This window comes from Rhinopithecus roxellana, chromosome 15 (genome assembly GCF_007565055.1).
Source record: "Rhinopithecus roxellana isolate Shanxi Qingling chromosome 15, ASM756505v1, whole genome shotgun sequence".
Taxonomy (NCBI): domain Eukaryota; kingdom Metazoa; phylum Chordata; class Mammalia; order Primates; family Cercopithecidae; genus Rhinopithecus; species Rhinopithecus roxellana.
This window is the reverse complement of record NC_044563.1, coordinates 74,939,668-75,011,756: the sequence shown is the minus strand read 5'-3', so window position 1 is coordinate 75,011,756 and position 72,089 is coordinate 74,939,668. Positions and strand designations below refer to the sequence as shown.

Sequence of the window (72,089 nt, the reverse complement as noted above, 5' to 3'; positions counted from 1 at the left end):
CCTGGGCCTGGGTTGGGAGCGGAGAGTGGAAGGTTTACCTTGAACCAGAGGATGGGAGCTGTCTGCTATTATGGAAAGGAGATTCCACCTGTAACTTTTAGACAACAAAGGATTATTTTCTGTTAGTGAGGGTTCTGATTGATCACTGTCTCTTTGGAGGACAAACAAGACAGAATGCAATGGAGCTGCAGCAGGTGGGATTGAGATGGGATAGAAGGAAGGACCTCCTGATCCATAGTAGTAACTACGAAACAAAATTGGGCTGGAGAAACCACTTTCCTCGAGGATTTTTACCTGCTATTACATTGTCTCTGCCTAATGCACTTGGGTGGAGTCCTGGGGTGTGGGTTGAAGCCAGAGGGGGCAGGGGTGGTAGAAGACAGAGTGGTTGAGATTCAGGGCTTTTTCTATCAGGTTGTATCTCTTATTGTATGAGTTTGCTACAGCAGCAGCCATACAATACCACAGACTAGGTGGCTTAAACGACAGAAGCTATTGTCTCACAGTCCTGGAGGCTGAAAATCCAAGATCAAGGTGCTGGCAGGGCCAGTTCCTCCTGAGGGCTGAGGGGAACCGGCTCCACACCTCTCCTCTGGCTTCTGATGGTTTGCTGGCCATCTTTGGAGTTCCTTGGCTTGTAGAAGCATCACCCTGACTCTGCTCTCATCTCCACTGTGTGAGATGTGTGGGTCTCCCTCTGTGTGGGTCTCCATTTTAAATTTCCCCTTTGTGTAAGGACATAGTCATGTTGGGCTAAGGGTCCACCCTACTCCAGGGTGACCTCCTCTTAACAAATTGTATCTGTACAGACTCTATTTCTAGATAAGGTCACATTCTGAAGGACTGGGGGTTAGGACATGAACATATAAATGTCAAGGTGACACAACGAACACATAATACTTATCAACCAGAAAGAAATAAAAGAGCATCCAGAGGGTGACCTAGAAAGCCAGGAGTTGGAGAGAGAATTCCAGCACCTACACCCTCTGTTCGACAAAGATACAATCTTGTTATTTGTTTTTGTTGGAGCAGCCAGGACCTGCTTCTCAAACTCAGATCTTTCCCATAGCTCCCTCTTTACTCTCCCAAAAGAGAAGGAACAGAACAGCTGGAGCCGACAGTTCTAGATTTCCCTTGGAAGAGAGCCCACGGCCACCTTAGCCTAAAGGACAGCTAGTGACCAAAGCATTCTAACCACCAGAAAACTCACAAACGGGACTGGGGACACTCCAAACTCTCCACTGCAGGTTTCAGGAAAGACTTGGCAAACCTGCTCACCTATGAAAGGAAAGAAGGTGAAATTATTTTGTATTTTGTTTTCCACTGACCTGGCTATGACACAGCCGAGGATATGGTGAATGTTCAAAGAGAAATTAGCTTGTTGTTGAACATTCTCCATAATGTCCATCCAATTCAATTAGTTAATAGAATCACAAAATGTCAGTGCAGGAGTAGAGGGCTAATTCAATCCAAGCTCCTCATTTTGTAGATGAAGAAAGCAATGCTGAGGAAACGTAAAGACTTGCCCCTGCACACAACCAGCCCCTGAGTGGAAGCACTTAGGTTTGCAGGCTCCCAACCAGGGCCCGAGACAAGACACTGCCCAGCAGTGGAGCGGGTGGAGGCAGAGTTGGATGCAGCCTAAAAGGACACAGCTCCTGCCCTCAGGGAGCCTGGTGGGAGGAGCAGGGCCCATTGCTGCTGATCACCGGCAGTGGGGAGTGCTGGTGCTTGCCTCTGCCTCCCCTCTGTCTTTCTGACTGCCCCTTGCTCCTAGGGGCTGGGGCTGTTTCTCCAGCCCAGCATAGCTGAAGCTGACTAGCTGATGTGCAAAAGGAAAACTCAGACTTGGGCCTTTAAAGGACTGAGCTCACAAGCAGAAGCCCTGTGAGCAGGAGAAGGCATCCTAGTGGGGCCCAGCCTTCCTGCTCTCTCATGGCAATCCCCAGTCCCTCCAGTCTCCTCCAAACCCGGTCACAAACATAGAAGAGGCCAAAAGGGAGTGTTTGAGAAGGTGTGAAGGGCCACCCACAGCAGCTAGGGCCAAGCTCGGCTGTCTGTAGTTTCCTCAGTCTCCCCGTTCTCCCTCGCCTGGGCCAGTGGGCTCAGCATTTATGAAAACCACAGTTTCCACTCTGTGTCAGCCTTCCCCTCCCTCTCCCAGACCCTGGCAGCCACTTATTCCTAGGCAAGGCCAGGAGAGCCCCTGAAGGCAGGCTGGAAGCCATCCATCTTCACTGAGCTCTCTGGTTTTCCAGGAGCCCCAGGGTCCTTAGTCATCCCTAGAGACACCCCAGGTCTGGGGAGGGAAAGGGGGTTAGAATGATGGGCTGACTGGCTGCCTCCTCGGCTCCCCACCCATGAGACTGGGAGGGAAGTGGGCTCATCTTCTGATCTGAGAGGAAAGGAAGCACCAAGGGAATGGGATTTGAGTTTCAGAAGGGGGTGTCAAAGGGATGAGGATTTAAAAATAAACAGAAGAGCCAGCAGTGTCTTTTTAGCGATAGCCATGGTAACGGACACTGCTGGAATCATAGCCGGCGCAGGGCCTGTTCCTGAAGCTCCAGAAATGTATGCAGTGTTACGCCATCTTCCAATCCTTTTTGTCATTGTTGCTGTTGCTGTTGTTATAAATTCTCCAGAATTACGAACCGAAACCCAGGAGAGTATCCCTACATTCTCATATGCACAGCCAGGCCCCTCTCCTCCCAGGGTCCCTCTACACATGTGCTCACAGAGCCCTGTGTACACTCAGGCATGTGCACCCATGCTAACACAAAGACACACCCTGCTGTGCTCATATGCTCACACCTACAGAAACATAGATGTGTGCCTGTGTATCTTCTCACATTCCTACGTATGCTTAAAAACGCATACTACAGTAGCCAGGAGGAGGCTGGTGACTTGAATCAAAGCCTCCTGATGCTCTATCCAGCCTCCAAAATCGTTTTCGTACGTGTGGGCACTCACAGTTTAATCTGACATCTTTTCTACACATTTGCATACTTGCCCACAGGAAGTCTGTGGTTATGTGCTGTATGGATGCCTTCACACCCAAGGTCTAGCATAGATGTGGGAACACACTCGTATGTCCAAGTACATATGATTGACGTATCTCTCCTTACCCAACCTGCTTGAGCATACATGGAATTGTGTTCCAAGTCAGCTCCCTCAAATGTATGCACTTGAGCAAAAGTGAATGCACACTTGCCTTCCCCTGTTCTGACTACATAATGGTTTCTCATAGCCAGGAGGGCACACTCGTATGTTCAAGCATAAGTACTCCAACACAGCCTGGCAAAGCCATGTGGTCTAGAGTTATCCTTCTTTCTACCTGGCACTTTCCCCTCACTCTCTCTCCTCTCTCTTGCTGTTACTTTAAACTTCAGCAAAGCACACTGAGTCAATGCCTTTCATATGCCCCACAAAAGGTGGGGAGAAGAAATGCAGACAGTCACAGAAAACCCTAGACTCAGCTTTGAGGCCCTTGGCTTCCTCAGCAGGCAAAATCAAGCAGAAATGCAATACCAGAGCCAGTGTGTTTTTAAAAAATTGCACAAGTCTCCCAAGGAGGCAGAAAAATCAAAGCCTCATCATTTAAAATCCCCACACAACAGAAGAAGAAATAAACACAGAGCTCTCAGAAAAGGCTGAGGCTCCTCCACTTCTCCCTCCTTTCCCAGAAGAAAAGACAAACAGAAAACAAATCAAAAACCAAATCTGGACTGAAAGGAGCAGCTGTCGAATGGGTAGCTCTAGGCTCTCTTCTCACCCTAGGAAATATGCTCCCTGACCACAGGACAGGAATGAGAAGGGTCTCCAGCAGGAGGTGTTCGGAGGGGCAGCCTGTGTTATGCTGGCCCAAGCGATGAGATACTTGTTCCTGGGGAATGGGGCAGGAAAAATCTCAGGCTTTGGAGGGAAACAGAGTTACGTGTGAGGCCAGGTCTCTCACTTAATGGACGTGTGACCTTGAACAAGGCCATTGGCCTCCGAGCCTCAGTTTTCTCACCTGTAAAGCAAAAATCACCGCAAGGTCCCTACTTCCAAGCCTGGTTATGAGGATCAAATGAGATGCCATAAAATTATTTCACAACTCAAATACATGTCTATCAAATGGCCAAGGAAAGATCTCTGGATTCTAGAACATGGGGCTGGGGGGGGCGTCTGTAGACCCTGATCTTCGATTAGAACAAATGTTTAGAGCATTACCAAGGAACGATCTGCAACCCCACTCTCGAGGAAGGAAAGGCATCTAAGAGAAAGGGAGTGTGGGCATCATTGGCTCTTTTGTCCACATGCCTGAGGGTTGATGGTGTTTTTCTAACGAAGACCCAGGTCCTTTCTCCTGATACTGAAGGTCTCCCCTCTCAATAAATGAATAGGTTTTTTGTTTTTGTTTTTCTTTTAAAGATGGAGGCTTGCTCTGTCACCCAGGCTGGAGTACAGTGGCGCGATCTCGACTCACTGCAATCTCTACCTCCTGGATTCTAGCAATTCTCTTGCCTCAGCCTTCTGAGTAGCTGGTATTACAGGCAGATGTCACCATGCCTGGCTAATTTTGTGTATTTTAGTAGAGACGGGGTTTCACTGTGTTGCCCAGGCTGGTCTCAAACTCCTGAGCTCAGGCCATCCAACCGCCTCGACCTCCCAAAGTGCTGGGATTACAGGTGTGAGCCTCCGCGCCCAGCTATGAATAGGTTTTTATTACTCACCTACTCCATGCTTGGCCCCATACCAAAGGCCAGTGAGGGACCCATGGCCTACGTTTGGGCTCCTGCCTGCTCCTCAGTACTGAACTCCACTTAAGGAGAACAGACTTTCGCCTGGGAAATAGTAAAGCATCCCTGTCTTAGTCTGCTCAGGCTGCCATCACAGAATACCACAGGCTGAGTGGCTTCACAAAAATTTATTTTCTGGAGGTTAGAAATCCATGACCAAGATGCTGGCAAATTCTGTGGCTGGCTCAGGTTCTCTTTCTGGCTTGCAGACTGACATTTTCTCCCTGTGCCCTCTCATGGCCTTTCCTGAGAGATAGAGAGGTCTCCAGTGTTCCTCCTCTTCGTATAAGGCCACTGGTTGGTTCTACCGGATTCAGAAGTCACCCTTATAACCTCACTGAACCTTCATTACCTTTTTATAGGTCCTGTCTCCAACTATAATCACACTGGTATTAGGGCTTTGGCATAGGAATTTGGGAGGAGGCCAGGCGCGGTGCTCACGCCTGTAATCCCAGCACTTTGGGAGGCCAAGGTGGGTGGATCACGAGGTCAGGAAATCGAGACCATCCTGGCTAACAGGGTGAAACCCCGTCTCTACTAAAAATACAAAAAGCCCAGCATGGTGGATGGAGCCTGTAGTCCCAGCTCCTCGGGGGAATGAGGCAGGAGAATGGCGTGAACGAAGGAGGTGGAGCTTGCAGTGAACTGAGATCGCATCACTGCACTCCAGCCTGGGTGACAGAACGGAACTCCTCAAAAAAAAAAAAAAAAAAAGAAAATTTGGGAGGAGACACAATTCGGCCCATAATAATCCCTAACCCTCACACCACCCCTCACTGAAGGTAGATGTCAGTCAAGGGAGGCACAGCCAGGAGAGGGCTGCCTGGGGTGGGTGTTTAGTATGGGGAAGCCTAGAGGACACACTAGGCCTCTTTGCAGCAAGGAGAGAGCAATCGCACTTCATTCTCGGGTTATGCACATCTAGCTGCAAACATGACCAAGCACAGTCTAAGAAGACTAGAACCCAGTGAGCAGATGTCAGAAAAGGCCAACTGCTGGGTCACATAAAGAAGGGTATTGGAAACCAAACAGGAACACTGTTTTCCTTTGAAGAAAGTACCAGTGCAACCACACATAGTGCTGTGCAGGACCAGACCTGAGACTCCAGAAGACACCTGTTTGCAATGTCCCTCATATCTTTGAAAAAGCACCTACATTCCTTTCAATGTCCAGTTCAAATACCATCTCCTCTGTAGGTCATTCCTAGCCCAGACACATGCACACACATGCAAACACACACACACACACCCCACATGCATTTGCAAAAATCATTGCTTTATATTCTATGCATTAATAGTTGTTGATGCCAATCTTTGTAGCAGCACATTCAAATTGTCTGTTACATTTTTGGTTATTTCCCACTAGTTACCATGTAAGCTCCTTGAGGACAGGAGTGTGTCCATCTGGTTCATAACCTTAACTTCAGTGTATAATGTGGAGCCTGGTACTAGGGTGAACAACTATCCTGAATTTCCTGTGACTCACTGGTTTCCCAGGATGCCTGATTTTCAGTTCTAAAACTAGGATAATACCAGGCAAATGGAGCTAGTTGGTCACCCAACCTGGAATAAGGTAAGCACTTGATAAATAGTTGATATGCAAACACTGCAGTAGATAAGGAGCAGGTCCAGGAAAGAATTACAGAATGATCAATGTGATAAGGGTGGCGGTAGGAAGCACCGGATGCAGACTTACTAAAGATAAGGCCTTATTGGCCTAGAAGGAACAAGCTAAAAGGATATCATCCAAATCTGTCATCATGAGCTGAAAACACAAACAGCTTGAAGAATTTTGAATATGTTATGGTTCACAGGGTCATAATGGGAGAGGCCAGAGCATTTGAGGGCAATCTATGGGTTTTTAAGGCTGTTGTACAAAAGGACAATATATTTGTCAACATCTCTTAAAGACAGAAACTGGATTGCAAGGCTCATGTATATAAATATGCATATAAATGCGTGGGTGTTTCCCCGCATATCAGTGTTACTATTTTTCCATACAAATATTATTATAACAGCATTAAAATGAATTTTAGACAAGGAAAAAAATAGTTGGTTAAACCCAGACCAACAACTAATTTTCGTTTTGTATATATCTTTTAGTCTTTACTCTTACTTTTACATAATTATAATGAGAGTGAACATACCATTTGTATCCCATTTTTTAAAACCGTAGACTGTGTGGGAAACATTTTCTACATTATTACTAGTCTCAATAGTTATTCTTTTTAATGGCAGTGCAATAGTCTGTAACTCACTTAACAACTCCCCTAGTGTTGGCATTTAGATGCTTCTAGTTTTCTACTAATGAAGATAATCCTGCAATGAATAGCTATGTACTTACTTCTTCTTCCTTCTTCTGTAATATTTCCTAATAATAAATTTCTCAAATTGAAAATACTAGGTGGAGGGATAGATTAATGTTTATGGCTCATCCATGCTTTCACCAAATGTTTTTTGAAAACCTACTCCATGCCAGAGACTGGGCTAAGCATGGGGGATACAAAGATGGAAGAGCTAGTTTCTGACATCAGAAGGTTCACGGTCTGGAAGCAACACAGACACATAAAACTACACAGTTCATAAATATTCCAGTTGTGGTAAGAGGGGGCTACTGGGGTCCCGGAGAAATGATTCTCACTGAGCCAAGCAAGAGGCACATGGTTGAGCAAGACATTCCAGAACAGGATCTACTTGCCCTGAAAATGTAGGAAATGTCAGTCTGAAGGGCACGTTGGAGAATGAAATTCCAGACAGAGAAAATAGCAAGATCTAAGTCATGACAGCAGTAGAAAACACGGGGTATTCCAGGAATTGCTGGTGGCTTGACTGTGTCAGAGCATCGACTTGCATGCAGAGAGGGTCTGGAGAGGCTGATGACAGGAAACGAAGCTGATGATGGAGACGAGGCTGAGCAGGAGGTGGCCAGTCTGTGGACTGTGCCAGAAGTTTGCATTCTATCTTTAAGGTAGTAGGGAGCTGATAGAGATTTTAAGCACACTATTGATACAGTTTTCCAATTTGCTTTCCAAATTATTCTCATTATAAGAAAACCTCTTCTGAAGGTTTTTTGTACTATTTTTCCTTGGGCTTCCTCAGGGCTCTATTCCCATTTCTGCCACAGAATGAAGGTGGGGCGAGTGGAAGAGAACAAATAAACTCTGGCCTGAGGCCATTATAGATGAGTGGAAATGAACATTATCCAAGGAGCGTGTGTGTGTGTTGGGGCGGGGAGTTGAGGGGGAGACTTAATGAAGATCTTCATGACTAGAAGCAAAATCAGAGAGGAGGGTACTATTAGATGGAGATGCATAACACCTGCCACCTCCCCCAAAAGCCAGGCCAACAAAAAACCCAGACTCCTTTAAGACCTCTTAAACAAAGATCCTGGTCCCCTCGCCCTTCTCTGGAAACTTCGCTGAGAAGCGCGGCTTAGTCACATTGGGAGTCATATAGGAAGATGGTGGTGACTACTTTATCCTTTATCCCTGAATTCCAGGAGTCTCTTGAACTTCCCATCCCACTGCTACTTGCCCACCAGAGCCCCCAAGGGCACATCAGCTGCTGGCCTTCCCTGCTTGTTCTTTCTTGCTCCTATATCCCCCTACATTCCCCAAACACACCAGACCCATGATGGCTCCGAGGTTTTGAGCAATGTTCTTCTGACTGCTGGGATCACCCTTTCTCTACCTGGCCGCCTAACTCTGCCTTGGTTTCTGAGTCTTGGCTTAGAGTCCACGTTCTGTGAAGTGTTCCTAACCCTCTAGGCAGAGCTGGGTCACCACAGGACTTTGCGTGTATGGTCAACTGGATTGAATTGTTACTGTACCTGTCTTTGTCTCTTTCTAGACTGTGCCCATCTTCAGGGCATGAACCGTGCCTTATTCATCGCTGATCCCTGGCACCTATCCAAGGCCTGATACCTAGAGGTGGCCAGCACTATTATTGAATTTATTCAAATATTTGTTCCTGTCACCGAACTATGTTAAAGGGAAAGAATTGGGTAGAAGGAAAAGCACTCAGCTACAAAGGATGCTGCATTCTGTGCCGTTTCACGGGGATGCATACGGGATGTTTGAAGCCCTAAAAAGCGCAGAAGGAATGTGAGCAGCTATTTGTCCCTTTCTCTACCTGCCTCTATCTGTTCTCTCTGCCTCCCATTATCCTTCCCCTCAGCTTTCAAAGACACAAAGAGGTATCTACCCCAGGTGCCTGCAGGTTCACCTTTTTTCTTCCCCTTGGGCTGGAGGAGGGGAGAAGCCAGGCCAGCAGCAATGCCTTTCCCTGCCTGCTTCTAATTCCCATCCCCTTATTAAATTCAGGGCTGATTTGGGCTGTGTGAGCTTTCTCAGACCCCCTGCTGCTGGACCAATTCCTTTTCTTTCTCTCCCTCTGGTGACTAATAGCTGCTCTTTCCTTCAGTCTCTGTGCACCTCCCTTCTCCTTCCCTCCTGTTCAAAGGCAGTGGAGTTGTGATGCCTCCTGATCCACTAGACTCCCGGACGCACAGGTCTGGGAAGCAAGTTCAAGCCCCCCCGGCCAACTCGTCTAGGGTCTGGGGCATCTCTCTCTAGGGAGGTATTGCTGTGGAAATAGGAGGATGGTTGGCCCGGAGGGGATGGAGACGGAGAGGAAGGAGTAGGAGGAACAGAAAGGCTGGGCAGCCTAGCACAGGAGGGAGGGAAAGGAGGCAGAGCCTGCAAAAGGATGGAGCACTCAGGGCAGATCACAGAAGCCCCAGGACAAAGGGAGAAGGAACATGATAGAAAAGATGCAGGCGTGAAACAACCACGTGGACGTGAGGCATGAAAGGCAGTTGGGTGATGTGGAAAATGCCAGAGAGCAAAGCCACTACGAAACAAAATGCTAAGACCGGAGGACTTGCACCCTTGTCTTAGGAGGAGAGAAAGTGCCTTGGAAACAGTGCTGGAGGTTCTGTCCAGGGACCCCTTGGCACAAGCTGGGGAGCAGGATGGGACTCAGAAACCAAAGCTTCAACAACAGAACCTAGTGCCAGGGAGGGCCCCCTGGAGGCTGAGGATGCTCACACTCACACATGTGCATGCCCAGAGCATGCACCTGAGGCTGGCTAGCAGGGTTCATTTCTTCACTCTAATGGGGTCCAGCCTACAGGCTGGTGGCTGCAGAAGTGCGGGTTGCACTGACTACATACCCAGCTGTATTTGCCACATGAGTGGGGATGATGGTTCCAGTGAGGCAAGTATCAGAGCAGGAGTTAGGAGTGCAGTGTGTTGGTGCTGACCCTTAACTGTGTGCCTTTGAACAAGTTGCCATATGTCACAAAGCCTCTGTTCTCACCCATGTCCACAGTCCCAGCCCTGCTGTCCATTATGAGTGTGACAAGGAAACTGATGAAAAATGGACACAGAAGTGCTTTGCAAACTGTACACTGCTCTGGAAATAAGAGTGTCATCTTCCCAGTAGAGGGTTCACAGGAGGGACAAGGAAGAGAATGTGGATGACCCCTGGCCAGCCTCATCTGTTCCAGAATCTCTCCCACTTTCTGTTCTAGCCATTCTGAACTTCTCTTGGTTCCTAATCCTGGGCCAGCTTGCTCTCCCTCTCCCATTTCTGAGCCTCCGAACACTGTTCCCTCTGCCTGGAATGTTTCTGCACCTTCTCTTTGCTCAGCTAACTCATCTGCTTTCTGGTCTCAGCTTCAATGCCACTTCTTCCAGGAAGCCTTCCTGGAACCACCATATACTTGTTTTGTGTTTCTGCTACATGCTCTTATGGAATCCTGCACTTCTAGGGGTGTGTGTGTGTGAGAGAGAGAGAGAGAGAGAGAGAGACTGTCTCTGTGTGTGAGTTAGGGGGAGGTGGGTGTGAGTCCCTCACAATGCCATTTATAGCCCACTCCTGAGCCTCAGACCACTGTGGAGAACAACCATCGCTGAGTGTGGGTGCTCCACCACCTGTCCACCAGCTGCCACTCTCTTCCAACTCTTGGGGAGCAGCCATGAGAGTCTGAAGTATTTTCTGGGTCACTGCCTAGCAATTGGTAACAGCGGCCTTCCTTCCCCACACTTGTCTCTCGCTGAGTAAGCTCTGAAACCCCCGCACAGCACTGACACGCTTCCGCCTCATTCAGAATGAATCTGTTGCTATGGTTGTGTGGGGAGCTGTGCGTGCGGCGTGTTGAGCTGAGCCAACTGAGATGGGAGCTCTGGGCTCTCTCACGCTCGTCACCAGTGATGTTGGGCACACCTTTGGTGGCATTTCTCCCTTTGTCCTCTCCTAGAGTTTCTGCATCGCACATTGGGGCTGGGGGATATGACTGGTCCAGGCTCTACCCTCAGCTGTGGAGGTGGGGGACGCTCTGCAGAGCCAGCATTCACTTTATCCCCCTCACTTTTCCCTGATGAGGTTATCTCCCCTCACTGGAATCTGACTGCCAGGCCCTTACATGAAGACCCCTGCGCCAGTCCCTTATGTCATTCAGTTATCTGTGCAACCTCACCTCCTCAGAGGCCTCCCTGACCACTGCATCTAAAATAGCTCCCCTTCCCACTTCCAGCTCTCGCTGCTCTGTTTTTAGTAGCATGCATCACTGCTGTTATTGTACCATATCCTTTGTGTGTAAATATCTATTATCTGACTGCCTCATTAGAATGAAAGCCAGAGGAGGGCGGGGACTCTGTGGCTTTGGTTCCTACTGAGCTGTCTATTCTCCATTTGCCCTCTGCCCCCTCCAGTCCATGCTCCACTCTTCTGCAACCTGCTGTGGCCCCAGGAGGCTGACCTCCGCCAGTTGCACCTCCCACGCTCTCTTGATGACTGGTTCCTTGTTGGGTGTGTCCAGTGTGAGCACTGGAGGCCACTCCTTCCCTGCTTTGACACTGCGAATCTGGCAGGAGGGTCCTTCTACAGCTACGGCTGCTACGGCTCTTGCCAAACAGCCTCTCTTCCATGATTCTAGTGCTCCTGGGCTCCAGTAACTCCATTTCTCCTGGCTTTCCTGATATTGCAGGTTTCTGATCCTTTGCCACGCCTTGTTGGCCCCCTTAGCCTGCTCATATTTTTGTAACTACTTCCTTCCTTAGAGCCTCTTTATCTGGACTATCTGAGGGGATACATATCTCCCACTGAGACTTTGCTATAGTTATGGTCCAGCACAACACATATTGCTCAATGGATCGATAAATGACTGGCAGGTGCCCCAGATTGATGCCCAGGCTTGGCTATGGAGGATAGGAAGGCAAAAGAAAACTCAAGGGAGATATGGGTGTCTCTAAATAGGACAACCCCAAAATTGTTTCTTGATCAAGAGCAGTACCCACATTTTTAAAGGTTATAAGTGGGAACATTTTAGTCTCCCTCAGTGGCCTGTTCTTACGACTCACATCTCTCCCTGATAGAGATTTAAGGTAGGATGGAGATGTAAATGGAGAGTGGCCAGGAAGATATCTTTCTAATGCCTAATCCAAATCCCTTTTATTATAGTTGGAAACTCCTTCTTCTTGATCTAAAGATAAAAGTCTCCTCTCCCTGTTATTATTCTAGGAAATCATTATGCTACATTAGCATGTAGTATTCTAGTATGTTAATACTTTAAACGGGAAGTGCAAAGAACACAGGATTTGAGTCCAGGAAAACTAGTGGCTCAGCTCTGACACATTATGCTGACAGACTGCAGGCAACTCATTTACCCTCCTAAGTAAGTGTTCGTCACCTGTACAATGGGAGTGATGGTAAGCCTTGCCCAGCCTACCTCCTGCCCTGCACTTACGAACACCAGTGAAAAAACTGTGTAGATGGGAACACATTCTGTACCCAAATGTTAGCTGATACATTCTCTTCAACATGTTTAATCTCAGGATCTGTGATTCTCCTAAAGTTCTCTTGTCCAAATTCTCCTAACACTGAACCAAATTCTTCCACGCCCCAGGTATATGCATTACACGCATTACCAAATTCTTGGTAATGAATATACCTGGGGCGTGGAAGTGGACAGGGGAGACCTCAGTTTCTCTTCTATGACCTGTGTTATGTTGGTGACCCAGCAGACCAGGGAAAAGGCAATCGGCTCAGGCAACAGCCTGGGTTAGGGTGCTTGATGTCACAAGAGGATCCTCTATACCTTCACTGGGAAACATAAACTCCAATTTTCAGCTGCTGGCTGTCTGAACAGCCCAGGTGCAAGAAATATTATTCATGGAGGATTATCTGAAGGACCTGCAGCCCATCTACTCCTATAGGCACACTCAATTTTATCTCTGGATCAAGCCCGGCGATCAGTGCTGTATATTTGGACCAAATGGTTTTCACTCCTTGTGGAAGCAGAGCTCCTAACTTGTGTTTAGGCATACTGTTTTAAGTCTGCACTGAAGAAATGCTTCAAGGAAAGCCACGAGTCTAGCTATTACATTTAATGTCAAAAATGGCACTTTAAAAAATGCCTGTTAGATCTCTATGTCCCTTTTTGAAGTTCTACATGGGAAACTTCCCTTAGTTTCAGCTTCTCCAGAAAAACTGGTATAATTTCCACTAACAGACAATGCCAACTTTGCTACTGATGGCTTCCCCTTTGTCTTTGGTTGCTAGGAAGCTCAGACTTTATGACATGAATTTTTGTGTTCTAGCTTAGGTCTCCTATGCTTATTCCTCCTTTATTTCACTTCATCCCAATCATTAATTTCTATTTGTATCTTATTGTAGTGTGTCATTATTACAAGCTCTCTCAATTTGTTTTTTGCAACTCTGCAAAAAAAAAAAAAAAAAAAAAAAAGAAAGAAAAAAGTGGTAGCTCAGAATATACAGAAAGATTGACAAAGTGGTCTGATCAGTATAAAAAAAAATGAATGTACACATCAATTGAGAGATGGACACCAAAGACATTTCTTTATTAATTCATCAGACATACATTGTGATTTGCTGAATGTTTACTACAATACTAGGCCCTAGGATACAAAAGCAAATAACATTCATTAATTCAATAAGTATATGTTGGGACTTGTCAGGTGATGGAAACATAGCAGGGAATGGCACATTTGCCGTCATGGTACTCACAGAATGGTGGAGAAGACAAGTGATTTACTCAAAACCTACCCTGAAGTGTAAGGATCTGGTTCAAGAAAGAAATTGAGTGAGTAGGAGCACCTAGTATTGAGGACTTAATTCTGTCTAGAGTCTGAGGGATGTTCCTGGGGAAGAGGCATACAAACTGATCTCTGAACAGAGACAATATGTTTGGTAGGCAAACAGGAGGAGGTAGGGAATGCCCCTGGAAGAAGGAATAACAGGTACAAATGTCAGGAGACAAAGGGGCCATGTCATCAAAACAGTGGATAAACAAAATCATATTTCATTGCATGTTTCATTCATGCAATGGAATACTACTCAGCCATAAAAAAGAGAAACTGCTGACATGCAACAGCTTGGAGGGCTCTCAGAGGTTATATATTGTATGATTCCATTTCTATCACATTTTTGAAAGAAAGCTATAGTGGTGGAAAGCAGATCAGTGCATGTTAGGGGCTAGGGAAGGGGGCACAGCGTCACTACAAAGGGATAGCACCAGGGAGTCTGGGGGGATGACGGAATTGTTTTGTGTTCTGATTGTGATGGCAGTATATACATCTTACGTGTGTTAAGACTCACAGAACTTTACAACAAAAATTAAGTCAACTTCACCACTGGCTAATTTAAAAAGTGAAATGTAAAGTCACAAAAGAAAATTTCACCACTAAAGACCTCAAAAAAGAAAATGGGAGTCAAGAATGGCACGCAGTGAATTTCAACAGGATCTGCAATGCTTTGTTACTGAAAAGTGTGAAGGAAAACAATTCAGCCATGCCAAGGCCATGTTTGCGTATGATCTCAACGGCAGTGGAGCCATGGAAGGATTTTTAAGTACGAGAACAACAATCAGATTTGCACTGGAAACAATCCCTCTGGCTGCGGTGTAGACCATGGATTAAAGACAGCACCAGTGGTTCTGGGGAAGCCAGTGAGAGGTGGTTGGGGAGGTTCAGGTAGACAAAAAGGTGGCTTAGAATAGGAGGCAGAAGAGAAATGGCTTTGCACACAGCAACCACCCCTGCGCAAGTCGAAAGGGAAAGGGAGACAAGGAGACAAGAGACCCTGGAGGGCCTGAGGGGCTGAGAAGGACGACCCTGGCCTCCCTGAGCAGCACTGTGGCATCTGCCTGCCTATCCAGATGGCATGTATGAGGCATCCCTTTCCTTATCTGCCACTCAAGGTGGAAGCCCTTGGTTCTCCTTCTGGTTAGTTGGTACCATCTCCCCAGCTTTGAGTAACAGCGACCTCTTAGGGCTGAAAGGAAAGCAGCCACCAGCAGTGGGCCTGGCCTAGGAGAGGGGCAGCTGCCCACTCCAGAGTCTCTGAGTGACTTTTTTCTAAACCCCTTCATCCCTTTCCTCTCTGGGGCCAGTTTGAAGTTTGAGAGAAGCAGGGGTGGAGTCCAAGGGCAGGGAAGGGAAGGAGGAAGGTGAGATGCATTATGTTTCCCCCCCCAAGTCCTGCTGAGAAATGGCTTCCTAGAGCTTTATCTGCCCTGGATATCGGCTGCAAGGATCTTATCAAACTGTAATTATCCAGCCTGGGTCTTTGCTAATTGGTTCTCTAGAGTAAAGTTACCTCCAATCTGTGTGTTATGGGTGCACAGCGGGAAGTGATTTGAGCCACGGAGGCTGTCTGTGATGATATGTCAGAATTGCTGCAGTGGCTGCGGGAACACGGAGCTGGGATGCAGCTTAGAAGGAAAGAACTGTTCCATGGGTCCCAATTCTAACTGAAAATGCCCAGCCATCCTTATGTTACCTCACTCCTAGGGACCTCTTAGGAAACAGTGTGAGCTCATTTTCCTCCATCTCAGAAAAGAGGGAAGAGGAAGAGGGGGGCAAGGAGGAAAAGGGGGGCAAAGAGCCGGAGAAAGGAGGGAGGGAAGGAGAATGAGAAAGAAAACAGTAAAACCCTCTTTAACCCTGTTGGCTTTCCTGGCTCCAATATTCTGGACAATTATCTCAAATTAGCAGCCTCCAGCCACTATCTCATTTCCTCACCACCCATCTCTGTAATCTGACTTCTGCCTCAACCTGCAACAGAAATCCCATTTCCGAAGGCTTCCAAAGACTTGGGATAAAGGAATCTGAGGGTTGTTGAGAACCCACTAGCAAGATCATCTAGTCCTAGTCTCCTCTCCATGGTGGCCTCTCTAAGGAGGGTCTTATCCCCTGCTCTTAAATGCCCTCATCCATGCTCAGAATGCTCAATTTGAAAGATTTCTGTGTTTATTTTTTAATATTGAGCCCAAACCTTTCTCTTTACAATCCCATCTGCCCTTTGTGTGGCACTAAGCAAGCATAACATTTCTTCCCCCTGCAGCACTTCAGCTGTTTCCCCTGAAATATCAGGACACCACCATGCACTTTGTGTCTCAAGAAAAGACCTTCAGGCCAGGTGTGGTGGCTCACACCTGTAATCTCAGCTCTCAGGGAAGCAGAGTCGGGAGGATAGCTAGAGCACAGGAGTTCGAGACCTGTCTGGGCAATATAGCGAGACCCTGATCTCCACAAAAAGGAAGAAAAAAAGACAAAAAAATAAATCAATAAAATGAGAAAAGACCTTGGGGGTCACACGAGACCCTCCCTTCCTCACCTCATTCATGTATAACTCATCCAATCAGCTCTCAGCTTCCAATTCACCCCTTCTCCCCACTTCAGCTGGCGCTCCTTTGCCCAGGCATCAGTATCTGAACAAGATCATGTGACAGCCCCATTGGTCTTCCTGCTTCTTCACCCATGACACCCCACAAGCAATTCTCCACACAGCAGCCAGAGTAACTTACGTGTAATACATTTCTATTGTGGTACACTAGACATAACATAAAATTTTCTGCTTTACCCATTTTTAAGTGTACAGTTCAGTAAGTACCTTCCCATTGTTATGCAACCCCCACTACAGGCAATTTCCAGAACTTTTGCATTACCCCACGCTAAAGCTTGATAATCATTAAGTAGTAACTCCCCCACTCCATTTCTCTCTCCTCAGCCCCTTTTAATCTCTGATATACTTTTTGTCTCTATGAATGTGACTACACTATGCACCTCATAAAAGTGGAATCATATAGTGTTCTTTTTGTGTCTGATTTATTTCACTTAGTGTCAGGTTTTCAAGGTTCATTCGTGTCAACCTGTATCAGAGTTACATTCCTTTTTATAGCTGAATAATATTCCATTGTATGGATACACCAGTTCTGTTTACTCATTCACACGTTTATGAGCATTTGGGTTGTTCCTGCCTTTTGGCTGCTGTGCACAATGCCTCTATGAACATTGGTGTAGATGTTTTTAGTTGAATCCTCAGAGTAAGTTTTTGAAAACAGAAATTTCATCATGTCCCTCTCCTTGTTAAAATCCTCCATAGACTTCATATCTTGAACTTACCATGAGTCTAAAACCCTTACTCTGGACTATATGACCCTAACTGAGATTGTGCTGCCCATGTAAGAGCCACCCTGACCAGCCTCCAGTCACACTGGATTTCTGTCTGTTCCTTGAACAAGTCAAGCCTGTTCCTGACTCAGGGTCTTTGTACCTGCAGCTCCTGCCACCAAGACCCCTCTTCTCTCTGCTGTTCCTTCCTGTGGCTTGCTCTTTGATGCATTCAGATTTCACTCAAATGTCACTTACTCTGCAGGTCTTTCTCTGACTGGAGTAGACTTCCAGCCTTTCCTACTACATCATGATGTTTTACTGTTATTACACACTCTGACTACCTGAGGTCTTCTTGTATGTTTATATGTCTCCCCAACTGGAGTGTCAGCTCTGTAAAGGCAGGGACTTTGCCTTGCTCACACCATCCCCTGTGCCAAGTACTGTGCCTGGTTCATATTCAAAGTCTATGCCTATTTGAAGCAGCTTTCATTCCTCTGCTGGTGTTTTATCTCATGGTGAGTACTCCTTTCTTTGGACATTCTTTTAATTGGCCTTCCTTCTCACCATCTGAAGGTGCTACAGTGGGTCTGTGTACCTCCCAAAGTATACACCTGGAATGATCTGACATTCAAGTCTGAAGAGACTGTGTCCTTCCTAGACCAGAGTTTCTCAATCCTGAGAGTGCATCAGAATCACCTGAAGGGCTTGTTAAACTATAACTTGCTGGGCCCACAGCTGGATTTGCTTTTCTAATGGGTTTCCAGGTGATGTTGATGCTGCAGGTCCAGGGACCACACTTAGAAACCACCGTGAGATTTTTCCTTCTACCATATCTGTAATGGTGTCCACTGATATCTCATCAACCCCAAAACTGTAGCCATTAGCCAGCCCAGATGGGTCCTCAGTGACTCACCCAATCCATGAGGTCACCTGAATCCTCACAACAACCTGACCTGGAACCTGTCTCCTCTGTCTTCAGTCTCCTGAATCTATGGCACTGACACCAGCAGCTGCCCTTCCTTCTGGAACTCCCCTCCCAGGTGGCTCTGCACTATCCTCATTCCCCTGCTAAGTCCCTTGCTGTTCTTATGTGTCAACCGGAGGCTCCTCTTCTTCTTTCTACCCCTTAAACATAGGTTTCCCCTCAAAGGAAAATCTGAGTTTCTTCTTTTAGAGAATAAATTCGTTCTCCTGGATGTGTTTAACACTTTTATGAAGATGGATTCCAAATACCCATCCACAGCCCTGACCTTTCTCTGGAGTTCCAGATCCATAAAATCCAGTGTACGGCACCTGGGCATTGTCATCAGGCAGACTCAAGTTCAAATCTCACCAGCCTTAGTGTCCTCAACTATAAAATGAAATTAATATCTTCTTTGTCAGACGGTTGTGAGGGCTAAATGAGATGGTATATCAAAAGCACATTGTGGCCAGGCACGGTGGCTCACGCCTGTAATTCCAGCACTTTGGGAGGCCAAGGCAGGTGGATCACCTGAGGTCAGGAGTTTGAGACCAGCCTGACCAACATGGTGAAACCCCATCTCTGCTAAAAATACAAAAATCAGCCAGGTGTGGTGGCACATGCCTGTAATCCGAGCTACTCAGGAGTCTCAGGCAGGAGAATCATTTGAACCCAGGAGGTGGAAGTTGCAGTGGGCTGAGATCGTGCCATTGCACTCTAGCCTGGGTGACAGAGCGTGACTCCATCTCAAAAAAAAAAAAAAAAAAAAAAGCACATTGTACACTCTAGGAGCTTCATAGATGGTGGGTATCACTATGATTTAATTTATTCAGTTGATGTGTTCAGTATTTAAGTCTATTAATTCCTCAGTCCCACACCTAGCACACGCTTTGACACATGGTAGACAGGTGATAAACATTTGCTAAATGAATAAATAAAATTCAACTTAGCCCTAAATGAACATATCACTTGCTTGTTCCCATCCTGCTTTCCTGCTACATTTTTCTATTTTCTTGTCACTGCCACTCTATTCTTCCAGCTAGCCAGTTTTGTGAATTTTTAGTCATTTTGATTCCATCATTATCTTTATACCCTAAATGCAAAACTATGTAGAGATAATAGTCATGATGCTCCCCACCTACAGCCTTTTCTGAGGCCCTGCCTAACAGTACCTGGCTTTTTCCATAATGTGACCCAGATTCTGGCCCCACCCCATCGTCACCACCACCATCAGACCACAGCAGATGGGACTAGGAGATGGCACCTGAGCCAAGACCTGGTGGCTGCTCCCGTAATGTAACAGGTGCAAACACTGAGTCAATCAGATCCCCTCTGGTGGAAGTATGAAGAGGCGCATATTGAGCAGCTGAGTCACTTACCAGTGGGCGGGCTGTGGGGTCATGGTTGATCTGGAAAAGTTGGAGTTATTGAGGGAGAGGAAAAGGTAAGTGATCATTGAAATGCAATGGAAAAGAGAAGAGAGTGGAATAGCTATGGAGGGAGAAGGATTGATTCTAGGAGCCAGAGAGAGAGGTCAACCTTGCAGTCCAAGAGAGAAAAATACAGAGAAAGAGGAGCTGGCCCCACAGATCTTCCTGGGTTTCTCAATGACTTTGAGGTTTGTTTCTAATTCCCACCCCATGCATCTTTTTAACAGCTACCCACCCATCACCTTTTACTCCACTCTGTGATGCACTGTCAAATAGCTTGACCAGTGCCCAAATTGTCTTGATGCTTCCTTCTTCCTCCTTCCCCCCCATCTCTTCCGTTCCATCCTCACTGCCATCATGAAGCTGGGAATCTCTACTTCTCCTAACTAGTCCCACTGGAGGCTTCTGACCCCAGCTGGCCAATGCTGTCTGGCTCCAGTGCTTGGCCTCCAGCATCTGTCCCTATGGTGCTACTTCCTCATCCTGAAGCTTGTGGTGGCTTCCCAGTGCTTCTTAAAATCCAAGCTCAACAGGGGTTCAAAGCCTCACATCTTTTATTTCTCAGGCAAACCTGTGATACTATCTCCCAACACGAAAACCTAACACCAGCTAGTCAAGACCCCTCCCCATTATGCTCTACCCCCACCACTTCCCCATCTTCCCCTTCACATCCTAAAATACCTTTGTTTTTCTTCCTTTATTTTCCTTCATTTCTTCTCCTATGCTTCACTGTTTCTATCTCCTTCTCTCTTTCCTCTTCTTGCTTAAATTCTACTTCATCTTTCAAGGTTTAAGTGCACTATTATATAACCAACCCTGGACCACTTACTTATATGTCAAGGATATTGATCTTGCCCACCTCCCCAGCTCCAAGCTCCCTGAGGGCAGAGACTATACTGTACCACTTCCATATCTTCCATGCCACCTAGAATGTTATATGTGCTTAGAGAAGATGATGTTGAAAATATCTTGTTCAATTAATTTCAATTATAAGATTAACAAATGTGTATATGGATGGATACTTATTTGAAATAAGTAATGTCAGATGTCAAACAAACCATTGTATGTGAGATGGGGAGTATTTCTGGCATCCCACAAAGCATCCTAGGAGTTTTGTTGTCTGCTATTCCTCTGCACACCAACATTTCTGGCTACTGTTATCCTGCATATTCTTCAATAGAATGTAACTTCAGAACTCATTTTTTAAAGAACTCTTTAGATTATGGAACGACATCACCTTCTAGTCATACAAATTCAATTAAAATTCCAAAAGCATTTATTAAGCGCACTGCAGGAAATTAAAAAAATGATTAATAAGACCTAACCTCTTCCTTCAAGATGCTCACAATCTGGTTAGCAATAAGACAAGTGTACTAATGACTGTAGTCAAGGCAGGATAAGCCATGTGCCATAAGAAAGGTCAAAGTGCCATGGTGGGTCACAGGAAGATGCTCTAGAAAGTAGGGAAGGACCTGCAGTAAAGCTGGAGGATGAGGCATTTGAAATGGGCAAATGCTTGGAGGGACAGGCAACACAGTGTGTTTTGGGAGAATCTTGAATGGCCAGGGTAGTACTCAGTGCCTGATTGCCAGAACTCTGGCATTTGTGGAAAGGGAAAACCCCTGTGGCCAAGGAGTTTTGTCAGTGCTCAGCCACCAAGCATTTGTTGACATGGACTTGAGTGTGATAGACAGGGGGAAAATGTTTTGTCAAACTCCTTTTGTATGGAATAAATGTTCCACCTTCTCTTGCACAAAGGCACAAAAGCAGAGTTTTTTTCCATTCAATGAAGGTTTGAATGTGATTATTACATTAATAAATGTTATTAAATATTCATTAAATACTGATATAAATAATGAATGAAATCCTGTATTTTTTTTATCTCTTGTTGAAAATATTGCTTTCTTTACTCTTCCCCCATGTCTGAAAGGGACAGAAGCTAGGTTATTTTCTTGTTACCTACCAATTAATTTCCCCTTCAAGAACTGGAGATATGTATCTATCTAGAGAGGGAGAGAGATTAAATGAGCTCTGTATGGCCATCACATTATCATTTGATGTAAGAGTTGGAAGGGATCTCAGCCAGTGGTTGCAGAAGCCATCTCACACCAGTCCCCAGAGAGTGGATTGTGTGCCTTTCTTCTCGACTCCAGGTTCAGTAACTTCAGGGTGGCAGCTTGAAATTGGTTATGGTGGGAGTATTTACACCATGGAAATTGGCAAAAGCTACAAATAAGGGCTTCTCCCCCCGGGAGAGCTGTTTAAATATTGACCAGCACATCGTGTACAAAAGAGGAAAGTGAAGCACAAGCGGTGAAGTGACTTGTCCAAGGTGAAGGTCACATAACCATTTGATCATGGAACAGGCAGGATTCAGGTCACCTAATGCCTGTGTATTATTACTCTTTTCACTGGGAAGCTGCAGTACTGATTAGGATTTGAGGGTGCCTCTAAATAGATAAGTATGTAGACAACGACACAGATTATTATACAAAAGAAACAGATGCCATGGTCTTCAAGTTAATAGCTTGCCAGGGCTAAAAGAGGAACATCCAAACTTCTCTCCACAGATGGCTCTTTTGTACCCCGCCCCCCAAACTCCTACCCCTTGAGGGGAGGGGTTCCTGAGAGTGGGAAAGCAGGAGAGGAGGAGACTTCAATTTCTTCCAGCTTCACATTGGAGGAAGTGACGGAAGGCATCTCAGCCAAGCGCCTTGATGCTTTGGACTCCTCTTTGCTCTGTAATTAGTGTCTATTTGTCTCCTTAACTTAAATGGGTTTTTAGCAATTTAGAGCCAGGGAGCCCATGTTATTTCAGTGAAGTGATAAAAAAAAATGGATATGTAATTGAAATCCTGTTCTACTCCTCTGGGAACCTGGTATGTTGCTTCACTCAGCTGAATGATAAAGATTCGGGGCCCTGATCACAGGCAGATAAGTAGGCTGGTTGATTAGGATGAATCCCACAGGCAATCACTAATCTACTAGTCTGTTTGTTAACTATCAGTCTTTTTAGAATATTTAGTTTGCATAATATGATAATATAATAATGCACAAGCTCTTTAAAGGTGGAAATGAACCCAAATTGAAGACAAAACAGCCACAGCTGACACCTGCCCTCCCCACTGCAACAGATTAATTACCATTTAGGCACAAATTTTTATTGAGTATCTATTGTTTGCACAGCACTAGGTGAGGGATAGAAGAGGTGTCAAATGTTCAGACCTTGGCCATAAGGACCTAGCAAAGGCAATAAGGCATGCCCACAGGAAATTAATAATGCTGTAAGGAAGTGAATGTTTTGCTGCTAAATGTGTGAATCAGACCAAAAGAGCTGCTGTAACGGGAATTTGGATCTTGGCTAAATAGAGCCATGCAGCTCTGCTGAACTCCAGAAGTCTCTCAAACTCCCCCTTGTAAAAAGTGCTGAAGTGTTGGGCCCAATGTCACCTTCTGCAATTAAATGGTATCTCTTTATAGCAATGCGCAGCACTCAGCGTGCCCTGCTCCAGCTGGTACCAGAAATGTCTAGAACCCAGCCTGGCTCCTTCCTGCTTTTTGGGATAGGGCCTGTCGAAGTGGACTTGAGTGGGTGATTTTTCTGTTTTCGATGTTTCTACTGTACTTCAGTAAATGTACCAAGAATGTACCAAGAATGGCCACCACTTCCTGACTGTGGGGTGCTAGACACTGTGCTAGGTGCCTCACACACGGTGTCCCAATGTCATCCTCCTCCATATGCATAAGCATCTTCAATAAAGAAACTCAGGCTTGGAGAGGTAGGGGGACTTGTCCAGGGTCACCTCACTGACATTCTGACTCCAAAGTGCATGCTTTCCCCATTAACCCTGTCAAGGTAATTCAGTAATTCCCCAACCTTAGTCGCATATCATAATATACAGATGCCTGGATTCCACCCTATAGATTCTGATCCTCAAGATCTGGGGCAGAGACCAAGCACCTGAATTTCTAACAAACTTCCCAGGCTATTACTGCACACCAATGCTTGAGAATAGGTGCTGTTACCTATTTACTTGCTGCTGCCTGTTCCCCCCACCTCCCCCAGCTGGAGAGTACCTCATGGGCAGGGATTGTGTCTGAGTCACCTCTTTGTCACCAATAATCAATGCAGCACTGGGCACAGTTTAAGCGCTCAATGCATTTTTCTTGAAAATGCTGAGTAGCATTGCACAGTTTCACTCTCCTTGCTGGCATTCTACAGGTAGAATATCAGGTTAACACACCTGCTATCAGTTCCCCAAGACTCAGCTCACGTAATGCCTTGGGGGTCTAGTTTGCAATATGAGCAACATGCCTGCAGCTGCAATGCACTCCCAATTACCTACTCGGGGATCCCTATCTGCTGGGTCCCCTGCCACCATCCCTCCCTCTGTCTGATGTTGCCTGTTCAGGGAAAGCTGGCTGGATGTCACTTGACATAGTCAAACATAATCAGGAGAATGGAGCTCACAGACAGATTCAGTAGGACATTCTACAACAGCACAGCACTAACCACTGGACAAGTTTTGGTGTGAGGTTGAACTCTCTCTTTCCTCCCCAGTCTGTATGGAATTGCCCTGTGAACTATGTGGAGGCACAAAATGTTCGATGGATAACAACCCAAAAGATTGTTTCCTAAGGCATGTTCTTGGTAGTGTCAATATCCACAGGATGTTAATAAAGGACTCTGCAAAATTTGGACCAAACCAGGTTAAATAAAAACAATTCTCCCTATTACGGGATTTTCAAGAGATGCAATATGCTAATCTGCACTCTGATTATCTATATATATTATGCAGCATTTCTCAAATTTTTCGTTGAATTCCTTTTGCCCCTGGAATTTGTTTTTCCTTAAATTTTTTCACTGATGTTCCGAGGAATAGGCTTTACAAAATCATGATCAGGTACAATTTTCCTTGCTCCAACCCCTAATGCCTGTTTTGCAGATAAAGAAACTGAGAGTCAAGAAAGGGAAAAGCACTTGCCAAGACCTCATAGCTGGTTAGTGCTGCAGGCATGGATGCAGGCATGGAACTAGGGGATGCTGAGATCACTTCTGCTCCCAGGATCTCACCTGAGATTACCCTATGCCTGCAAGATGCTTCATTTAGCCAAGACCAATGTCAGACTTTAAGTTTCTGGGACACATTCTCTCTTCTCCAGTGTCCAGCCTTTCACTATGCCCAAAGATGAAATACCATGAGTATCCAGAGAGCACTCAGTCCTTCATGTCTACAGCTTGCAGAGCTGTCAACATTGCAGTAACTCTAGCACACTCTTCTCCCTCTCTCCTCTCTTGCCCTCTCCTTCCCTTCTTTGCCTTATCTCTTTCCCTTTTTCTTCTCTCACCCTCCCAAGCTTACTACAGTTCCTGAGCCTCTCGCAGCCCAGGGAGAAGCAGCACAGGAGTCCTGGGTTTCAAGGAACTGGAGACTTTGAGAGGTGAAGAGATGTGTCTGAATCATTTAGCTAGCAAAATGACAGACCTGGGACTTGAATTCGGGACTTCAGTCTTATTCTGCATCCATCCTTTGACTACATATCTCCGGTTCCAGAAAGCTCTATCTCTGCTCACTGTGGCAAGTTCCTTTGACTACACATCTCTGGTGCCAGAAAACTCTCTCTCTGCTCACTATGTGGTAAATGAACACTGTGCCTGGCCAGGCCCCTTAATAGGCTGAGAAGCTCTTTGCTACCTAGCTCAGGGCAGGGCTCGCTAACCTCACCCTCCAGGGATGGGGAAGCAGAGTGAGCGATACGTTCCCCCTGGTGTGACTACGTGTCTAATTCCTTCTCAGGGCCTTCTTAAGCCCTTGGCCTCAATTATGTTCCAGACCAGCAAGTGACACAAATTAATTATCTGCTGGGAAAAGAAGGGCTTTCTTTTATCTGTTTGAAAGTAGTCACCTTCTCATTTCAAGGATTGGCCTCATAAATTCCAAGGAAGGACAAAGAAGATGGCTACCAGTAGGAGGGAGGGAGGAGAGAGCAGAAGAAAGGAAAGAGATAAGGCAAAGTGAAGAGGAAGAAGGCAAGAGAGGAGAGAGGGAGTAGAATGTGCAAGAGTTAGTGCAATGTTAAAGGCACTAGGACAGACAACCTTAGACACTGGCAGGGCAAAAAGGAGGGGTGCTTCAAACTATTAAGGGAGAATAGATGTCAAGAAAGGGCTTTCATATTTAAGTTGAGTATTAAATGGTTCAGAAAATATAGGTTTCATGAGGACAGGAACCATTTTTCTTTAGTTAACCTTTGTGTCACCTGTGTCCATCATAGTGGTTCACATACAGTAGGTACTCAATAAACATCCAACCATTGAATGAATTAATCAGTAGACACTGGCCAAGCAAATGAAGCAGGAAAAGTCATTGAGGGAAGATGGCAGCATGATTAAAGATTATTGGAATGACCAGCAGTTCTCTACCACTGGCACATGGCATATGTGTTGAGGGATGAAGGGATGGGCAGGAACTGAAGATCTGATTGGTCTGTGATGCATGTTCTTGATAATAATGAAATGACAGCAAATTCCTTTTACATCTAAAATCCCATTTCATCCTCACGGTCACTCTGTGAAGGGTACAAGAAGGCTCAGAAGGCTTACAAGTTCCCAGAGCAGGAACCAGTATTTGATTCTTAACCTAGATCCTGTGATCTTTCTCTAGTATCTGCTTGGGGATGACCCCCAGCCCTCAGTACCTTTCCCCGTCTGAGCATCCTCCAGGCTGGGTTCAGAGCACAGACGTGTTTTCATAACAATAAGTGGCAAATTTTCTTTAAAAATATTATCTGATTCATTCCACAGGCAAGTAGGTGATCATGTTTTCATCATACATTCTTTCCAACTCCCTGTGCCTCTGTAGCTACCCTCATTCAACTAAAGAGGGGGTTATCCAAGGGTGGCTGCAGAGAAGTTGGTAAGGGCTTTATGCTGTTTCTCTTGTTCCAGGCTAAAGGGAAAGCGAAAGAAATGCTTACGATAAACTTACAGACACACATGGGCTCCAAGAGCTGGGTACTCACCAAAGTACATTCTACCAGGAAGTGTTTTAAGGATAGAGTGCAAAAGGCATTAAGGGCCCATCCCTGGCCACCAGAGATCTGCACCCAAGTGAGCCAGGAGGCCAGGCAGGGCCAGGAGAGTGGATGGTGTGGGAATAAACTGTTCTTCATGCATGCTACCTGCTGGGACCATGGGACACAGTGATACAAAGGTGATGTAAAGCCAGACAAACCCATTTAAATCCTGGATCCACCATGTGTTAGTTAGATGAACTCAGCTGTTATAACAAATGCATGTAAAGGCTAGTAAGGGTCACATACAGAGTCTCACGTGAACCCCATAGTACTGAGTGATAGAATGGGGGCAAGTTTTTGTCGTAAACCCCATTTTTAGATGAGCAAACTAAGGATCAGAGTAATTTGGCCAAAGTTACCCTGAAAGCAGTAGATCTAAGACTTCAATGCTCCAAATCCCCTGACCTCTCCCTGTGCTACACTGAGCCGGAGAAGTCAAGGCCCCTGAGCAGCAGCAATGAAGAATCTTAGCAAGAACTGGAAATCCAAAAGCCAGGGTACAGGTTTTAGATCCCCAAGGTCTTATGCTAAGGGACCTAGGGAAGGGAAAACTGAGCCTCATTAACATAGAGGTGGGGACCCCAGGACTTCTGGGCTGCCTTCCCAGCTTCCTGGGTCCCTTGCCCACTGCCCTTCTCTCCCAGGCTGCTGCCTAATTACAGAGCTGTAAATGCAAATTATTCTAATAACTGGTGCTAATTTATACACATTTACATATGATTTGCAATTCATTTGCTGTCCACATGTAGTCAAACTTCACTAATCCAGACCAAAGTGGGGAAGCCTACTCTGAAATGAAGAGTCTAGGTTATAGAATAATTCAATAGTTTATCACAGTTGAGTTTTACCTTAAGCAGGAAAGCCTGCTTTAAAATCAAACATGCAAGGGAAAAGGAGGTATTGTCAAAATTCTCCTTGAAAATTCTTAAAAATCTACAAGAGCTGGGCTCTCAGAAGCTCAAAACCCAAAAAATTAATTCCTTTTATTTCTCTGTGATTTTGAACTGTGGAAGAGAGGACAATAGGTAAATAAAAGGCTCTCTCCCTCTCTCTGTCTCTGACTTTCTATGATGAAATGCAGGAAGTTGAAGTTCATTTATGTGATGTGACTCCTCTGACTCAGTTTGAACTGGTAAAATCTTCCTAGTGAAAAATTTTCCATTCTTCAAAAAATGTAGATTGGAATTAGTTAACTGAGGTATGAGAGACCATACAGTAAATTGGGCTTAGATATCTGTGGGTCACGTAGTCAATGAACACGATTCAGGGAGTGCAAATGTGACAACTGGATTTGTGAGGTGTACACTGGATGGTGGCATTGAAGAAAGAGGTATTATGTATAAAAAATAACAAATGCACACACACATGTGTATATTGTCTATAAGCGAATCCTGAGTAGGGATTCTTGCCCAAGTGATTTATTGAGGAAGATTGATTGGAGGATGTACTTTTAGGAGTGAGGGGGAAGGAGAAGGCAGGAGAGACGGGGAGCTAAGTGAAAATGTGTCTCAGCTAAAAGTAGCTTTAGACTTGCTTCTGATCCCATGGGCAAGCTCTACCCAAGAACTCTAAACCACCGCCCCCCACCCAAGAGTCAGACCCACCTTGGGGACCTTTGTCCCGCATGTGACAGTCAATCATTGTCTGAGATAAACTCCCAGGGACTGTGGTCTCCCAAGCCAGCTGGCCAGTATCTGCAGGGGCTGAAGGGCATCTGGGTTGGGCACCAATAGCTTCTACTGCAGTTCACCCTTTGCACAGCTCCTATCTACTTTCTTCTTTCACTAAGTTCATGCCACCCAGACACTGGCATCCTCAGAATTCTGACAGATCACAGTCTCCTTGGAGACATATTAGGTTGGTGCAAAAGAAAGGTTAATAGATTAAACCACAGCCCTGCTGCATGTTCCCAAGGCTATGACTGCTGTTCATGATCTTCTACCTCCACCCATTCTAGATTCCCCTCACATGTAGCTAGCGTTTCTACTGGTCTAACGGACTTGCCTGGTGGGTTGACCTAGCTTGCACTGTCCATGTAAGGAAACTTCTATTGTCACCTGATAAAGGGATTGAAGCAGAATTTCTAAGAGTGGAATATACTGCCTCCAGAACACAGAGAAGCCAACTAAGTGTTATGCTTATTTCTTAATGATAGGAGGTACAAGGAGTAATAACTTGTCCTGGGGAGGGGCTATCCCTAGGCTATCAGTTCCTTAAAAACTTCAATGATGTGGCAGTACCCTAAGTCTCTGGGGTTTATCACCAACCCTGTCCCATACAATGACAGGAACCACCTCCTCAGTATCTTTTAAACCAGTTAGGGAGGCACTAATCTTTGCCATCCTCCCTGCAATGTGACATGGTTTTTGATTTACTATCCTGGTGAAGAGAGGAAACTTTCAGTACATTCTACTGGCCTTTCCTATTCAATGGTTCTTATTCTATAGGTCAAAGAACTAATGTAAAGGTTGTATCTCTTGCTAAACATGTCCAATCCAATTATATTTCAGGAACCAGAGAAATGACCACTAGGTGGACCATTTTGAGACATGCCAGGGCCAGAACTCCATCTATTGCCAGGTCCCCTCTGACCTCTCTAACAGGAGTGCCATAATTGTGCTTGTGTCCCCAAATATCAGCATCAACTCAGAACTTTTTTCCAACAGACCTCAAAAGGCTCTGGGTATCTCCTCTTTCCAGTGCCTGGTTATGTGAGTAAACAACTATAGGTCATTTGGGGACCTATAGAACTGGGGGAATCACTACTGTGCCCACTAACTATGGCACTGCAGGGCTTGTCTTTGTGGGAACTTGGCCTCCCCTTTAATCAATGGTCAATGAGTGCTGGGTTTGAGAACTGGCTCAGTTCTGGAAACTAGCAAGGCATCTTGACTTTCTGTTAGAAAGGTTGAAGATGGTCTTATGTTCATTCATTCTTGATCTCTTATGAGTTTACACACACACACACACACACACACACACACACACACACACACACACAAGTATCTTGCTAGCTGCCCATCTATTTAACCTCTAGGAACACCATGATTTATGCACTATTTCCAGAAATCTCTTAGTCTGGGCTCTCCTAGCTGCCGCTGCAACCTTGCTGCCCCTTACAGTAATTATACCCACCATGCTTCTGACAGTTAGATGCTACCACCTGGCCTCTTCTGTGCTGGGATTTTTACCATTTCTACTAGGGAGCCCAGTTCTGAAATACAATCTCTTCAATCCTACCCAAACCTCTCTGCTGACACTGGTGTCCCTCACTGACACATTCCTAATCACCCTAGTAAATTGAGTGATCTCCAGGCCTTCCTGAGAAACAGTTTGAGAGTAGATTTCCTAGTATTAGATAACAGGCCCACTCTAGCATGCCCATTTCTCTGAGCCTTTTAGTCTCTTTCTGCCCCGTTGACCATGGCAGTTCCAGCAACTGTTTTGTTTAATGTGGGCCAATGTTTTCTCCAAGCTTCCAAGGGTCGTCTCAGCAGTGCATTAGAAGCAGAACTTGGGGCCCTCACCAGGATGTTCTATCCTGTGTCATGGGAGAGTGCCCTGCCATGAAAACTCTCCCTATCCAACTTTATATTCTGGCCCCCTCCCTAATCTAGGCCCTTTGGATCCACCCCTTGTTCCTGGCCCCACTGTATTGTAGCCAGGTCCTGCAGCTTTGGAGAGAATCCTCTAATCCTTCAGCAGGCCCTTCCCCAGTCTGTCTATGCTGAGATTTGACCCCAATTTGTAATCTGGTGGCCAGGAGGGGAGATGGTGGCAAATCCAGAGGAAAGTAAGCACTGGCCTGTTAGAAGGCCTCATGTAAGGTCTCTGCATCATTTTCAAGCAAGCACGGTCCTCTGTTTTAACAGGGGCAGTGGGCCAGTGGGCAATTTATGCAGGCCCAAAAGGTCCAGGAAACTCTGAGGATTCAGTTCTCAAGCACAGCTATCCAGATATTCCCATCCCAAGTGTCAGTGTCCCACACCTTCCGTGTCACAGCTCCGCTGTCGGCACAGGTACTCACCTAGGCTGAGAATTCAGTCTTCTTTGAAGTTCTGCCACTTCTACAGTTACACCCTGAGCCTGGTTTCTAGCTCTGCCTGCCCCTGGCTGTAGGAATGGAAGTTCTTTTTAAACGCCTAGTACTTTGCTTTAAATTGTTAATTAGTAGATTTGAGCCTGCCATTTTCTCCAATAAATCAGTGGTGCTTAGCAAAACCCACCCAGTTTCACGGTCTGTATAGTGATATTTCCCTAAGCTCCTATTATGGACTGAATTGTACCCTGCTACCCTAATCCATATGTTGAAACCCTAACCTCCAATGTGACTGTATTTAGAGATAATCACCTCTCTAAAGGCCCTAAGTTTAAATGAAGTCATAAGAGTGGACGCTAATCCAATATGACTTGTGTGCTTGCAAGAAGAGGAAGAGACACCAGGGATGTATGCACAGAGGAAAGGTCATCTGGAGACACGGTGAGAAGGCCGCCATCTGCAAGCCAAGGAGAAAGCCTCAGGAGAAACCAAACCTGCCGATACCTTGCTTTCAAACTTCCATCCTCCAGAACTATGGGAAAACACATTTCTGTTGTTTAAGCCACCTAGTCTGTGATATTACGGCAGCCCTAGCAGACATCTTCCCAATTCCCAAGACACTGGGCCAGCTGGTACAGCCCCTTTCCAGTTCTCCTAGGTAAAGGTGTTAGCAATCCCACTGCTACAGCCTGCCAGGAACCATCAGCACTTTACCTGCTTCATTGCAATCCAGTTCTAGAAACCCACACTTGGTGTCTGCTTTTTTTTTTCTTTTTTGCTTTTTTTGTTCTGTTTTGTTTGTTTGTTTGCTTTTTAGGACCATGCTCAATACCAAATGTCTCAGGTCAGGCTCCTCAAAAAACAGAGCCTGATATGAGGACCCTTGTTAAAGCTTTTTATTAGGGTGGTATACTTGAAGAGGGGGGTTGAGGGAAGCTATATGAGTCTGTTCTCACGTTGCTAATAAAGACATACTTGATACTGGGTAGTTAGTATAAAGAAAAAGAGGTTTAATGGACTCACAGTTCACGTGGCTGGGGAGGCCTCACAATCTTGGCAGAAGGCGAGGAGGAGCAAAACCACGTCTTACGCTGTAGCAGGCAAGGAGAGAATGAGAGCCAAGTGAAGGGGGTTTCTCTTGATAAAACCATCAGATCTCATGAGACTTATTCACTACCACGAGAACAGTATGGGGGAAAACCACCCCCACAATTCAGTTATCTCCCACAGGGTCCCTTCCACAACACGTGGGAATTATGGGAGCTAAAATTCAAGATGAGATTTGGGTGGGGACACAGCCAAACCATATTAGAAGTAAAACAGCACTAAAAGAAAAGCTAATGAGGAATGTGCCCTTGGCTGACAACTAGCTTCAATCTGATCTCATGGGCAGGTAGCGCTGCAGTGCGAATTCCTCAGAGCTTGTCTCACCTTGAAGCAAGAGAATTGCCCTTTTACCCCATGCTCATCAGTCATCAGCTGAGGTCTGCCACTGGGGAAGCAGAGATGAGAGCACAGTCTCCATGGGGAAGCAGCTCCCATTTGGCCAAGGACGGCGCTCCAGAAAAGGGTGCACCTGTGAATTGTTATGCACCAATAGTTACAGCAGCTGGGACACGAGGTCATCAGCCAGTAAAGGGAGTCTTGGTGGGGCACCTACAGCTTCTAGTACAGATAGGTGTATGATGGATGGAGGGAGGAGGGGATGGATGGATGGATGGATGGATGGATGCATGGGTAGACAGACAGATGATAGGTAGACAGATGACAATAGATAGGTAGGTAGATAGGTAGATCATGTTTTGTAGGAATTAATAGGGCATGAGAAGTCTGCAAAGATCAAATCCATCTATCTCTGCTAAATTGAAAGACATAAATGGCCTCATTGCATTACGCCCCTCATAAAATGCCTTTTTGGGCACCCAACATATGACTGCACACTGATGAGGAGGATTAGGAAGGATATACGACAATGCCAAGGAGGATTACTGTTACAGGTCAGGTTCCTCAGGGAGCAGACCCTGAGTTGGAGATTAGTGTGAAGGAAGGAAGCTAGAATGGGCAGAGGGAGAAGTTGGGCTGAGATGCAGTCTCATTAACAGCCTCAACTGATGCCACCACAAGCCGGAATAGCATTTCAGAGTTGTGCCAAGCTGAAATGAGTGGTCCAGGCCTTCATGTCCTTGCATAGGCCAGTCATTGGATGCAAGCTGCCCCAGGAAAGAGGGATGACCTCGGACAAGGTGGCCCTTCAATGAGGACAACTCCTGAAGAGGGCTGACAGGTGAGGGCTGTCTGCAGACAATCCTTCCAGCAGCTGGCAGAATAAACACTTCTGTCCCTCAGAATGTTCTAGGCTGCACAGCACAGTGTCCAGTATAATCACCTGACTCTGTCTAAGGGGAAGGGAAGGTTCCTGTGAGGAGATGGCAGCCAGCAGGGTCTGAAGGATGAGTGGGAGTTACAAGGTGCAAGGCACAGCCTTGCTTCCTCTCCAGCACATGATTAGGAAGTTCTCAATTAGGCTGTTTTACGCTGAAGACTTTTCGGAAAAGAAGCAATTAGGAACCATTAACTAGGATACCTGTTCTCTCTCTTTTGTTTTTCCTTTTAAAAACAAGCTGGAAAATATGCCTTCATTAACCCGCTTTTCATTTGGAAGCCAGCAGCAGAGCTTCTGAGCGTGTCAGCCTGCTTGAAGATGAAATGGAAAAGAGCTTGTCAAACATCTCCCTACAAGGGCAGGAAAGGGAAGTCGGCAGGGGAAAGGTTGGGTAGGAGGATTGCTCAGACTCAAGAAACTATCTGCAAGGCACTAATTGGGCTGCCAAAATGTGCCGAGGCAAAGAGGAGAAAGGCAGATAAACAGTTTCGTAGCAAGGGGTCAATGGTGAGGCCAGGGCAAAGCTGCAGCGGAGCCCCTCCACCCAGCAAGAGGCTGGGATTAAGTGGGTTTCAGAATGCGGCTGGGGTAGCTCACAGGGGCTGTGAGCCCTGGAACTTGCTATTTCAGGCTGAGGTCCTGGTGACCCTCCTCCCCCAATCCCATCCCCACTCCACTCCTCTGCAACATCACTGTGGGGGAGATTGCTGGTGGAAACAAGGGAGGTACATTACTAAGCTTGGTGTTCCAGGAAGGAGCTGAGAAGGGAAGGTCAGGGAGAGCAGGCTCCTGCACTGTCCAGATGGCAAGGCCAGTGCCACAGAAGAAGGGGAGAGGCAGGAGTGAATGCTACTAGGGTCAGTCAAAGAAGGTCACTCACAGCTTTTGGGCAGAAGAGAAAGCTTAAGGTAAAGTACAGGGTACATGAAGGTAAAGAAAGGAGCTTGTTTTTCCAGCTCATTCTCCACTCTCTGTTCCCCACTTTCTACTTCTCTGCGGAGAGCAGAGAGTTCTTGGCAAGTTAGGTAGGCCATGCACACCCCTTCTCCACCATTCCCCAACCCCATTGCCCTCTGGCCTCTACCTTGAGTCCACAGAGGACAGCAGGCAAAGCTGGTCTACTCCACTCATTCCACCATCCTCCTCATCTTCCTTGGTCCCTTTAGTGAGAGCTGTCCCTAGAACCCAAACCATAAGAGCAATTCCATGATGGCCTCAACATTTTAGAAGAAAGAAGTTCTGTCCAGGGGTCTAGCATCATTCACCTCTTCATTTACTCAAACAGTATTTAGGTGGCTACTGTGCCAGGCACCATGTCAGAAATAAACAACATACAACTCCTCTGAGTACGAGAAATAAAGCTGCAAGCCAGTATCTATACTGTAAGTGAAAACATGCTATGTGAATGCAGAAATTAGTCCTGCTTGGGGTTGGGCACAGGGGAGGGTTTAATAGGAGTTGTGGGCTTTTAAGGGTTAAGTTGATAGATATTAATCAGGCAGAAAAAGAGTAAGAGAAGAGACTACAGCAGGAACAGTACACTGGAATAGAGGCTTGAAAACTGTTTCATGTATGCATTCAGAAAATGGGGAATAATCTGGGAAAGTCAGAATGTGGTCTGTGTGGGGAAATAATAGAAGGTGATCCTGGAAGGCTGGAAATGTGAGCCTAATGGTTTTAGATGTGAAAAATCAAAGACGATGTTTAGGAATCGGTACAGTTAGATTTAGAATTTTGGAAATACCATAATGAAATGGAGAAAACAAGACAGGAGGCAGTTAGGAGTGAGGAGGCTGTTGAACAAGTCAGAGCAAGAATCGATGTGGGTCTGGCAGTGAATTCCACCAGTGAACAAACCGTTGTCAAATAAGCACAAGAGGGGGTTTTGAGAGATTTTGAGCCATCTTCAAGCTGGTGGGGAGGGAGTGGTTAAAGATGGTGGTACTACTGCTGATGAAATGAGCTATTCACCTTATGCACACAGGAGATGAGGGGAGTGGGGATTTGAGAGCACAAGTGGGAAGGACATGTTATGGTCTAGATTGTGGTCATATCAAATGATCTCTGCTCTGTGACCTCTCCCCTCCACTTTTTCAGGAAATAAAAGGCTGGAACCAGTCCCCTTGAGAATGGGATGAGAAGAGAAGTCCTCATAGAAGTCATAGAAATAAGACAGAGCTGACATGTTCACTGTGGTCCCTGCCCACCACCCCAGCCCAATACCCTGACCACACATGATTACTTAATGAGGTGTCAAACATCCCAGTTTGTCCAGGACAGTTCAAGTTTATACTAGATATTCAGGCATCATGATTAATCTAGTTCCTCTCACTCTCAAAACTGGCCCAGTTGAATGATAAAATGGAAGTTGACCTTACCAATCAACCGCAGCCTTCTTTCCCACTGAGCCCAGGTGCAACCTGAAAATCCTTTTCTACACAGCCTTCCTTCTAGGCAACAGCTATCAATCAATCAGGTATTGAAATCTACTTGCCACCTTTTTGAAAGAAGAAAGAACATAGGTCTAATATTAGCTGGGCAAACACTGGCATGCAATTTGACCTCTCGAGCCTCCATTTCTTTATTTGACACCTGAAATAATAGCATTGCCTACTCACAGAGCTAGTGTGAGCATCAAGTGAGGTAGCACATGAAAAAATGCTATACAAGTGGTAGTGTTTTTAGGATTATTCAAAGGACAGAAACAGCTGGCACGGTAGCGTCTCAGGGGTCTTGGCATCATCCTCACTGCCACCCCAGTAGGAGACCATGAGCTTCCTTGGGAAGGAGGCTGTGGTAGCCAGCAGCTCCTCCTGGAGTTTAGGCCTCTCCTCCCTTAATCCTCTCTTCCTTTGGAGACAAACAACAAACCCCTCTGGCACCCCCACCCCTCAGATCAACTCCATCAAGAAGCGAGGCTTCTCTTTGTACTACAGCAAACACATGTCTCTTATTGACGCTCCCCTGGGACCCTCTGTGGCAACACATGCATAGCTTTGAAGTTGCAAGTGTGTTTAATGCGCAAGGGCCCCGTCTCGGTTCAAGGACAGTATTTTAAGTCCCCGAGAAGTCGAGAACAAAGTTTTGATTGCAGAAAGAAACAGATCCTTAACAGACTTGAATGATAAAACATCACAACCTCATCCGATTGTAGCAGCCAGCTGTGAAGAGGGAGTCACAGAAGAAACAATTGATTGGGAAGCCTGACTTTCATCTCAGCCATAAGCCTGTTCCTTGACCTAAGCTACTACCACTTCCCTGACGTGTGACAGGCACAGAATTAAAAATGCAGGGTGCAAGCTGCTCAGGGCAGGACTGCTGAGGAAGCAAATATAACCGAGGCTTGGAAGACTTCAGGACAAAGGCATCTTGTGGGAAAATGGCCTCCTTTGAAAGATTACCACCTGAAGGAGGTGTCACCTGACCAAATAATAAAATCCTGAAGAGGACACGGCTCATCACTTGATCTGGATCCATCTACAGAAGAATAGCCAGCTTTTCAGCTTTTCAAATGAGCTTAGTTGTTTCAGAAACAAACCATAAACTTCACTGCAGGTCCAGTGAGAGTCCAGGCTTCAAGAGGGAAGAAAAGAGCCAGTCTTCTGGGAGCAACTGGAGGAAAGAAAAATGAGGCAGAATACTGTTGAGAGTATTGTCTCCTCATGGATTCCAGGAAGACCTGGCCCAGAACCTAGGTGGAAAACAGACCAACCATCACCAAACCAACTTCACCAACTGTGCTGCAGGCAGTGACCTGGGAGATGCCCGGACCAGGAGAGAGGCCACACTGGGAGGCCATGGTGATCTTAGTGATACCTGGGACTTAGGCAGTGCCTCTCATTCTGAAGAGCAGGGGTAAGGTCAGCAAGCTGGGCTCATGAGTAAAGGCAGATGGAAAAGATCATCTAGAGGGGTCATCAGAAAGTTTAGGTCTCATCCTGATCCTCAGCTTTTCAAAATCAGAAATATTAATATAATCACCCCATGTTCCCAGGGGTGATCAGTACTAGGGGGATGATTTGCACTGAGCTAAGAGCATCTTATTCATCTGTGTATCTTCTGGAACAAGCACAATGTATGGCATATACCAGGTCAATGATTTCAGCCCTGTCTGCTCATTAGAACAGCCTAGGATGCTTTACTAAAATACCAGTGGCTAGGAGCCACTCTCAGAGCCTCTGAATTAATTGGTCTGGGAATAGGCCCAGGCATGAGTGTTATAACTTCACACGTGATCTGAAGTAAAGTCAAGGCTATGAACAATTGTACCAGATCATCAATGAATGGCAGTTGAACAATGGAAGAACTAATGTGGTATGGTTTGGCTGAGTCCTCACCCAAATTTCACCTTGAATTGTAATAATCCCCACTTGTCAAGGGCAGGGCCAGGTGGAGATAATTGAATGATGGGGCAGTTCCCCCTTACTGTTCTCATGGTAGTGAATAAGTCTCATGAGATCTGATGGTTTTATAAATGGGAGTTCCCCTACACATGCTCTCTTGTCTTCTGCCATGTAAGACATGATTTTTCTCCTCATCCATCTTCCACCATGATTGTGAAGCCTCCTCAGCCATGTGCAACTGTGAGTCAATTAAATCTCTTTCTTTATAAATTACCCAGACTCAGGTAGGTCTTTATTAGCAGCGTGAAAACAGACTAATACACAATAAATGAATGGAAGCATTGGAGGTGAATGACAGCACACTCATTCACAATGGCAGCATCCCTTACAGGACCGCTGGCACTAGCCATTGGCATGGGCTGGTGAGAAAGTCTGCTTAGGAGGCCAGATTATCCATCAGAAGGCTCCTTGGTTAGCCCAACATCAGCAAAGGGACATTGGCTATTGCTGAAAGAATCTTCACAACAAACCACTATACTTGCTTCATATCCCCTCATTCTTGCTAAATTCTCTGTAGCGTGCTATTATGCATATCTCTTCATTCGTGCCTTTAACAAAGAAGAATCATAGGAAGAATAAGTGTTTTTTATCTATGTTTCATGAGAGATTAAAATGACAGCCCCAGCTGCCAGATTACATAGAATGTCCCAGGTCACCCAGTTTTCTTGTGGGGAATCGAGGGGTCTCTGTTTACTGGATTGGGTTAACCTGGGAGCTGAGGGTTAACCTGGGAAACTGACCTCTTTTCTGCATCTATCCTACCCTTATTACATAGGCATATGCATGGGCTGGGTCAATACGATCAGGCATTTAATTAAGCAGATATCAAGCTCAAGAGGGCCCTATTTCCTCTACTGTGAACCTAGGAGCAACGATAAGGAAATGTGCAGGCGCCTGAGGGTTGAAGCACAAATTTAATAAACATTTCCACTGTTGCCTGGAGCCTGATTTCTGTCAAGGCCCAATGACTTCTTGAACTAACTTGCTGAGTGATTGCAAACTTCTCTGAGAGCCTCATGAGAGATGGCACTCACTGAAGGTTGAGTATGTACACAAACACGGGCCAACTTGGATGGATACCTTAATGCGCGCACTCTCTCACTCGCTCGCTTTCATTTGCGCACATGCACACACCCTCCTCACAATGCCATAATGTCTATGTAAATTGGATCTTTAATATCCTTCAGATAAATGACTTCAGAAAGAACATGGATACAATACTCTGTCTCTGAGTTAACATGATAGGCTCTGCCTCCCAAATTGGCTCAGAGAAATTAGCAGGAAGGAAGGAAGGATCAGACGAAATAATAAACCTGCTTACCTGCTCATTAATTTAATCTCCCCCCCCCACCACCCTCTCTTCGCCTTGTGGTTTCACTATCCATAAAATAACTAGATAACTTCGAAGTCCTAGATGAAAGAGAAACTAGGTCTGGAAGCTCTAAGATTAAAGGAGAATTTTTAGGATTAGTCTTTGATTTTTTTTCTTTTTCTCTCTCTTTCTCCCCCTCTCTTTTATTTTTTTCTTTTTTCTTTTTATCTCAGAGGTGACTGAGGAGGCTTCCCTCTTCTTTTCACCTCTCTGCTGAGCTGGTCAGCCTGAAGCCTCCCCTGGGGCACAGAGGCAGAGCTCACAAGGAACTTGGGACCTGGGACAGAAGGCACAGAGTAGGGCTCCTCTTAGTGACATTTCCCACCAGACATGGAAGGGCATCTGTTGTTTGAGTAATGTATGGGTACACGAAACTGCTTCCTCCTTATCGTTTGAGTAGGACACCCTCTTGCAGATACTTGGACGCACTTCCCTATACCTCTTTTTCCAGGTAGCTCTTGCCTTTAAAGAGCCTGAGATGAGTAGAAAAGACCCTGACCTACCTGGTCTGCACAATCTTGGGAGATTTCAGTGATTCTATTATGTCTTCCCAGTCCTGAGAGCCAGACTGTGAGCATCTCCAACATTGCTCAACAAGGCATGTTTCAAACAGTTACACCTAAGTCAGGAAGCACCCTCCCTAGGGCCACTCCTGCCCCTGGATATAACAAGCCAGCCTGCTGCTGCTGTACTTTATTTCAAATTCAGAGAGTTCATTCTCACACCTATCCACTCTTCTCAGGAGCTCCTGGCATCTCAGGGTAGTGAGCACCTCCCTGAAAGCTCTGGGTGACCAGTCTTTATTCATTTCACGTGTGCCTCCTGCCCAACATCTAGCATGAAGAAATCAGACAAGATACAGAGATACTCCACTCCACCAGGGGAAGGTGAAAACCATACAATTTAAGAGAGATGGGAGAACAGAGAAGCAGCAGCAGGCTCTGTTCAATAGATGGGCAGCCCAGAGTGGCAAGGGGGAGAAATGTTTCCCAGAGCAGCAGCTTGTCCCAGTGCTCACGTAGGGTGTCCTTCAAATGGCTCCCCAAATCCAACCCAAGCCCCTTCTTACAAAGTCAATGATATCTCTCTCTCAGGGTGGACTTCTTCAAAACAAAAGGCACTTCTCCATCACCGGCGCTCAGGTTCAGCAAAGGCTCAGGCAGGTAATGACATCAAAGAAGGCAAAAGGCCAGGGAGCACGTGCAGTGCTGTAAAAATGAGATGGGAGCTGAAGCTTCTCTAGGCATCTGGATGCAAATATCTTTGAATTTTCAAGCCCCAAATGCAGAGGCACCTCTGTGGCTGATGTGCCACAGCCCTTAGCTGCTGTCCACATTCAAGCTCACAGGCCTCACTTTTGGAAGGAACATTACTCTAGTCCAGAACAGCAGCTCCCGGGAATCTTAGTCTCAGAACTTCTTCACATTGAGGCCCCAAGACCTCATGTTTGTGTAGGTTTTGTCTATTGATATTTAATGTACTGAATATTGAAACTGAGAAAAGTGGCTGGGTGTGGTGCTTACCCCTGTAATCCCGGCACTTTAGGAGGCCAAGGTGGGCAGATCACTTGAGGCCAGGAGTTCAAGACCAGCCTGGGCAACATGATGAAACCCTGCCTCTTCTAAAAACACAAAAATTAGCCAGGTGTGGTGGCAGACACCTGTAATCCCCACTACTCAGGAGGTTGAGGCAGGAGAATCACTTGAACCCTGGAGATGGAGGTTGCAGTGAGCCCAGATCACACCAGTGGCACTCCAGCCTGAGAGACAGAGGAAATTATAAAATATTTATTAATTCATTTAAAAATAACATATCTATTATACGTGAATATATACAAGAGTTTTTTAATTTTCCAAAACCAAATTGGTGAGAACAGTGGCCTTGTTTTATATTCACAAATCTCTTTATTGGCAGCCTTAATAGAAACCAGCTAGATTCGCGTACCTGCTTCTGAACACACCCTGTTGTGATAGGCTGTTTTGTTGAAGCATATGAAAAAAATACAGCCTAACACAGATATGTATTTGGAAAGGGGAGGAATAGCTTAATAATCTTTTCTGATAATTGTGGATATTTATGGAAATTACATCAAAACTCAAAAAATGTTGCTTTCTTAAAGGTTACAGCTTGGAATGAGAACCCTTTTCGTATAATGTTACATTAAAATCCATTGATCTATCTTATACTTGAAATGGAATTTTGCAGCATGGATTGATCATCTGGAAATATTGGTTCACTGAGTTATACAGATCTTGCAAATGTTGATACATTTCACGAGGTGATATTGGAAATCCTCATTTGTCCATACCATCCCAGATTGCGTCAGAAAAGTCTTTAACTATTTGGAAGTTACCAGTGCAAGGGCCACTGGGATTCAGACCTCACTGGAGAAGGTGCGATTACAGCCTGTGGGAAGGCAGAGAAGTTCTCTGGGTTGCCTGGATCCAAGCTGGACCATAGTCAATGAGCTGAGGCTGGGAAACAGGAACTGGAAAACGGGAAACCCCTGCCGGGGCACCTAATGAAACTTACAGGGAAGCCTTCTTCAGAAATGTCGTTGAGCTAACTGGTAAGCCAGCTAGGGAACCTGTGGAACTCCCCAGGAAGGTGCCTCCTGTAAGGCTGCCCATAAAGAAATGCTACACCGTGTAGGAGAGCTCCCTGGGAAGCCTTCCTCTGGGAAACCAAGGGAAACCACCTTGGAAGAGGTGCCAGGCTGCCAGGCCCCTCATCATCATTTTACACACAAGATTTTGGAGATTAACTTTATAATGTTCTGTTTAGGTGTTATTTAGTAGTACCATGGCTAAATTTAAGGAGATGTTAATATACCCAGCAATGGATACAATAACTCTTGAGACTATACATCTGTTTAGGAAAAGGATGAGCATTTCACTAGTTCAAAGGATAGCTATAACTCATTCGGTAGAAAGACAGTTGTTTCAGTGTCAAACAGAAGTTCAAGTGTGTGCAGAAGCTGTGTAAACAAAAGGGTGGACTATGCCGGCCATCAAATTATTGCTGCTCAGCTCCAAGGCTACCTTCATTCCTGCTTGTAATACTGGAATGTTTCTTACTGGCCAATTGGAACTTTTGTCAGTAGACAGCACTGGAAGAACACTGGAGGAGGAAAGGGCTTTTCTTCCTGCTTCCAGTGATCTTCTCAGCTTGCTCCTTGGTGCATGGTAGCCAGCAGTACATGGGATACTAAGTAATGTCATGTTCATTGGAGTTGGCATCTCCCCATTACCAGCTTTCCTTGGCACCACAGAGAGTGGCTTTATGGAAAGTTCACCCACCAGTGCAGCTCCTCCCTGGGGGCAGCCTCTTAGGACCACAGAAGGCTTCTTGGTAAACACTGTGTGTGCCACAGCTGGGCTTCCCAGCATGTTCACCAGCCTCCCTGACAGCTTCCAGCAAATTCCATTGACCATCATAAGCAGTTTCCCATCTGCCAGGCCTGGCCTACTGACTGTGGATGGGCTTTGGCCCAGAGTAGCTTCCCGTCATGCAGGGGGCTACCATGACACCAACTCCAATGAAGTCTAATTCCCAGTCCCCTCTCAAATTTCTTCTTTTATTGGAACTCTCCCTTAGTCTTAGGGTATTCTTTAGAATTCTCTTTTATTCTTGCAAATAGTTCATTGTTTATGTTAAACTTTCCCTATTTAAATGCAAGGTGGTTTTTCTCTCCTGACTAGACCGTGACTGATACAATATGAATACAAATTTTCACAAATTCTAATATGCTTAAAAACTTCAGTCTTATCTATGGCAACAAATACTGTCAGTCATTTTCCTTGAAATGACAGTCTCACTTTGTTCATCTGTAAGAAAATATTTTCCAAATATTGAAGTCTGGTTAGTCATAAATTGTCACTCATTCTTTCAAGTAAACGGGTATTTTATTAAGAAAGTGGCTAGTTCAGCTTGCAACTCAAATGCACATGTACTTTTCCTCAGGACGAACATATTGAGCACAAATTGTTTTTGCATACTTTCCATTTTATGACACAGAATATTAAATAGGCATGTACTCAAAGGTCAACATTTAAGAAAATTAATATTTTTACTGCCACATCAGGACATTCTTGAGTAAAAGTGATTTTTTTTATTCTGCAAGTGCATTCTAGTAAAAAATATAATGTTCAGTATTACAGTTTGGTGCCACGGCCTTGATCTGGGCTAAGCAGCCTACAGTTTTACCCATCGTTGATGGTGTGCTTTCAGTGTAAATGTCAACACAGTGAAAAAGGCAAATAGCATCATGAAAATGGTTTTGATCTCACAGAACGCTGTAAAGGACCTAGGAAACTCCAGGCATCCATGAGCCACACTTTTAAAGGTAAAGTATTTATGTTTGGGCATCAAAAAGACCTGAGCCTGAATCTTGACTCTGCCAGTGTTTAACTAGAAGATCCCAGACAATTTGTTTAACTATTCTATGCCTTGGTTTTCTCACATATAAAATAGTATTCATATGACTACCTCTTTCACAGGGATATGTAAGAATTAAATGAGATGTAGTATGGGTATATAGCATAGTTCCTAGCATACAGTAAGTTCTCAATAAAGAGAGATTATACTGAAGAGAAAAAAGGAGGAATGAGAGGAGAAAAAAACATAGAGTCCTGGTCATTCCATAGCGGAGGCATAAGGAGACCATTATGGCAAAAGCGAAGTTACAAAGTTGTGGTGGGTAAACCCAGAGCATTGAGTTCTTTCATCCTGTCCCCAAAAATTCTTGAAGGAGGAGGAGCCAACTGAGTGAAGAAAGAAGTCCCAAGGATAGGCTCACCCACTTCTGGATGCTTTTTAGAAGGTGACCCCAGAAGGGCTTTATATTTCTTAGGAGAATTTCCCTTACCTCTCAATAAAGACAGCCACCATGTGAGAGAGAGGGCGGATGGCTGAGACGTCTAACTAGAGTCTAACTTGGGACTCTAACTAAAGTGCTCATGCTGCCACCAAGGTGCAAAGCTGGTATCAGAGTACCAGCCTGGTTACAGTACTGAAGTTCACTCCTCCTGTTCTGCAGCATTCCCCCTGGTGTGCCAGGACACACTGCAATCTTCTCTCAGAGAAGTCGAAACAGAAAAATCTGCAACACAAAACAAAGGCACCCAGGTCAGACTCCACAGTTGTGTCTTAATTCTTCAGGAGTTGCTTCCCTATTTAGCAGTGCTCAGCTCCAAAATATGAATACTATCTTATGACTGCTAGGCAGGCTAACCCACAATTAGCCAGGCTGTTTACAGGGCCCTCTACTCCCCTTTTCCTTCTCCAGCCTTCTGAGAAAAAGGACACTCCATGACAATAAATGTTGTTGTTGTCAACTAATTCCTAACAATAAATACAACTGACTTTTACTGAGAACTTGCTTCACTCTAGGCATTATGCTAAGTGTTACACACACACTTCATTTCATCCTCAAAACAGTTTGAACGCATTTTAAAGACAAAGAAACTGAGTCTTAGAGAGGTCAACTGGTGTGTCAAATCTGCACAACTAGTGTCAAGTTATTTTCTATCTGACCTCAGAGCTGGTGTTAGTATCACTTTTCTCTCCTGTATCTCAATGTAAGTGAATTTTCACAGTAGGTGAGTGCATTTTCTCCTCCTTCCATCTGGCATTTGGGATCACAATTCTTCTTTGCTAGTTTGTCTTGCTTCCATACTATGCTGAAACCGAGTGGTTTCCTTCAGTGCTCACAGTTTCTTGTGGGTAGCTTTGTACACATTCCTCAAATAAATTCTAACTGCAAAAGTCTTTTAGATTCCTCCTCTCTTCTTGTTGACTTTCCTGACTTCAGCTTGCTCCCTTCCAAGCAATCCACCATGCTGTTGCCACCGCAGCCTTTCTAAACATACCTTTCCTTCCCTCACTTAAATGCTTCAGGGCCTCCCCAGCTGCAACTAAGACCACATTCTCCAGCTTACTATTCCAAGCACTTGGTTGCCTGCTTCCAGTTAATCTCTCCAAGTTCATTCCTTCCTTCCTTGCCTGTCTCCTGTGCTTCAGAATCCCTGATGGACCCTCAGCCTCCTCAACAAGGACTCTATGGTATTTCTCTTCGTGGTGCTGGTGCCTAACACCTTTCTTGGCTCATGGTAGCTGTTCAGAACATATTACTGAAGAAATGAATGATGGATGGGTGCATGGATGATTTTTAACAGCAGTTCTCTTATGCCTCCTTGAACCCTGCTTAGTAAACGTTTGCTGAAGGATAGCTTCCAAAACTTTTGGATTCACTTTTTCACTGTTCTGAGCACCTTAGTCCCAGATTTTAATAGCTAGGCCCTCCCAGTCATCTTCATCCCTTCCCGCTTTCATAAGGAGTGGAGAGCCACAGCCCCTCTCACCAGGATCAGCTCCCCATGGGCTGCACTGTCCTGTCCCAGGAAATCTTCCCATCCTCCTATGTTTGCATTACGGAAGGTCACATATGTGGAATATTGGCTTCTCCATGGAGTTCCCATCTCCCTGCAGGAGCCCCCAAACTTCCCTCCCCACTCTTTTCTGAGCTGTCATCTCTATGAAGGCAGCCTTGACAGAGTGAGCACCATGCAGGCTAGGAGTGCTCCCAGATCCACTTGGACATTTTTTCTTGGGTTATGTGGAGGGAAGTAGCAGAGAGATGTTGCAGCAACAAAGGGCTGAGTGCAAGCAACGGAGAGACGGAGAATAGGCATTTTCTTCTTAACATCATATTGTCCCTTCAGAGATACTAAGGCAAGTGCCTTATCTGGAGGCAACGTAGCCAAGGCATTTCCAACATGGAAGGTGTTGTGGAGGCAGAGGCCTTCACAATCACCTGGTATGGCTATCTATCAATCAGTCAGCAGCCATCAGGAGCCCAGACCTACACTTGGCTGGGGGTGGGAATGGGTGAAAGAGACACCAATGATATAAAATGGGTAAGTTCCACCCAACGAAAATATTATCCAAAATGAAGACAACACAGCAGATGTGGGGCAGCGAGTCCTGCTGTGGGCATTATTCCAGGAAGGGAGAGACCACTGTGAGTCATGGGGTGTGCTTGAGATGAGGTGGTGAGTCATGAGGTAGGTGTGGTGCTTAACAGGGAGTGGGGGCATGCAAGTGGGTAGCACTTTAGGGGGCTTGTATGTAGCCGGGGTGTCTGCCTAATCTGAGCCTTGGGTGTGCACAAATGGCAGAAGGCTGAATTGTATCATGATTACAGCTTTTTTTCTTTAATTTTATTTTTTAATGGACAAATAATAATTGTACATATTCATGGGGTACACAGCAATGTTTCAATACACATGATGTATAGTGATCAGATCAGGGTAATTAGCATATCATCATCTCAGACATTTAGCATTTATTTGTGTTGGGATCACTTAATATCCTCCTTCTAGCTATCTGGAACTATGTATTATTTTTAACTCTAGTCATTCTACAATGCTATAGGACACCAGAATGTATTCTCCATGATCACAGCTTTCTAATTCTTTTCTGATAGACCGTCTTATCTGGTCTCACTGGCCAAAACGCAGCCTTGGAATCCTCTAGGATATCACTAGCAGTTATTGTGAGTTCCAACCTGAGAATCAATTCATTTACAATTCTTGAACCCATAGCAACAAGAATAAAAAAGAAAGAGAAAATTTGGAAGTTATCTCATGGGGGGAATAAAGACAAGTGTGAAGGTGCCTTAGGGAGGGGAAGGAGCAGATAAAACAGATCACTGCCTCCTTTATGCCCCAAGTACTCAATGCACTTGCCAACCAAAACATTTTAACTGCTTATTTTATGCAGTTGTTTGCTATCTCACTTAACTTGGAGTCCTTCGAGAGTTAGGAATATCTTATTTTCTCTTCTATACCCAGCGTTAAGCACGATATCAATATCAATAGACAAAAATATCAATAAACATGTATTGAATGAATGAGTGAAGGAATAAATGAAAGAATAAAGAACTGGTGGTCCCGGAGAACAAAAATGGTGATACCACTGACAGAAATGGAAGATCAGGAAGGAGGGCCAGAACAGTGTAACACAAAGTTGTATAAAAGCAGGTTTCATCTCGATATGAGAAAGAACTCTACAGAGGCCAAGAATATCTCAAGAAGCACTTGGCTTCATGGAAAGGTATTAACGGTGAGGATAAAGATAGCTACCATTTATCTCATGTTCACCTTATGCAACCCTCACTGCAGCCTGGTTACACAGGAACTGTTACCATCCCCATTTTACAGGTGGAAAAAATGAGTCTCCAAGAGGCTGTGTAACATGCCCCAAGCGACAAAGCTGGTAAGTGCAAAACACAAGCTTTAAACCCCACCTCACTGTAATTGCTGCCCCTCACCATAATTGCTGCCCCTCAACAACAAAGTTCAGACCTTGGGAGTGCATATCTGATGGCCTCATGCTCCTCATCCTCTCACTCCTCACCCTGGTGTTGTGTTGCTCTCACATTGTAAACAGCCTCCTCCCTCAGACTTCCTCTTCAGAGACCAGCCCATTCCCAGGTGGAGAAGCACTCCTCTGTACTTGATGCTGGTGTCTCTTTGACCCATCCCCAAGGCAACTGGGGTGGAGAGGCAGGGGGTTGCTTCTGGGGCAGGCCTAGACCTCTGTGCCACTTGGAGCCTGCTCTTCCAACATGGCCTTGCCTCCTCCCTCTGATAGCTTCCCAGGGAGTGTAGGGATTCACCTTGCACAGAGAAATTCGGCCCTTGCCCAGCGCCTGAGAATTAGCCTCTCAGCCCTTGGAATATCTGCCCAGTAAGAGCACCTTCGTTTTTACCTGAGGTCCTTGGTCTCAGTCTCAGATTGACCTCTGGAGGGCAGGAGACTGAGGTAAGTCATGCAGGAGGTCCATGCCTACATGAGCAACCCCTGATAAAAACTGGACACCAAGGCTCAGTTGAGCTTCCCTGGTTGGCAACGCTTTGTGTGTGTTGCCAACATCATTTCTGAGGGAATTAGGAGCTGTCTGCTGACTCCACTGGGAGAAGATAAGGGAAGCCCACCCCTGGAGTTCTACTGGACTATGCCTCTGCACCTTTTTCCATTGCTGATTTTCACCTGTAACCTTTTACTAATAAACTGTAGCTGTGAGTCTAACAGTTTTGCTGAATTCCATGAGTACTTCTAGTGAATTATTAAAGCTAAGAGTGGTTTTGGGGACCCCCGAATGGCAGTCTTCTTGACCCCCATTGCTCTTGCCTGTTCCATCTTATCCCCTTCTGCTTCAGAGCTGGGCCCGGCTCTCTGCCTATTTCCTTGCACCTGCCTCTTGGACCTCTCTGCCTTTAAATTTGCATTGCACTGTGGGATGGCACACCCAGTATCCAGCAATCAGCCTAGCCAGGCCCATGGCCAGCCCTTGCTCCTACAGAATCCCAGCCCAAACCAGAGCACTCATCTCTTTCCTCCCCAGGGAAAGGGGTCCAGAGAGTGACCCACCAAAGCTGAACAACTGCCTGACCTAGAGACATCCAGAAGAAGGGGTGAATGATAAACCCGATGATCTTTAAGCTTCTTCTCAAATCCTACGGTTCTGATTCCTGGATGTGTCCATTTAGTTTGGATATTTTGAGTTTGAGACAATGACAGGATTTTCAAGTGGAAGTGTCCTCTTGAATGCTCACAGAGATGGCTGGGGAGATAGAGGTCAATGGGAGAATATTCCATGATCAGGCCCTGCTTGGAAGATGAAAAGCCTGCAGGGAGCTCAAATTGCATACAGAGACTTAGGAGTCCAGGAAACCAACGAGCTGAGCTGCCTTTCATAGCATAGCTGTGGCTTCCCAGAACTTGCCGGGGAAGGCTCCCCTTTCCTCCCTGCCAATTTCTCCACCCCACCTGGCACCAAAGGGCCTAGCCTCCAAGTCACAATTAAAGCTGTGCAACAATGCTAATTGCTGTATCTGACCTCCCTTCAGATAACAAGGGAATCCCTCTCCCTAATTAGCCCTGCCTCTGGTAGACCAGCAAAGCCAAATGTTTATTATGGGATGAATGCTCTTACCGTAAATTTTGACATATGCTGTGGAAAGATGTTGGATAAATAAGACTTCAGAGGCATGGGTTGTTTAAATAATGAATACCCACTGCTGTGGGTGATGAGGGTGGAGGGGAGTGAGGCAAGTAAGAAGCAAAGGATCCTGGATCCATGCTCAGAGCCCAGGGAAAGACTTAGTTGGTTCGGAAAGAAACAGATGGAGGGATATGGCAATGCCAGCAGGAAAGCTAGAGTGAAGAAGAGAGTGTGCTGGGCTCCACACTGTACTCATTGCACCTGTTGTCCTGCAGAAATGCCCTCCCATCCCCCACACCCACTCACTTCCATTCCTAGTGCCCTGGGAAGCAATGACAAATGGCTTGTGAAACAAAGTCAGAGGGGAGGTAGGAGAAACTTCCTCCCCACAAAGACTAAAGCCAGTGCCTGTCTGCACAGGCCTTGAGTTTATCGTTGTTGATGTCTTGCTTCTTCCCAGGGAAGGGGAGGGTAAGTACATGGAAGCCTAATCTTGCACTTGGGCTTCGTGGGGTGGCCAAGATGTGCGGAGAAAATCATTGCACCCAATCAAGGACCCCCCCGCCCATGACATTCTGAAGCACTGAGGAAGGGAGAATGCTGGTTTTATGATTTCCACGTATCTCCTTCAGGTCTAGCTCTGGTCAAGCAGACCACACACTATGAAAGAAAGATCCTTAGATGTGACTTATGCCTGGATTTAGAAAGACTCCTCTCTTCCCCCATCCCATGGGCTCAGGCCCAGAGGGCTGATCCACAAGCAGATCTCACAAAGATGGCTGTGTCTCTTTCAGTTCCTCAGTTTCCAGTCAATCAAGGAGAGAGACATCCTTTCATCTCAGTGAATGGGGGTTTGTCCAACAACTAGAGGGAGATGTCAGGGAAGCAGAGGGACTCCCAGTAACTGCATAGACAGCCAGGCTCTGAGAAGACCATGCTTGTTTCAGACTATTGTCCAGCCTTTGACCTCCACTCATCAGGTCCACACTTCAGCCACTTGTCCTCTGCAAATAGGGTGGCTCATGACCCTCATGTTTCTCTTCAGAACAAGCCCAAATCTCAGTGTCTTACAAACAGCAAAGGCCTATTTCCATTAATGATATATGTCCATATAGGTCAGCAAAGGCCTCTGCTCCACTTGGTCACTCAGGGATCCAGGCTCTGGAATTTACTATGGCCAAGAGAAGACAGCTGGAGGGCCATTTGTTGGCTCTTGTATTTTTCAGCCTAGAAATGACATGAGCTGCTCATGGACAAGACCTAGTTCCATGGCTCCACCTTAGTGTGAGGGGGCTGGGACACGTGGGGAACATTTAGGAAGCAGCACTGTTTATGCCCCAGACCATGTCAAATGGGCTGGAGCAAATTAGCATTCCTAGTAGTGCCTTTGAGCCTCACCTTCCTCTCCTCCACACACCAGAACAGGACAGGACCAGAGGTCCAGTGGGTACCCAGTCTAGATGGCCCCTCGATTTATAGATGGAGAAACTGAGGCCAAGCAGGTCGTGATTGGCTTGGTTACGAGCCCCTGCCAGGCTGCCTCCGCCAGCTGCTTTCCAGGGCAGTAGTGATCCTCCAGCGCTCTTTCCCTTGGCCTCTCCTAGTTTGTTCCCTGGTGCCTTCTCCCTTGTAATTTTTATTTCATTATTCTCCTCTCCTCATTCTGAGAAACTTCCAAATGTCATTCTTTCTTTAGTTTTTCACCTCCACAGAGCCCTCCTATTCTTTGTCTCCCTCCCTCGGGCAGGCTCTTTCCCTGTGAAGGGCTCTTTTTTCTTCTCCTACAGAGCACACTGACCTTTTCCTCTTCTCCGTAGGACAAAGCCCGGCCTGGCATGCTCCTAACGGGAATTGGCTCTAGAAGTTCCGGTAATTGCTCTGTCCTTATTATTGAATCTGTGAAGCCAGTCTTGGTCAAGGCGGCCCCTCCCTTTCACCCACTCACTTGCTGGAGTCAGACTGCAGATGGGTTGCTAACGAGGTGACCAATTAATAAGCGCTAAATAACCCCCAAATGGTCTTTTTCTCCCTGGCCTGATTTTCAGGCCCCTTTGTTCCTCCTTGGGAACCTGTCCTCTATGACAGGGCCACAATGGGGACTATTCCCAAACCTGACCCTGTGAGATGCTGACGCACTCAAGCCAGAGTCACAAGACCCTGTTGCCCAACTCCTTTGCTCTGGGGGGCATGGGAGCAAGGAGGGTTCCTGCCTCTCAGGAATAGTAATACAACTACCCTACATCATTGACCACTTACCATGTGTTATATAATCCTGGTGAAACCTTTCATTTACTCATTCCTCCAAACAGGCATGAATTGAGTACTTCTGAGGTGCCAGACACTACACAGCTCCAGGCAGTCTGAGCCTTAGACTTGGGCGAAAGGGACCCTCACCTCAGGGCTTCATGCTTTGAAGCACATTCCTGGTAATTTTCCAGGCCCTTCTCTGGTGCCTGGTACCTATTGATGCTGCCAGTGCTGACCAGGTAGGGACTCCTGAGCCCTATGTGAGCCCTGTTCCTGTTTCTTCCTACCTCTCCCCCACACACACCCCCCACCCCACGCCTCTCCCCGCCCCCCAGCCCCCACCCTCCACACACACACACGGTTGACCAGATGCTCTGAAGCAATTCTAGGAGACTGGACTGGTGAGCACATTGCTCCCTCTGACTGACAGTATTTCTTCCATGAGGTTCCATGAAATACTGCCACTAGGATGGTTCTGGCTTCCTCACTCAAATTGCTTATATAGACAGAGGCCCCACAGGGGAAAAAAAAAATGTGCCCAGGACTCTACATATCCTCCTGGTGGCCTTGACACTAGAGATATGGTAGTGAGAAAAACAGAAACAATGCCTGTCCCCATGGCAGTCATAACACAAACATCAATCAAATGAGGACCAGAGACTATGATCAAAGGTATCTGAGACTCCACAAGGGAACTGACTGCTGAAGGAGGAAACCTCTGGCCTAGAAGCAGCGAGATGGTAGTTTTGAGGACAACTTTATCAGCAAGTGAGAGAAACTCAGCACAAGCTGACTCATACAAAAAAAGAGATGAGAACTAATTGGCTATTAAGGGATCTCTTAAAGGGTCCAGGAGTGTTTGTCTTCAGGTATGGCTGGATCCAGGTGCTCAGATGATATATTCTCAAGATCAATCACCTTCCCTCTCTTCACTATCTTTTTTTAAAATTGGAGCATAACTTACACACAGCAAAATGTACAGATCTTAAGTGTACATTTCAATGAATTTCTAAACAAAAAATTACTACCCAGATCAAGCTACAGAATTTCCAACACCCCATAAGGTTTCTCTTTGCCTCGCCATAGACAACAACTGCTTAAGGGTAGACACTATGCTAATTCCTGTCACCATTGTTTAGTCTTTCCTGTCCCTGGTTTCACATAAATGGGATCATAAGGTGGTATTCTTATATGGCTGACTTTGCTCAGTCAAAATCATGATTGTGAAATGTGTGCCTTTGAAGTTTGTTATTTTCATTGCTGTGTACCATTCCACTATACGCACATACCACAAATTATTGTTCATAAACACATAGACTGTTTTCAATTTTGGCTCTTATAAGCAAAGTTGCTATGTGCATGTCTTTGGGTCAAGAAAACCACTCATTTCTGTTGGGTACCTAGGAGTACAGTTGCTGAAAAACAGAGCCTATGTATGTTTAGCCTTTGTGGAACTTTCAAAGAGTTTTCTGAAGCAGTGATCACTATTTATACTCCCATTAGCATTTTTAAATTGGATTTTATGTCTTTTGCTTACTGATTTCTAGGAGCTCTTCATATATTCTGAATATTACAGTCCTTTGTCTGATACATAAGTTAAAAATATCTTGTCCTAATCTGTAGCTTGCTTCTTCTCTCTCTTAATGGTGTAGTTTTATGAAAAGAAGCCCTTAATTGACTAAAGTCCAACTTAACATTTATTTTGTGTTTACTGTTGTGTGTGTACATATTCATGTATATCCTATTGAAGAAAACTCAGATGACTCCAAAGTCAGGAATATGTTCTCCCTTGTTTTCTTCTATAAATTTAATTGTTTTAGCTTTCACATTTAGATCTATGATCCTTCATGCATTAATTTTTGGGAATGATGTCAGGGTTCATTTTTTTCTGTATGAATATCCAATTAACCCACACCATCAATTAAAAAGTGCAACTCTTCCTCTCCTGAAGGATGGTGGAATATTTGTTGTAAATCATGTGATTGTATAATGTCTCCATTTTCTTTTGTCTTACATTAGCCACTGAAGTGGTCACTTTGCACTTTGTGTGCAAGATCATCCTCTGTAACCCTGGGCTTACATCTAATCACCTTAGCAGCTCCAGGTGAAAAGCACACCTCTTTCCCATCAGTAGTCCCAGCATTGCACTTGGCTTTCTATAGCAGTCTTGCATCAGTCCCTAGGGTCAAACGCTGAATAGCCAGTGTTTGGTCACATGCCCACCCCTGAGGGTGGGGCGAAGGATGCAGAGAATCCCACCCAAACCTCTGGACTGGAATAGAAAAGGGGTAGTTCTTCAAGGAAACTTGGGATGCTGTTACCAAAAGAAAGGGAAATGGATGCTGGGCCAAACAAAACAAATACTACTTAGACTCCATGACCATTGGGCCCCTTGATCTTTGAAGTTGTCATTCTCCTGTGCTAGCTTAACTGTGGGGTGCTTCTGGACACCAGGCACTATGTGAGGCATTGCAGCTGGTACAGACTGCTTTAAGATTTTATACACAGCCTGCCTCGATGACAGATAAGATGAAGGAAAGTTGAAGAATGCCACAGCATGACTGAATCTCCTGGCTTATCAAGGGACCCTGGCCAGTGTTGGGTGCCTCCGAGTTGCCACCATTAGGCTACCCAGGGAAGGCAGGTCCATAGAGTTTCACATCATGCCTCATTTCACCAGGTGTGATTTCCAATGAGACACCGCTCCACTGGGGACTAATGATGCGGGGAGAGTGAAGCAGGGAGGCTGTGATTTCCAATATGCACCAGCCAGTCATTACTAGCAGGAAATGGATTTTTGCTGGGTAATCAAAGTCAAATCCCTCACTTTTCCCACCCCTAAGTGCCCCTGCCACTGGCCCCCATCACACACAAGGTGACTTCACTGTGCCCTGTTCCCTGAGTCCTCAGCAAACCAAAGTCCAAGCCAGGCTCCCCACCATTCCCCTTTCCCCTCCCAAGGAGACTGGACATACCCTCTCCTAGGATACCTGGATTCCTGTGTGCGAAGGCAGGTGGTGTGAAGAAGCACAGGGAAGGAGGAGGGCTGAGGTCACAGGAGGGAGGTCTTCACCTGGCGGGGAGTGCAGGGGAAGTAAAGCAACAATGTCAGAGGTTTAATCAACCTTTGAAGACTTCACAGTGTTTGGACTGAAGTGTGTGAATAATATTCATTTGGATTGGCACCTGTGCACACCACTGAAAGGAAAATAGCATTTTGTCGCCGTTGTGATGAGGAGCAAGCAGTCTAGGGAGACAGGCTACGCATCCTGGCAGCTGTGAAGGTGGGGTTTTTTTTCCCCTTTTGTTTCCGACTCACTGTGACCCTCTGACTCCTTGAAAATCCAGTGGCTCTTGAGTCAACGCCTGACATTCCTTTTTTCTGCTTCTCCAGACAGAGCAGGGACAAGAAAATACCTGGCAAGGGCATTCAGCCATGATGGGAGAGGGCCTGCCACCAGCCCTCTGGGTGGCCATAGACAAGTGGGATTGTACCTCTGGGCCTCAGCTTCCCTGGGTGCCACTGGCAGGTAATCTGCCCCTCCTTCCTTACTCCCCGCTTTGGTGTGAGAGTCATAACAAGAGAGGTGACTCTGAAAGTCAAGAGGGTTATTTGAGGGTAAGGCCATTCCCCTCCTCCTGAAAGAAGCCCAGTGCCTTCAACCACTAAGACACTTGTCTCAAGTGGCATCTAGGGACCCAGTGTCTTGGATGAGTCCTTCCTCTCTTATTCCTCAGTGTTCATGCAACTTCACCATCCCTCATCCTTATTTCCCTCACAACCAGTTCAGTCAAGTCTCAAGGGTAAAGAATCTGTATACCCCAGCCGTGGACATTGTTGAAAGCTGGGAATTGCCAGCCTTTACTCTGGGCTTCTGGCCCAGCTCCCCAGGCACAATGGATTCTGATAATCATGCCCGTGCTCACGCTGCCCCATACCATTAACCTTGTCTCTTAGGGACAACGCAGCCTCCTGTAGATCAGAGCCCTTGTTCCTACTGTCAACTGATCCATCATGGCCATGAGGCTGCCTTGAAAAGAGGTGCTGGTGCTGAGAATGGGTCGGCACTCTAGACTTCCCTAGCCTGCCTGTCAGTGCTCTGCAGAGACTGAGCATTTTTCTCTCCAGTGACTGCTCTCTCCTCCTTCCCAGGGTACCCCCAGCCCCCATCTCTTCCAGCTCACTGTCCTGAAAACCTCCCCTGCACCCTCTACCTCTCTTCCCAACTCCTTTCCTCCCTCTCCTTCCAATCCTTCACCTTCCCCCTTTCCTTCCCTTCTCCCTGATTTTTCTCACCTATCCACTCCTTCTCCTCCAATCTTAGCCTGTCACTCCTTTTTCCTTCCCTACCCACATCTCCTCAGTTTTTCATCTTCCAAGACAATTCCCTCCAGAAAGCAGCCCAAGTTCCTCTTCCCAGCCAGCGCCAAAACAGTTCTAGTGTCGGACTTTCTTTCTTTTTTTTTTTGAGACGGAGTCTCGCTCTGTCGCCCAGGCTGCAGTGCGGTGGCCGTGGTGTCGGACTTTCTAAACTATCACCACTGGATAATTTCTAAACACACATCTCACGCCATGCATGGGGGATCGAGGACCTGCAGGAAGGTCTTGTGGTTGGTGGGGACACGCGTGCCGCACACAGCACAGAGGAGCCCACCACATTAGTCACAGAGGATGGGACTGTTTCCAGCCCCCATATTCCATCTGCCAGCAGCAAAGTGCAGCCATTGAGATTTAGAGTGGACGGACCCTTATTAATTACCTGGGCCCCGAATTCATTGCAATCCCCGTACCAATGCCCATAATATAGTTTGTTTGCTGTTCGAACTAATATATTTTTGGATATTAATGCCTAATATTATTTCAGTTGCTTCTACATTGGTTGGTTGGTTGGTTTACTATCTATACTATAGTATGATATATGATACCATAATATAGTTACTAATAAACACTAGTATAGTACCTACTAATAGTTTATACTAATTAGCATACTAGATAGTATAGATACTAATAAATATTAATATCTATATTATTGTATCATATATCATACTATAGTATGTAGACTATAGTACAGATAGTAACTATAGTACAGTATCTATATTATAGTATTAGATAATATCTAATGTTAGATATTAATGCCTGTCTAGAGAAAGGACTAAACTGGAAGAGCCACAGAAACCCTAAACAAAAATAAGAGAAAGAAACTGCTCCACATGGTATTAAAAATAGTTTAAAACCATCATAGTTAAAATAGTCCATTACTGGCGTGGGAAGGGAGAGACAGCTCAACGGAAAAAATAGAAACCAGAAATAGGCCTAAATATAAAACATAATTTAGCCTATGATAGAGGTGGCATTTCAGATCAATGGAGAAAAAGGACTTGATCAGCATTATTTGGGGGAATTGTCTAATTCTCTGCTATCTAGTACAGTAACCACTAGCCATATGTGGCTGCTGTGCACTTGAAATGCCACCAGTCCAAAATATACACTCTATTTTGAAGAGTTGGTATGAAAAAATGTAAAATAGCTCATTAATAATTTGTATATAGATAACGTGTTGACATGACATTTTGCATATAGTGGGTTAAATAATATATCTTATAATTACTTCTGCCTGTTTCTTTTTACTTTTGTAATGCGGCTAATAGAAAATTTTAAATTATATGTGTGGCTCACATTGTATTTCTATTGGATAGCAGTAGTCTAACCATATGTAAAAAGTAAAATTAGATCCCTCACTCCTTATACCAAAAATAAAATCCAAATACATCAATGATTTTAATGTAAAATATGACATCCTGAAAGAAAATACAGATGATGCATTTTATTATTTTATTTTATATTCCTGGAGTAGAGAAGATCATTGAAAACATAAAACTACAAATCTTTTTAAAAGATTGATAAATTTGGTATAAAAAGTAAAATTGTTTGTATACCAAAAGACCTTTAATAATATCAAAACGTAAGTTTAATAGGAAAAATATTTGTAACATATAATGGCAAAAAGTTAATTTGTTATAAGAAAAGCTCTTACAAACCATTTTTAAAAAAAAACAAAATATGAACAGCCCTATAGAATTGGCAAAGGATATAAATTAGCTATTCAAAGAAAAATAGAAGTTAAAAATCATCAATCCTGAAACAAGTGGTAAACCCGTAATGACTGTTGATTTGGAGTGATCTACTTATGGGAGTTCATGACACAGTCTCTCTACTTTTGCATATGATTGAAATTTTGTATAAAAAATCATCAAAGTGCATATAAAAATGCTCAACTTCACAATTAAAGAAATGAAAACTTAAAAACAGAACACTATTTTCTTCCAGCAGATTGACAAAACCTGAAAGATAATAAAGGTAGCAGGATACTAGCTCCCTCACTGTGAAGGTATAAATGTGTGCCACCTCTTTAAAAGACAAATTTGGCAATAATTATCAAAATTGTAAATGCATATATCCTTTGACCCAGAAACTGTACTTCTAGGAATTTGACCTACAAAAGCATAAACAAGTGCACAATAATAGTCAATGCAGTATTATAATAGCCAAAAATACCAACCAAACAACCTAGAAGCAACTGAAAAGTCAACAGTGACTAGAGAAGTAAATATTGACCCAGCCATGCCATGGAATTATGCAGACATTAAGAATGAAGTAGACCTATGTATACTGGTATGGAAATATCTCCAATCTGTATTAGTAAGTGAAAAAAGGAAATTATAAAAATTAACTATGATATAATTCTACGTGTAATTTTATAGAGATAGAATTATGATGTAATCACATCAAACATTTCTGGAAGAATCAGTCATATGTTGTTAGTTACCTCTCAGTGGTGAGAAGAACTCAAGAACAGGGAAGAAAATTGTTTAATTTCTGTTATCCTTTCATGCATTTGAACTCCTTTTAAAAAAAAGAAAATGGGCTGGGCGCAGTGGCTCAAGCCTGTAATCCCAGCACTTTGGGAGGCCGAGACGGGCGGATCACGAGGTCAGAAGATCGAGACCATCCTGGCTAACACAGTGAAACCCCGTCTCTACTAAAAAAAAATAAAAAACTAGCAGGGCGAGGTGGTGGGCGCCCGTAGTCCCAGCTACTCGGGAGGCTGAGGCAGGAGAATGGCATGAACCCGGGAGGCGGAGCTTGCAGTGAGCTGAGATCCAGCCACTGCACTCCAGCCTGGGTGACAGAGCAAGACTTCATCTCAAAAAAAAAAAAAAAAAAAAAAGGGACACCTCTTCATATCCATTATCATGGCTATTGTAAAACAACAACAACAACAAAAAATATATAGCAAGTGTTGGTGAGGCTGTGGAGAACTGGAATCCTCGTACACTGGTGGCAGGAATGCAAGATGGGACAGCCGCTGTGAAAAACAAGGTGATGGTTTCTCAGAAAATTAAAAATAAAATTACCATGCAAACCAGCAATTCCACTTCAGGGTATCTATTCAACATAATTGGAAGCGGGTTCTTTCCATTTGTACACTCCTGTTCACACCAGCATTAATGCACAATAGCTAAAACAGGGAAGAAACAAAAGTGTCTATCAACAAATGAATGGATAAGCAAAATGTGGTATATCATACAATGAAATATTATCCAGTCTTAAAAAAGAAGGAAATCCTGGTACTTACTACAACCTGGATGAACCATGAAAGCATCATACTGAGTGAAATAAACCAGCCGCAAAAGGCAAACATTGTATGATTCCACTTATGCGAGATACCTATAGTCTAAATCACAGAGGCAGAAAGTAGAATAGTGGATGTCAGGGGCTGGAGGAGAAAAGGGAAGGGGGAGTTATTGTTTAATGTGTACAGAGTTTCAGTTTTGCAGGATGAAATGAGTTACGGAGACGGATGGTGATGATGGTTACACAACATTGTGAATATATTCAATACCACTGAACTGTACACTTAAAAATGTTTAAGATGGTAAATTTTATGTATATTTTACTACAATAAAAACAATTGAAAAAAGTTCATCTACTATTTAAAACTTTCAAAATATGGTTTAAAAAATTATCTAGTGTAACCTTTCATGGTTCAGAAAAAGAAACTGAAACCCAAGAGGGGTGTGTTTTGGTTGCTATTGACAAGTTACTCTTGAATTAGCAGCTTAAAACAGTAATTTTACAGTGTTTGTAATTTTGCAGGTCAGAAATTTGGGGAGAGTTTCATAAGGCAGCTGTGACTTAGCTGCTGCAGTCGCACACGGGCTGGAACTGCAGTCATCTAAAGCCTGGGCGAGACTCGGTGTCTCACGAGGTTCATTCCCACGGCTGGCCGTTGATGTTGGCCACTGGCCGGGAGCTCAGTGGGGCATGGCCTTGAACAGGAACACCTCTCCAGCATGGCACTCTGCGGGCAACTGGATTTCCTAAATAGGGCCTGCTTTCCCCCAACGACAGTGTCCCAAGAAACTCAGGCAGAAGTTGCACAACCTTTTCCAGCCCAGCCTGAAAAGTCAGACAGCATCAATGTCACTGTCCTATATTAGTGGAGTCACAAAGCCACCTAGATTCAAGAGAAGAGGACACAGATCCACCACCACCACCTCTCACTAGGATTAGTGTTAAAGAAGTCTGTGGCCATGTTTAAAACCACTGCAGGAAGTAATTTGCCCAACAGAACAAAAAGTGGCAGAGGCCAAATTGAGAGCCCTTGAGCGCATCCTGAATGTGACCTTCCTGCCGCCGGCTCCAGCTACCCAACCAGATGGACTCCATCCTAGCAGCTGAACTCATCTAGGCCCAGTAGCTGACTCCAGGATGTTCTTCCTCAGTTCTTCCTCAGCTCCTTGTCCAGAAAGGCCCAAAAGGAGACTTTGGCCCCATTTTACGCAAGTCTCTTATTCTCTAGAGGTGTCCTCTGGGCAGACACATAGGAGCAGACAGACTTGCAAGGAATTCCTATTGTCATCCATTTATTAGTCCAGCTAAGGAACACTGGGGACTCCTGGTGATAGCTTAATTACTGAGTCATGGCCGGGCGCAGTGGCTCAAGCCTGTAATCCCAGCACTTTGGGAGGCCGAGATGGGCAGATCACGAGGTCAGGAGATCGAGACCATCCTGGCTAACACAGTGAAACCCCGTTTCTTCTAAAAAAATACAAAAAACTAGCCGGGCGAGGTGGCGGGCACCTGTAGTCCCAGCTACTTGGGAGGCTGAGGCAGGAGAATGGTGTAAACCCGGGGGGGCGGAGCTTGCAGTGAGCTGAGGTCTGGCCACTGCACTCCAGCCTGGGCAACAGAGCGAGACTCCGTCTCAACCAAAAAACAAAAAAAAAAAATTACTGAGTCATGCCTGCCTCCCCTACCCCACTCACTCTTCCCCCTCCTCTGCCCAATTTCTCTGCTCACCCCTTTTCTTCCTCTTCAAAAGCCGTTGGCAGAAACTGTCAGGGAGTTGATCAGATTTATTCACTTTAGACTTAACAGACCTGGGACTCCTATTTCTCCTTCAAGTTCATAAGGTTTTTGATTCCATTTACAGGTTTATTCATTTTATCAGATACTCGTTTCAATTCACTTTAAACACCGGGCACGGGGAGATGGGTTCAGGGGAGATGCTCATCATTCGTTGCTGGGGCTTCTTGAGAGTTGTTGGCTGGGCCCATTCCATGTGGGCCATGGCACTTCCAGGCATGGAGTGCTTTAAAGGGACAGGACACCAAGTCTGCATATTCCAAGCAGGGTGGGACTCTCAGGTGAACTCGGTCCTAGTGGCTTGGTGCACTCCTGGGTGCCTATGGGATCCCCCAGACTGGGTGGTACTTCCATTTTCTAACTTAGCAAATGCCACCATTTCAGATCAGGAGTTTCCTTTCAGTCTAATTCCTTAGGGCTAATAGGGAAAGGCCCCATTAGTGTCTTCTTGCACAATCACAGATCAAGAGCCCCAGGCTCAGCCTCTGCTACCTGCCCATCATTATGCCCCTCCATGTATCTCAGGAGAGGATGCTGCCCCAATCCTCCTAGAGTTAAGGGGCCTCCAGGTCTCCAAGGAGAAGCAATAGGAAAAGGAGTCACTGGGGAGATCCCCTTTTCTCTTCACAGGGAGGGCCTACCAGCTGCAGAGTCACCCCACCCTGGGGTCCAGAGCCCACCCACCACCATCAGGAAACTCCTTCACACATCTTCTCTCCACCCTCTGCAGTAATTTAAGCCCATTCATTCTCCATCTGCCATCTGTCCATCATATTCTGGAAGGAAAAAGGGAAAAAAACCTGTTATTTGAAAAACATTATTAAGCCTTGTTACTCTGATTAATTCCCCCACAAAAGATGTGCCAGATTCTTCAGCATTCCTCTGATGAACATATGCCTTCTTCCCTGTCCAAACTCCCCTAAAAAAACAAAAAACAGACCCTACCACTCCCCAGCCCTCGTATGTGGGCTGGGCCCAACCCATCCCCTGCTCCCATGTGGGCCTCTGGTTCTGGGTGGGTAAGAGACAGAGAGAGTGGCACTCAAGGACCCTTGGCCCTGGAGATGAGAACACAGGGAAATGGTGTCCAGTAGCAGGCGCCATAGGGAATAGCTGGGAGAGGCAGGACAGCCCCATGTAGCAGAGGGGTGATGTCCTGGCCAGACATCTGCTAAAAATCAATAATTGTCCTCCCTGTCTTTTACTCTCCCAGACCACCTGAACATCCCTTGGCCCTGATGGCCCTCTACAAAATTTCTTTCCATTTATTCCACCCAGAACAATTTCCTCTTGTTTGCAACCAAGAACTTGCCCTCTACTCCAAGGAACAGGAGGCCAAGACATCCTGTCCCTAGGACCTGAGCAAGCAGGTGACAGAGGAGGCTCCTGAGGTGCCAGGCCTGCCCCACAGCAGCCCTCCTGACAGCGGGGCTCCACCCCTGGGCACAGGCAAGCAGGTATGGGCACCAGAGGCCAGCACCTCACTCAGCTGCCCAGGCAACTCCATTCCCATTCCCATTCCTGTAGCTAGTCAAGCTGCTGGTGGGTTGACATTGCGACCTCACTTGTGAGGGTCCTGGGACTTGAAGAGTCTCAGAATTTTTTGACAAGATGACATGTACAGAGATAAAATAGCTATAGTGCTTCCTGCCTTCAACCTTGAACTTGCCTCATACATCCTCCAAACACACACGCGCACACACACACCATCTTACCTCAGAACAAAGACAGGCAAGAGCCCAAGTTCAGGTAAAAGCTTATGCAAGGTCAGCAATACCAACCTTCTGCTCTCATCTGAGGGGCACTCTGGGAGGCCCCTTACCCTCTCTCAGCAATAGCCTCCCTGGCAAGGGAGACCAGGAGAGGGACCTTCCTTTATCTCCTCCATCTGTGAGGAGAGCCCAGGATCCAAGTGGACGTTTTCCTGAATGCTGTACACAACAGACGCTGCACACAGCTGGCCCTCCTTGCCCACCTTGGGGCTCTGCTGGAGAAAATGAATGTCCTTGGAGAGGCTGCATATGAAATGCAACTGCTCTGTCTTGCTGACCTTCTTAAGGAAATAGAGAAGACAATTTTTTTTTCTTCTTGTCCCTGAAGCAATAGTCACGTGAGCCCAGGAAAAAAAAAAATTGTAACGTGACTATTTCTTCTTTCAGATAGCTTGTTCCAGAGAAGTCAAGAAAAGAGGTAGGGAAGGAGAGATTGCAACTTGGAACTTTCTGGTAAGCAAAAAAGAGAGAGAGCATAAACAGAGAGTGTATCCGATTTAAATCAGAGGTGCATTCTAGATCTACCTCTAATTTTGAGACCATAAGCAAGTCCTTTAACCTCTCTGGTCCTCGGTTTACACAGCTGGGAAATCGGCATAGTAGATGTGCCTCTGACTTACAGATCTGAGGAGGGGGACTCTCTTGGCAGGCTATGTTTCCTTTATCTCTATAAAACCCTCCTCACTCCCCACAGTGCCCATCAGAGCAACTTTCACTTTGTGGATACTCAATATGTATGCATATATTTATCTAGATCCTGCCTGGTTCTAAAAAGATTTGAAGTGCCTTGTGTGTTCAATAAATGTGTACAATGAATGAATCAATTAATGGGCTAATGGATGTGAGAGTGCTTTGAAAAGTATAAGATGAAAGAGATATATATTTTTTTTATCAGAATAGTGACCCAGGAAGGCTAAGTGGTCCTTTCAAAGAGCAGAGACCCTCCTAGGAACTTTGTCCCAGGGAGGGGCAATTTTATCTTAAGACCAGGTAACGGACCAATTGATCTGTGAAGGTGACACTATTCAGCATGACTTTTTAAAAGGGATTCCAATTTCCAGAGTTTTTAAATGCAGCCCTGAAGTTCCTAGCAAAAAGTCATGGGTTTCTGTAGGACAGTCAGCCTCCAGACTCAAGCTATGAGAAGGGGTTTCTCTAAGTACCTTCTCCCATCCACCCCAAGGTGTCCCACCACCTGCTGCCTGGCCCTGTTAGTACCTTGTGCAGGGTGAGCCCATCCTGGTCTTCCTCTGAAATTCTCAAGTCATAACAAAAGGTTCTGAGGGACTTGAGTCTGGGCCCCAGTGACATGGGATTGGGGACTGGGGGCACTGGGGGAATGGCTGTATGCAAGGCCCACAGTGAGGGGCAGCTCTGCAGAGCTAGCGTTGTGTTCAGCCAGGTCAGTCAGACACTGTGCCACAGCAGGACACTGCAAATGACTTTATAGTTATTGTTCCTCAAATTGGACACCCCCTCAGAGCTCACACAATATGAGATGAAACAGCCTGCAGGAGGTTGCAAGGAAATGGAACACTGGCGGAGGGGGGTTTTATTTCCCCCGACTAAGGGAAATGCTGCAGACACCATGCCTTCCTGCTCCTCCCCCACTCCACGGCCATCAGCTACTCTCCAGACATTTTTATCTGGATGGGTTCACTGTGTTTCCAGGATTGAAATGGACTACATCCCCAGACACCTGCCCACATAACTGGTGGGGTGAATCCAGCACTTTGGGAAGGAAGGAGGGGTTAATTAAGGGGAAAGTAAGGGTCGTTGCTGCATGAAGTTATGTCTGAGTCTGTATGTATTAACACATGGGTATATGTCTTTGCACACACAAACCAGCATCAATGTCTGTGTTTGTGAATTTGTATGTGTGCATGCATATGTGCATGTATGTAAATATGTGTCATGCAGTGTGTGTGTGTGTGTGAGAGAGAGAGAAAGAGAAAGAGAGAGAGAGAGAGAGAGAGAGAAAGAGAGAGAGAGAGAGAGAGAGCGCGCATGGCTTCCAGTACAGTGCTGTCTGGGCTCTGCCTTGCAGCTCTATGCCTTATTTTTGCGGTTCAGCCAGAGCCCAATCATTACCATCAGCTAGAGACATCATTTGGTGTCATTTGGCTCTGCAGAGCTCCTGTGCCAGTGAGGAAACCCAGGAGGATAGAGTTGTCTTAAAAAAGAACAAAAGTGAGAGAGAAACAAAAAACAGAGGGGTCAGAGGGAGGGGAGGGATGGTAGGTTTCCCAAGCAGAGACAAAGAAATATGTGTGGGTGATACTGCAGGTAAACTGAGGCAGGCCTCAGGGGGTTGGTTTGGGGAGGAGGCTGACCTTAGGAAAAAGTAAGGCCTTTACCTCCTTTAAAATAAAGGAGAATTTCTTTTTTTTTTTTTTTTTGAGACGAAGTCTTGCTCTGTCGCCCGGGCTGGAGTGCAGTGGCCGGATCTCAGCTCACTGCAAGCTCCGCCTCCCGGGTTGGGTTTACACTATTCTCCTGCCTCAGCCTCCAGAGTAGCTGGGACTACAGGCGCCCGCCACCTCGCCTGGCTAGTTTTATTTTTTTTGTATTTTTACTAGAGACTGGGGTTTCACCATGTTAGCCAGGATGGTCTCCATCTCCTGACCTCGTGATCCGCCCGTCTCAGCCTCCCAAAGTGCTGGGATTACAGGCTTGAGCCACCGCGCCCAGCCTTTAAAGGAGAATTTCTATTGTCCTTGACCCATTTGAAATCATACCTTCTCACTTAACATTTCACAAAACAGTGAACCTTTTAAAAAAGTTATCCAGAACTTAGGAGAAAGGTTGCTGGGGAGAATTGCCTCGGAGAAGATGTCCAGTTTGAATGCAGTCAGTTCCACATTTAGCTTTGCTTTGTACTTGCCTCTGTGCATAGGGCTTGAAAGAGCTGAGAGTGCGAAGTATGAGGAGCTCCATGCTCTGAAGGCAGACCATAGTCTTTAAAGGTATGTGACTTCTTGGTGAGCTCTGGGTTTCAGTCTACTGGCTTCTCTCTCCACTTCACAGCGCACCATGCCCTGCATCCTCCTAGCTCCAAGGACAGTGGCTTGAGTTAGAACAATGGAAGAGATTGGCTGATTGACTGGTTGGATGGAGAATGGATAGGCAGGAATTAGATAATCAGTCAAAGACCACTGACTGGGTGCAGAGGCCCCTATGATTTATCATGGAGTTAAAACTACAAATAGTGTCTTCATTGCCCCCACTCCAGAAATTTCTCCTTCCTTTGTAAATTCTCAGTGATAGAGTATTCATAACTGCCTCATTAACTTAGCCTTTACTGCCCAAGGAATTCTTAGGCCTTAGTTAGCCAGCATTGATGAAGACTCTTAGAAAGGACAGCTCTTTACCTTGGTAACATTGAACATGCACAGAGCATTGGTAAAAAACATAGAGCTAGACATGGTCTGTAATAATATCTACCACTACTTAAGACTGTTCTCAATTTCCGGTTTCTTTTTATTTAGAGAAACATGGAATATAGTTCTGCATTAAGAAGAGGAAAATTCATTGAAACTACAGCAGCAGGGATTAAAGCATAGTCGAATAGGAAGAGCTGATGTGCATAAACTGTGGTTTGCACATAATTGGTACCCTACAAATGTTGAATAGATGGATGAATAAATGTAATTCAGAGGAGGTAATCAAGAAATCACAACACACACACACACACTTTTGTGTATATTTTAAATGTACTGGTGCTGCTGGGCAGATGAATGAAATATATGCTTGGGCCCTTAGACCAGCTGCATCTGGAAAACCAGGGTTCTTGATAAACACATGGATCCCCAGGTCCAAAGCCAGACTTTAAAAAACAAATCAGTATCTAGGTGGTGGGGTAGGACCCACCGACTTATATTTTCTACCAGGCATCTCAGGAAATTCTGAGGAACAACCTGAGGTCTTGGAATTGTTGGGTTAGATGTCCTGGGTGCCATGTTAGAGCAGCCTAGTGACATTTAGACCATTAGTTGATGCTGATATTGCTGCAAAAGCACTGGTGTGGGGAGCAGAAGATGTTGGTTCACACCTGGCAGCCAACTGTGTGTTCTTAGGTGAGGCATTCATCCTGTCTGGCCTGGGTATTAGTGGGGGAATTTAAATGTGTGCAAGAGCACATTGGAGATGTCCTTGAGATGAAGAGGACCTTTCTCCTGGCCTCTCAACCTCCTCTACGTATATGGGGATGAAGATCAAGAGGCAGCAGGCACCTGGATACAGGTCCAGCAACTGCATCACATACCAAGCCTCTTGAAAGAGTGGAAGGACCCAGACCCAGATCCCAGTTCCCTGCCCCTCTGACAGTCACCGGAAATAGCACTGAGGGGAAGCTCTAAATCACGTGCAGAATATAGTCGCTCTGTTTGCCTTTTTCCGCAGTAGATCCGATGATTTAAATTAGGTCTCGATTCTTGTTTAAATTATAGTTTACTGTTCTGCACCCTGCTCAGAAGTGAATTACCTTAAGCAGCGGTATTAATAACATGGTTATAATTAAGCCTCATTACTGCAGGCAGTTTGCTGAAACAAATTGCTTCTTCATTATTATTATAGCACCTTTGGTAAAAAGACATTTCCCCAGAATGCGACCTTGATGCTTTATATAGTAAAAGCCAAGATATGATAGAGATGTAAGGATGAATTAGCATCTTTTGCCTTCTCTATCCGGCTCATTAGAAGGAAAAGAACGCAAGTCAAATCCAAACAGCCTTGATGGCAATTTTAATCTGTATGAAATGGATAATGAATAGTTTTGAACTTTCTGCGACATTTTTGTAATGGTGTTTTATTTATATGATGCTACTATTAAAATGAATAAATAAAGAAAGAAATACAAACCGAAGAGCAGAGACAAGAAAAGCCAGGGAGGTCTCACCAGACAGCCAATGGCATTGAACTTGAGCTTGTTATTATCAATTGGTTTGAGAGTTTCTGGCCCAGAGCCTGTTACACTGGGGGAGAGAAAAGGAGAGGATGGTCTATTTATTCTAATTCTGCTGCCTTACTCTGGCCTCAAGGCCTGGGAAAGAAAGGGGCCTAGAAGGAATGACCTAGAAACTTTGCAAACCAAGTTTGAAAGGCATGCAAACTTCTGAGAATGTGTGCAGCCCTAGGTAATGTTTAATGCCCTCTGGGGCTCTGAAGTTTTGGTGCTGCAGATCCCACCCACTCCTCACTCAAATGTGTACCAAGGAGAGAAGAGCATCTTTGCAGGCTATAGGACTTGGCTGGGTCATTTCCTGTTTTGCTTATTAATTACTCTTTCTGGTGATACAGGACTCTGAAAACTAATTTTGTTTGGTGATTTACTCTCTTTTTTGTAATTAGATGTGGTTTTAGAATGCGCTTTGTACCACATTAGAGTTTTCTTAGAAAGAGGCAAGCAGAGGCTTAGCAGACAGGAATTTGCACACAGGAAGAGCGGCCGCCCCCCGTATGATGAGTAGCGGCCGCCATGATGGGCCACGTCCCCCACAGCCCCCAAGTTCCGCAGGCTCCATCTGAACTTCTTGCCTCTTCCTTTCTCTGCTGCCCGAGATCCTGACAGGGTCTAATCCATCTCTCCTGACTTTATCTCCAGCTAGAGACTCTCTAACCCCTGTGGTCGGTGGGGCCATAAAGACACTCTTTATTGGCATGCTATGTTTCTGTCACCCAGGCTGCCCCCAACAGAATGAGCAGCATAATCAGCGGAATAAATTCTGTCCTCTCCCTCTGGCTCTCTCCCTCCCCCACGCTTCTCTCTCGCTCTCTCTCTTCCTCAGATTCCCCCAGCGGGGAGAGTGGCCCTCACAAACCAACTGCCTAACCACAGCCCTGGAACCAACCTCTGGGTGACAGAGGTCCTCCCAAAGAGCGGGAGAGCCGCAGATGCCCTGTCCCAACCCTTGACTGTAAAATGCAGTTAATGAGAATGTGGACTTCTGGAGTCAGAAAGACCAGGGTCCAGAGTCCATCTCCACCAGCTCCTCACTGTGTGATCTCAGGCAAGTGATCTAAGCATTCTGAGCCTCACATTCTTATCATTCCTAACTCACCAAGGTGTCCTAAGAATGAAACAGGAGAATATATCAAAAAATGCTTAGCAGAGTGCCTGGCACATTGTAAATGCTCCATAAGTGGAAGCTATTATTACCCTCCCTCCCGCATGCTTTTACTTCTTTCTCTGGGGAGGGAAGCGGTTCTTCTGCTATGCACCACAAGGCGATAACTCAGCCTTCAGGAGGCCTGGGGAAAGGTCAGTGGGCCAGTCGGGGGACTCTCTTTATTACACAAAAAGCTCCCAAGAATAGCTGGGCCCATCTGGAACAGGCCTCCAGGCTTCCAACTCTATATCCCTCTGTGGCAGGGCTGCTGAGCTCAGCCTGGCAAATGAATAATGATAGTTAAAGAAAAGGGACACGCAACTCTTCACAGCTTTTTTACTACCTTGCCTTTCCTGGAAGTACCTCTGTGGTTCATTACCACCCACCTCGAGCAAGGGCTTCTGGTTCATTTCTTCACCATCCACTGGGCACTCGCTATAAGCCTGGCACTGAGCTAGGCACAGTAGACAGCACCAAATGATTTTTACACAGTCATTGACCTCAATCCACTTACAACTTCAAAGAGGTGGGCCTATCTCCAGTTAGAGTCAAATCAGGAGGTGCAAGAAGCCAAAAATTCTCACCTGAGATTAGTGATGGCTTTTCAGAGGCACTTGAAACGTAGGTTAAATGCCCACAGGCAAAAAACAGAAGATAATCAGATACAGACAAGGCCATGCCAGCAAAGGACAGTGCCTGGCATGCTCAGGTAAGGGAGAATTCAGTGGGGTGCACAGAGCCCAAGGCATGCAGAGGGATGTTATAGAATCTGAGACTTGAAAGTTAGGTTGAGGCCAATTCTGAGATGACCAGAGAAGGTCATGCCAAAGAGTTTGAACTTATCCTTTAGGCCTTTGAGAGTTGTTGAAAGATTTAGGGGAAGGTGAATGGCTCTGCTTATATTTTTTGAAGCTTACCCTGACAGCAGCGAGGGCAGAAGCAGAGAGCCCAGACTGCAAGCCTGTGAGCGGGCCCAGTCACCTCAGCGGGAGGTCCTGAAGGCCTGAGCAAAGGCAGGAGCAGGCCCTACATTGGAGCTCCAGTGGATGTTGGGACTGGCTGTCCCATTCTCCCTGTGATGTTTCTAGCTCAGCCTCTTCCCCGGGATGATCTAATGGAGACCCTGCCATCTGCCAGCCTTGGTATTTTCACCTAAGACTCAAGAGACAGCCTGGCACCTTCCATCCACTCCTCACTTTGCTTCCTCTTATCTGGACCTGCTTCAGGTCCTTCACCCTCTCTGACCTGCCCACAGTCAGACCTTTGGGTGAATGCAGCACCGCATCTGGACACAGCCTGGGTGCTGTTTGGGTTCTGCTGCCCTTCTCAGTGCCATCTCTGTGACAGCTGAGCATTGGAACCACAACCTCAGAGGGTCCCCCCTGCTGCTCTCTTCCATCCTTCCCCATCATTGCCACAGCTCTGACCCCCCAGCACTCCTGCTATCAGGGCATTTGGACTTTGGAGCGATGGTGGCACGTTGCTACTGCAGGGGCCTGAGTGGCATTTGCAGCAAAAAGCCACGAAGCCAAGAGCTGAACTTTCACAGCCCTTCAGTCTCTTATCATTTCCCTACGTGGCAAAGAATTGTGAGTCCAGTTGAATGATGGCGAGTGTGCAATTAGAGCAAAGGTTACTGCAGAGAAGAAGCTTTGTCATTGTTAAGTGAAGAGACAGGCCAGCCAGGGCATCCAGGAACCTTTTCCTTGGGAGCTTAACCCCTAATTGACCAAGTTGCTTAAAAGCCTGAAATTTGTTCCTCGTAGGCCTTAAGAATTATCTTGCAAGGGAAGAACTAAGCCCAGCAACCTCCCTGACCTCATGCCCTCCCAGATCCCTGGGAGCCAGGCACAGTCCAAACCAAGGGAGAGGGAACCAAGCAGAGGAGAGAATCAGAGAGGTAAAAGAACAACCAGCTTGGTTTATCTTGCGGGTAGTTATCTGATTTTCAGGAATCCTCAGCCGTGCATTTCTTATTTGTGGAAAAGAGCACCATGCTGTGTGCTGTGGAGAAAGAAGAAGGGATCACAATGAACTGAGCCATCCAGTTGGCTGCCTGTAGGCAGCTCTGGGCCATGGTAGGGATAAGGAGGAAGCCGGAGCAATGACAGCAACTCCACTTTTCCCAAGATAGCCTTGGTTGCATGTAATGGTGATATTAGATATTAGTGAAATGTCATTTAATGCACATCTCCTTGCATCAGAATAGAGAGACTTTATGTTATAACGCATTACTCCACTTAACACACTTTTTGGTATTTGTTATAACTATGTGACCCCCTAGACTCTGGTCTAGTAAACATCAGAAACTGTATCATATTCATGTTTGATTCTCAGCATCTAGCATAGTGCTAATAGATATGGTAGGTTCCTAGTTAATATTTATTGAATCAATTAGTAAATAAACAGAAAGGAAAGATAAGAAAATAGATGAACATTTTTTTTCACATATTCTGTACCAGGTAGTAGCATAGGCAGTTATTACTCATGAGTCTTACACTAATTCTATTAAGTAGATAGCATCATCTTGTTACTCTCAGGAAGAAATTAAGCTCCAAGAAGTTTAAGACATTTGCCCACAACATATGGGTATTTGAACCAGTATCCATTTGGCCCTGAAGTCAGTTTTTGAATTGTCTGTTCAAGACAGGAATTATAATGTGAATGTTTTCCTGGCTCCTGAGTATTAATTCCTGCTTCTTTTAGTAACAATACTCCAAATTTCCTTTCCAGAGACACCTTTCCCTACTCTCAGTTCTAGTGCTTCAAATGCAGTTGACTCAGTTCCCAGCTTCAGGGGGTCTTGCGACTTGGTAAACCTCTAAAACATGTGAAAGCTTAGTCCCAGCCCAGAGCTTTGTTCAGGGATCGTCACCTAATCCAGGCAAAGCCAAGAAAACACAATGAACCCTTTGCAAGAGAACTAGTGAGAGAGGGGCTATTTGTTGATACTTAGTACTGTCCCCACCATTGTCAGTTCTTCCCTGGTATGCAGGGCAGACAGCCAGTACATTATCTTTCCCAGATGCCCTTGACAGCCTGGTCCCTGTAAGGGTCCACCAAGGAGATGCTCTTGTTCAAGATGTAAAAGATAGAAGAGAAGAATAAGTCATTTTTTTTTCTTCAGCTACATGAAGATTTGCAGGTTTCCAGGCATTCTCCTGTGAATCACTCACTTGGGCACTACAGGCACCTGAGATCACTAGTGGCAGCCTCAGTGAGATTCCTGCATCCAGATTTCCTGGAGGTTAGCAGCTGCCTTTTTGGTGTTTGCTCCTCCAGCCCTTCCAATGGTTGTGTAAGTTTAACTTCCTGTATTGGATTCATTCGTCTTCCAGATACCTAAAGTGGCTTTTGGTCTCCTCACCAAACCTTGATGATATGTTTAGGAGTTATCTTCTGCTATTACCAGGACTGCTAGCATCAGGGAAGACCTTATGGTGGTCCTGCCGGGAGGCATCCTGAGGAGTCTGAGAATGAGTTCTGGAAGGCAGAGCTGAGGGATGGAAAAGGACTGAGACTTGACACCATTTGAGCCCCTGAATCTAGCTTTGCTTAAAGCCAGTGCCAGCCCAGGGCTTCTCAGCTCCTGATCCTAACTGGATTCCCTTTGCAATTGCTTCAGCCCATTTCCTCTTGCATTTGGCCATGGGTATCTGC

The 72,089-nt window shown here is 45.6% G+C and overlaps 2 long non-coding RNA genes across 2 annotated transcripts; both read right to left on the bottom strand.

Moving 5' to 3' along the window:
- Window positions 1–39,542: 39,542 nt before the first annotated feature.
- Window positions 39,543–40,441, bottom strand: LOC115893461. The gene is made up of 2 exons (XR_004053452.1): window positions 40,388–40,441; window positions 39,543–40,072 (listed from the first exon to the last, which is right to left on the bottom strand). It is a non-coding gene; the product is annotated as an uncharacterized LOC115893461 (long non-coding RNA).
- A 131-nt stretch (window positions 40,442–40,572) lies between these two features.
- LOC115893460 lies at window positions 40,573–59,037 on the bottom strand. Its single transcript, XR_004053451.1, has 4 exons — window positions 58,537–59,037; window positions 54,111–54,193; window positions 43,732–43,965; window positions 40,573–40,623 (listed from the first exon to the last, which is right to left on the bottom strand). It is a non-coding gene; the product is annotated as an uncharacterized LOC115893460 (long non-coding RNA).
- Between the last annotated feature and the right edge of the window lie 13,052 nt (window positions 59,038–72,089).